This window comes from Citrus clementina, unplaced genomic scaffold (assembly GCF_000493195.1).
Source record: "Citrus clementina cultivar Clemenules unplaced genomic scaffold, Citrus_clementina_v1.0 scaffold_7, whole genome shotgun sequence".
NCBI lineage: Eukaryota > Viridiplantae > Streptophyta > Magnoliopsida > Sapindales > Rutaceae > Citrus > Citrus x clementina.
This window is the reverse complement of record NW_006262075.1, coordinates 14,825,154-14,891,187: the sequence shown is the minus strand read 5'-3', so window position 1 is coordinate 14,891,187 and position 66,034 is coordinate 14,825,154. Positions and strand designations below refer to the sequence as shown.

General features: G+C 33.3%; 9 protein-coding genes, 1 long non-coding RNA gene and 1 other non-coding gene across 21 annotated transcripts; 7 read left to right on the top strand and 4 right to left on the bottom strand.

The window, feature by feature from the left end:
* The first annotated feature begins 2,509 nt into the window (after positions 1 to 2,509).
* Positions 2,510 to 11,289, top strand: LOC18037845 (probable protein phosphatase 2C 60). Of its 5 annotated transcripts, none has more exons than XM_024180162.1 (13): positions 2,510 to 2,701; positions 3,406 to 3,529; positions 5,265 to 5,328; positions 6,538 to 6,646; positions 7,368 to 7,521; positions 7,635 to 7,682; positions 8,160 to 8,252; positions 8,723 to 8,848; positions 9,606 to 9,729; positions 9,840 to 9,916; positions 10,313 to 10,365; positions 10,676 to 10,730; positions 10,812 to 11,289. In XM_024180162.1, exons 1-13 carry the CDS (start codon positions 2,523 to 2,525, stop codon positions 11,013 to 11,015), a joined length of 1,410 nt encoding a protein of 469 aa, XP_024035930.1. In that variant the 5' UTR covers positions 2,510 to 2,522; the 3' UTR covers positions 11,016 to 11,289. The 5 variants fall into 5 exon arrangements, with proteins under 5 accessions (XP_024035930.1, XP_024035932.1, XP_006427655.1 ...); XM_024180165.1 differs by lacking the exon at positions 2,510 to 2,701 and adding an exon at positions 2,801 to 3,076; XM_024180164.1 differs by lacking the exon at positions 7,635 to 7,682 and having other exon boundaries at positions 2,512 to 2,701.
* Positions 11,290 to 16,291: 5,002 nt separating this feature from the next.
* Positions 16,292 to 18,408, top strand: LOC18037820 (chaperone protein dnaJ 8, chloroplastic). The gene is made up of 3 exons (XM_006427590.2): positions 16,292 to 16,737; positions 16,841 to 16,909; positions 17,934 to 18,408. The coding sequence occupies exons 1-3, from the start codon at positions 16,501 to 16,503 to the stop codon at positions 18,117 to 18,119; spliced, it is 492 nt and encodes a 163-aa protein (XP_006427653.1). The 5' UTR covers positions 16,292 to 16,500; the 3' UTR covers positions 18,120 to 18,408.
* Positions 18,409 to 20,654: 2,246 nt separating this feature from the next.
* LOC112096971 lies at positions 20,655 to 21,473 on the bottom strand. The gene has a single exon (XM_024181224.1). It carries the CDS (start codon positions 21,471 to 21,473, stop codon positions 20,655 to 20,657), a length of 819 nt encoding a protein of 272 aa, XP_024036992.1.
* Positions 21,474 to 26,120: 4,647 nt separating this feature from the next.
* LOC18037860 (magnesium transporter MRS2-1) lies at positions 26,121 to 32,031 on the top strand. Of its 2 annotated transcripts, XM_024180562.1 has the most exons (8): positions 26,121 to 26,301; positions 26,388 to 26,443; positions 26,601 to 26,648; positions 26,980 to 27,583; positions 30,529 to 30,657; positions 30,758 to 31,090; positions 31,177 to 31,224; positions 31,599 to 32,031. In XM_024180562.1, the coding sequence occupies exons 4-8, from the start codon at positions 26,999 to 27,001 to the stop codon at positions 31,827 to 31,829; spliced, it is 1,326 nt and encodes a 441-aa protein (XP_024036330.1). In that variant the 5' UTR covers positions 26,121 to 26,301; positions 26,388 to 26,443; positions 26,601 to 26,648; positions 26,980 to 26,998; the 3' UTR covers positions 31,830 to 32,031. The 2 variants fall into 2 exon arrangements, with proteins under 2 accessions (XP_024036330.1, XP_024036329.1); XM_024180561.1 differs by having other exon boundaries at positions 26,121 to 26,443.
* A 282-nt stretch (positions 32,032 to 32,313) lies between these two features.
* On the bottom strand, positions 32,314 to 33,988 carry LOC18037859. Of its 2 annotated transcripts, XR_002904609.1 has the most exons (3): positions 33,692 to 33,988; positions 32,577 to 32,730; positions 32,314 to 32,480 (listed from the first exon to the last, which is right to left on the bottom strand). XR_002904609.1 is itself a non-coding variant. In XM_006427587.2 (2 exons), exons 1-2 carry the CDS (start codon positions 33,852 to 33,854, stop codon positions 32,639 to 32,641), a joined length of 255 nt encoding a protein of 84 aa, XP_006427650.1. In that variant the 5' UTR covers positions 33,855 to 33,988; the 3' UTR covers positions 32,314 to 32,638. The 2 variants fall into 2 exon arrangements, 1 of the variants encoding a protein (XP_006427650.1); XM_006427587.2 differs by having other exon boundaries at positions 32,314 to 32,730.
* A 3,110-nt stretch (positions 33,989 to 37,098) lies between these two features.
* On the top strand, positions 37,099 to 37,171 carry TRNAF-GAA. The gene has a single exon. It is a non-coding gene; the product is annotated as a tRNA-Phe (tRNA).
* A 1,437-nt stretch (positions 37,172 to 38,608) lies between these two features.
* Positions 38,609 to 41,602, top strand: LOC18035905 (pentatricopeptide repeat-containing protein At1g80880, mitochondrial). The gene is made up of 2 exons (XM_006427586.2): positions 38,609 to 39,319; positions 40,237 to 41,602. The coding sequence occupies exons 1-2, from the start codon at positions 38,724 to 38,726 to the stop codon at positions 41,321 to 41,323; spliced, it is 1,683 nt and encodes a 560-aa protein (XP_006427649.1). The 5' UTR covers positions 38,609 to 38,723; the 3' UTR covers positions 41,324 to 41,602.
* A 3,231-nt stretch (positions 41,603 to 44,833) lies between these two features.
* On the bottom strand, positions 44,834 to 47,735 carry LOC18035904 (cytochrome P450 71A1). The gene is made up of 3 exons (XM_006427585.2): positions 47,710 to 47,735; positions 46,407 to 47,397; positions 44,834 to 45,734 (listed from the first exon to the last, which is right to left on the bottom strand). Exons 1-3 carry the CDS (start codon positions 47,733 to 47,735, stop codon positions 45,105 to 45,107), a joined length of 1,647 nt encoding a protein of 548 aa, XP_006427648.2. The 3' UTR covers positions 44,834 to 45,104.
* Positions 47,736 to 48,983: 1,248 nt separating this feature from the next.
* LOC18037320 lies at positions 48,984 to 52,445 on the top strand. Of its 4 annotated transcripts, XR_002904686.1 has the most exons (6): positions 48,984 to 49,352; positions 50,258 to 50,403; positions 50,513 to 50,570; positions 50,665 to 51,232; positions 51,351 to 51,430; positions 52,157 to 52,445. XR_002904686.1 is itself a non-coding variant. In XM_006427584.2 (4 exons), exons 1-3 carry the CDS (start codon positions 50,276 to 50,278, stop codon positions 50,818 to 50,820), a joined length of 342 nt encoding a protein of 113 aa, XP_006427647.2. In that variant the 5' UTR covers positions 50,274 to 50,275; the 3' UTR covers positions 50,821 to 51,430; positions 52,157 to 52,445. The 4 variants fall into 4 exon arrangements, 1 of the variants encoding a protein (XP_006427647.2); XR_002904685.1 differs by having other exon boundaries at positions 50,274 to 50,403; positions 50,665 to 51,430; XR_002904684.1 differs by having other exon boundaries at positions 50,665 to 51,430.
* Positions 52,446 to 53,653: 1,208 nt separating this feature from the next.
* Positions 53,654 to 56,475, top strand: LOC18037721. Of its 2 annotated transcripts, none has more exons than XR_002904665.1 (3): positions 53,654 to 53,958; positions 55,349 to 55,414; positions 56,173 to 56,475. It is a non-coding gene; the product is annotated as an uncharacterized LOC18037721 (long non-coding RNA). The 2 variants fall into 2 exon arrangements; XR_002904666.1 differs by lacking the exon at positions 53,654 to 53,958 and adding an exon at positions 54,300 to 54,533 and having other exon boundaries at positions 56,173 to 56,396.
* Positions 56,476 to 62,439: 5,964 nt separating this feature from the next.
* Positions 62,440 to 63,565, bottom strand: LOC112096970. Its single transcript, XM_024181223.1, has 2 exons — positions 63,426 to 63,565; positions 62,440 to 62,809 (listed from the first exon to the last, which is right to left on the bottom strand). Exons 1-2 carry the CDS (start codon positions 63,563 to 63,565, stop codon positions 62,440 to 62,442), a joined length of 510 nt encoding a protein of 169 aa, XP_024036991.1.
* Positions 63,566 to 66,034: the final 2,469 nt, after the last annotated feature.

Sequence of the window (66,034 nt, the reverse complement as noted above, 5' to 3'; positions counted from 1 at the left end):
ATTGTTTTTTGTTTTTTTCTTCTCTCCCAAGGCTCATGAACTTCTTTCTCACGTCTATTCTCACATCTCCAATGGACAATGGTGAAGTTAGAAGTTAATTTGATATTAAGCTACAGTAGAACCATTAAAAAAAAAAGATTATACCCACATGAATTTAATTGTACATAAGTGATAAGTTACTTAAAATTAAGAATCTTGAAATTGATGAGTCCAAAACTGCCAATTAAATTTGTATATAGTGGTTTTATTGTTTATATAAGAAAATCAAACTAATGAAAAAATGAATAGAAAACTCTTTATTTTTATTATTTTTTGGCTTCTTAGAGAATGATTAAGTAAAGTTAAGAAAATTTTTAGGTTTTTATTAGAAAAGATTTTATTGTAATTGTTTAAAAAATTAACATGAATAGAGGGGTGTCAATAGCTACACTCAAATGTTAAGCTTAAACGGACCAATCTTATTCAATTTGTATCAAATGGAAAAGTGCAATTGATGTTTTGATACCCAGATGACATAAATTTCCCTTAAGGTAAGGAGAATTGAAATTAAGTGACAAATAATAAGTTTTTACAAGTTGGACTGAAATGCAGTATGTACACAACTGATTAATGAATTGTAAAATGACAAACGAATTATAATGTTTCTACAAAATGTGGCATTTACATTTCACTAACGTGTATATGATGATGACAATCAAATGCATTATCTAAATAATTTGAGTAAACCTATAAATCCTTGGAAATATCAAATTATTTTAATTTATTCCAATTATAATCATCGCCAATTTTTCTTCACTTCAATCCTTGGAAATATCAAATTATTTTAATTTAAATGGAGTAATACATATGTTTTCTGAGAGTACGAAATATGTTAGTATTTCAAATGATGTGATATAAAATGTCAATTATTACTCAATAGATAATAATTATTGATTGGTGACATGTATTTACAGTATTTTGAAATACGAACTTTCGATCATATGCTTTAAATGTATCACTAGTTATTATTCATTTAAAGAAACATGTGCTGATAAAAAAAAAAAGGAAATTTACAACCGTCCACCTGTTTGTTTTGTCTTTTTCAAAAATACACAAACACTTTTTTTTTTTTCAGCGCGCCACCTGAAGTTCACTTTTTGTTGCATTCTTCCACTTCCGTCTAATTTCCGTTAGCAAATTTAACTGAATGACCTTTTTACCCCTCAAAATTACAATTTAACCCAAAATAAATAGAAATTGGAGATAAATTGGATGGATTTAATTTTTTTTCAAAGGTGGATGCTAGAAATTGGAGGAAAATAATGTTTGTTGCTTGCTAAATTTAGAAAATTTGTATTTATTTTTTTGGAGGAAAATAGTGTTTATTACTTGCTAGATTTAGAAAATTTGTATTTATTTTTTTGAAAGAGAAAAAATAAATACAAATTTTCTAAATCTAGCAAGCAACAAACACTATTTTCCTCCAATTTCTAGCATCCACCTTTGAAAAAATTTAAATACATCCAATTTATCTCCAATTTCCATTTATTTTGGGTTAAATTGTAATTTTGAGGGGTAAAAAGGTCATTTCGTTAACATTCCGTTAAATCTACTAACGGAAATTAGACGGAAGTGGAAAAATGCAACAAAAAGCAAACTTCAGGTGGCGCACTGAAAAAAAAAAAAGTGTTTGTGTATTTTTGAAAAAGGCAAAACAAACAGGTGGACGAGTGTAAATTTCCCAAAAAAAAATTGTAAGAGAAAATGTAGGGAAGGAAAGACAAGAAGAGGATGATTGAGAGGAATGAAATTTGGAATATAAACTGGGCTCCATATTATCCATAACGGGCCTCCCAACTCTCAAGGCCGACTATGCGACTCGTGAGCCACTTCTTTGCGGGGGATGAAGTCCAAATTTTGAATGGACGATCTTAGATTCAATAACTTCCAATAAATTCGAGTTATTTATTAAATGAATTAGAGTATCCAAATTCAGATTCGTTTATGTATAAACGAATTGGTTCATTTAATCCGAGTATCATAGAGTATATAATATGTGTTTTTTTTTTCTTTTTCTCAGTCAATTACAAGAACATCTTTGAAAGTTATTATTCTCGTTAATTTAAAATTAAAAATTTTCAAAGTTAATGAATAATTTTATTAAACAAATCATAAACGAATAACTTTAAATTTATTTTCGACCCACTTATTGTGCAAGTTAACACAAATTCGACCCGTTTATTAAATTAAATATTAATAAACGAAATCAATATTTTCAACTCCAAACGTATTTATCTAAAATGTGACAACTTCTTTATTGTTGTCCTTTTCTGTTCCAACAAATACTTCCAAACTTATTTTTCGGATTTTCCTTTTATAAAACAACATGATCATCATCAATTCATCATCATCATCAAAAGCATCATTTTCAGTATCAGCAACGGATTTTTTTTTTAAAAAAAAACAAAAAACAAAACAAAGAAAACGCTCCCCAATAATACACACCACAAGGCCATCAATCATTTAACATTCTGGCACGTGCAATGCACGTGACACAACCGCTGCTGGTTTTCTCATTCAAAAACCAGTACATGCCAAAAAACAGAAAACAACAAACAGAAAGCGATCGTCAAATTTATCATCCAATTTTCCAAATCAAGTCCCCCAAAAAAAACTCTCATCACTCACTCTTAACAGATCTCATTCTCTCTCTGCTCAAAGTGTACGGACACTTCGACTTTCGTTATTTATTTTATTTTAATTTTTCATGTAATATTTGTTTTCTTAATTATCTGCCGTGTTTTTTTTTTTTTAAATTTGATTTCGATTTATCTTTTATAATTCACTCCGTTCAATTCGATCTCCACTATATTATCTTACAGACTTCGTGTAAACTTTACATTATTTGTTCTCTTTCACGATCCGTTTGGTTTGCAAGAAAACGCGAGAAAATCGAAAGAATTTTTTTAAAAAAAAAAAAAAAGTGAAAGCGCGCACACACTCTGTACTGCTTCAAAACCGTTTACCTTTTTAGCGCTTAGAAAATTCAAAAGATTTTGAATGCTCTGTTTTACTCGACAAACAAGGAGTCTTACAGGTTCATATCCTTTTCGATTATATTTATTTAATTAATTTAGTTTTTGTTTCATTAGCTTGCGTTAATCTGGTGATCGGATTGGTTTAACATGTAATTTAGTTGACTTTTTTTTTTCCCCGTGAGGTTGCTTAGAAAATTATATACCAAACCTCTAAATTGCATTGTAATTATTAAAAATATCTTTATTAGGTATCAAATGTTTCCTTTTTTGTTTTCTTATTTAGAAGCTAACATTTATATTGTCGTTAATATATGTATGCGGTAGTGAATGTGAAGAATGACTGAGTTTTGTGATTATTTATTTATTTACCTTTTTGGTGCTGTTTCAGAAAGAAAATGGGGGTATATCTGAGCACCCCCAAGACTGAGAAGTTCTCGGAGGATGGTCAAAATGAGAATGTTCGATATGGATTGTCGTCGATGCAGGGGTGGCGTGCGACCATGGAAGATGCTGTGAGTACCTTTTGCACTATTAGTATTTACTTAAATTTTGCCAGTATGGGACTTAATTACATGCTCGAAAGTATGAGAATGTAATACTGTTTTCTAGTATATGGCTTTTGTTTATATCCTAATTAATTGGAATGTTCCATGGAATCTCTTAAAGATTGAGAAATGGATTGGAGCTTTATAAGTATATTATCATATGTTGGTTGACTCTGTGCAACCACTAAAACCTTTGTATAGATGGTTAAAGAATATACTGAAGCTATGATACTACAGAATATAAGGGTAATCACAATAGCATTGCATTTCTGGCAACATATCGTCAAACACATATTCTTAATAACATTTGGTGAAATGTTTGTAAGTCATTACAATAGACAGCATATTACCATCTAAATTAAGCAAAACATCAGCATTGGGAGGCGATGTAGGACTGGTTTTAGCGTCAATAGATTTAGGTCATTTTTCTGAAGAACAACTGTTGGGTAGATGAGATTCTTTCTTTAGACTTAGTTAGGATAATGATGGTGTAACAATATGTTCTGATGTATATTGAAATAGTCAAACCTGTGGATAATGTTCCAGGGTATTGAATTGTACTTTTGAGCAGTGAACAATAATCCAGCTTAGAGCTGAATCAAACTCAATGGACTGACATCCTGTTCAGCAAAAGAGTATATTGTCAAAATACCCTCAAGACTAAAACTTGATAAAACTACAAAAATAAAGAACTGATGCCTTGATCGGCTGTGGTGAACCATCATTTCTAGACCAAAAAGATGCCTTTATGATTATGTTGGGTATGATGTTATGAATTGGCATATAAAGAAAACTATATAGTTTTTTTGTAACTATGCAATTGACATGGCGTGGGACATGTGAACGTATAGATTTAGGAATCATTTTATTAAATTACTGCTTGCCCGAAAAACGTAAGCTTATGGGTAAGGCCAACAACATTATTTAAGTTCTAAATGGTTTTTACATTTAGGGCTCTGGATCAAATACAGCAATAAGGAATACAGAAATCTTAAGCATGCCTTATTTTTAATCATTTTTGTAAAGAGATCCAATCATTTTTGTAAAGAGATCCATACACACGAGAACTTGGTGAAACTGGCTTTGTTGCCATATTAATTTGCTACTCGACCTAAAAATTTAAAGCTTTTATATTTAATGTTCCGTTAATATTAATTAAGTTCTAATAGTAGCTTTGGCATAGCTAGTACATGAATGTGATGAAACGAAAGGGGACTTATTATTGTTGAAGCAGGTGAGATTTCAAATGAGTTGATTTGCTTCTGTAGTATCTTATATTTTGGAATTAATTACTCTCTTTGGCCTCACTCTTATTAACCTTAAATATTTCTATCAATATAAGATTATTTTGTCGAAACTCATCAAAACACTTCAGAAATGTGCTGCTTAACCTTCCAAAGCGTGAGAACTTTAACATTGTCGATACTCTTTCTAGTATTCATTCTGTTTTACAAATATAACTTAGTCTGAAAGAAGAAGATATGTTCCTTTTATTGACACTGTGTCCAGGTTTGTTGGGAGACTAGTGTGTCTTGTGTGGGTTTTGACAATGATATGGCTCCTTAAAATGCATCTTGCCATCAAGTATATAGATACTGCTATTTTCTTATTGTGGGAACAATTAGTGAACTTAGCTTTTAATTTTCTGTAAATCAATGCAATTTTGCTTGTACATGCTAAAATTTTCTGAGTTGTTCTACAGCATGCAGCTTATCCAGATTTGGACAGTTCTACATCTTTCTTTGGTGTTTATGATGGCCACGGTGGTAAGTATATGCGTTCTGTAATTTCTGAATTCAGTTAGTAAGTTTCAAATCTTTCTTATTATCTTTTAAAGTTTTTATGCAGTTGTATGTGGTATTTGAGTTGCTTTTCTTTAAAGAACTTAATTTATTTCTCTGTTAATAATCTAATTACTTCTTGATTAACAAATTATTTGATGGTCAGTTGATTTCTTATCATAATTGCTTGCCACATTGGAACCTTTGCATAAATTAAAAGCATTTTCTAGTAGCTCACAGTGGGTGTAGATGTAAAAACCTTAGTCTTCTCTGTTACCTTGAGCTTCAATTCCACCGTCAGGAATTTAAAAATTTGTTTAGGTGTGAATGTGTTTGGTCGGAAAGCAAGGTCTACAGACATATATTTAGCCTAATTTAAATTATAAGAAACATATGCCTTCATTGCAAAGAGGATACTTAATTAATGAACTCCATGTATGTTGCTGTCATTAATGAACTAACTATTTACAATACGTATATTTGATGTAATGTGATGTAATGTTGGAATCAATAATGGTGGCTTGATTTGTTTAATTTTCTGTATGAAGTATTCTTCAGCTTTTACTTTCATCACACTTTTAGCATATTTGAGACTTCTGAGTTTTCCTATTACAACATTGCAACTCTAGGTCTCAGCAACTGCATCACTAAACAAGTTTTAAGCTTTCATTACTAAATTAGCACTTTTTAGGTCTGTCGAGTTATGATGTGCTTTCCTGTAGTGAATTTATTGTCAAATAGTAGCAGGTTAATTGAATGATATAAGTACAAGTTATATTACTTATAGTGAATTTACTTCTCAACAGATCATCAAGAGGAGATGCTATATCACATTACCTGTAGTTACTCTTTCATCTATCATTTTTTCCTTTGAATTAATTTTTTTTTTTTTTAAATGTTGCATTGAACACCTTACTAGATACTATTATAGGCTAACTCTTTTGTTAATACTGATGTGAGTTTCCAACTTTTTTTTTGGGGGGGTGTTTGCTGTTTGTGGAGTGGGGTTAATTAACACTAATAATACATTGTTTGTTTAGAAATTGTGAAATACTTATCCAGTAGCTCTAAGTATATTGGTATTAGACTGCTTATCTTGGTAAGGGTCTTCCATGCAACATTCTCTGGGATGGGATGCTGTTTTCAAATTATTTAATTCCATCTCATTTTCTTAGCAAAAGCATTGATATGTAGGTAAAGCAGTGGCCAAATTTTGTGCCAAGTATCTTCACCAGCAGGTGCTCAAACATGAAATTTATTCAGCTGGAGATTTAGTCACTTCAGCACAGAAAGCTTTTCTCAGGTGATATTGTTAAGATGTTCAAGAACTTTTACACTTGGTATTTTGAGCAGATGCCCGATGTAATCATAACTCCAAGAGGCAGCTGGTTGTCTTTTACCCCTAAGTCTTGTGTTCCATCTAGCTGGGAATCTGAAACTGGACATAGAACAATTATTGCCACTTTAACCATGTTATTGGCCATAAAGTTTTTCTTTCAGGCAATCACAGTTTTTTTTTTTTTGGGGGGGGGGGGGGGGGGTGGGGCTGTTTTTTCCCCCTTTTTTGGGTTTTTTTGGGGTTGGTGTTGGTTGCAGGAAGTGGGGGGTCGACTTAAGCTTTTGCAGCTCTTTGTGCCCAGATATTGATCTTTGATTGTTCAGACTCTAATTTTTCTTTATCTTGGCTATGGTATTCTGTTTTATTTGCTGGACATTTTTCTTAAACCTTTGCGTGAATTAGCTTGAAAAGGTGGAAACGGTATACTGGATCTGATCTGTCCGATAACTCAATGCCACATTCCACATCACTGATGTACTAAATTTATTGCTACTGACTTTGGCCATTGTTGGCTTAAATTTCTGAGGTGTTGTTTTCAGAAAAGTGAAAGAGAAAGAAGGAAGTTGCAATTTTTGGATGAAATTTTTGAATTTATTTAAAGCGAAATTACCTTTTGTGTTTCTGAAGTCAAAACTTTTGTTATATTCTTCTAATGCTTCCAGCTAGTGTAATATTGTTGGTGCAGAATGGATGAGATGATGCGTGGACAAAGGGGATGGAGAGAATTAGCTATACTGGGAGATAAAATGGACAAGTTTTCTGGCATGATTGAGGGGTTCATATGGTCTCCTAAGGGTGGTGAAGCCAATGATCATTTTGACGATTGGGCATCGGAGGAGGTACTTATCAACAATCTTTTGATTTTATGTACGAATAAACACTGCTTTTGGCTTTCTTTTTTTTTTCTCGATTGCTAGCAATTTTTTCTGCAATCTAAAATTTTTGTATGCAGTACAAGCAACATGGCTTTCTGCGGTATCTTATCAACAGACTTTTGATTGTATGTATGAATAAACAGTGCTTTCGGCTTTTCATTTGTTGATTGCTAGCAATTTTTCTGCAATTTAAAGTTTTTTGATGCAGTTCAAGCAACATGGCTTTTTGTGTCTTCTGAAGTTTGTTGCAATACTCTTATGGTTCTGAACATTAATGCCCATGTCAATATGCTACGGATCCTGGTTTTGAATTTCAGCAACCATTCTTCGTAATTTTTAACCTTTGAATTTTGTTGAAAATCAGTTCAAGTTTACATAAGCTAGGTTTGCTAAAATCTGTAAGTATTGAGTGCATGTTACTTTCATCTGCATTTGAATTTTGATCCCATTTTTCTGAAATCAGAGTGGTAACCTTTGCTGTAGTCAAATGCATTACCATGTATCCTTTTCATATCTGTCACTCATGCAAGGAATCTCAGACATTAAAATTAAATTGAAGGTCAGAATAGTGGATTGTTGGGAATTTTGATATCGTGTATTAGCCATTCAGAAAAGTCAAGCAGAAACCTACAGACAGCCTGGACAAGTGGACCCATCGTTATATGAGTGACTTCTTTTTTGTGGCTTTTCTGGAAGTACGTCTTTCTGCACCATGTAGGCAAATTGGGACTTGTAATTTACTCTAGGAATTGGTATATTGATTATTCAGAAGCATAAGCAATAGCCTTCTAATAAGGTTTTTGTTAGATTTAAAGTATATTATGTTTGGAAAACCAAAATTTAGTCCCTACACAGCAGATAGATGTGTAAATGAGTGCCATGAGTATAATTAAACTGAGGTTCTTTTTTCTTCACTTGACTTTAAAATCATCGTGGACGCATGCTTTGAGGTTTTTTTGTCGTTGTCTCCCAGCAATCTTTCAAATTATCTGGCATTGAGGCTTATTCTTTTCTTTTTGGCAGTTATTGATATGATTTGTCTCATTTTACTTGATATTATATCTCATTATGGTTGATTGATTTATCATCTGGTTCATCTGCTAATTTATGTTTATAATGTGATTAAAATTTTAATGACATGGTTAACATATGAAATAAAAACTAGGGTCCTCACTCAGATTTTCATGGACCAACTTCTGGAAGTACAGCTTGCGTAGCAATCATTAGAGACAAGCAACTCGTGGTTGCAAATGCTGGTGATTCTCGTTGTGTGTTATCGAGGAAGGGCCAGGTACTTTTTTTGCGTCTTCTGTGCTTTGCTACTTTGAACATTATACCTTTGCTTTTAGCCAATTGGGTAATATGTATGTTTTCCAATTCTTCTCCTCTGCACATCTGCTCTTGGTTCCATACAGTTCAGCGTTTTAAGTATTTTGTCTGAATGGTTAAAGAACATACTATTAGGTGAACCAATAATAACACTTCTAGGTGGCCCATTGTTCCCATGAATTTCTTTGATATTTGAACTGCATGTGACTTGAAAAGAGTGCGGTATGAGTTTTATGTGCATCATTTGATAGGGACCCATCAAGGTTAGTGGATATTTGATGAGATGAATGTGTTGAAATGCTATTAGTTATATTATGTTGTTCCATAATTTAATTGGATGCGAGGTACTTCTGTCAGTTCTTTTTAGCATCCTAAGCCCAACCCCACACCACACACCAACACAAAAATCAAATAAATTTCCCCTCCAAGGTTGGTGTGAGGGGGAATTGATCCCTTGATCTCTTGCTTCTACTGCAAGGGCCAAACCAACTTGGCTATTCCCTTAGGTACTATTGTCAGTTAAGGTCTTTCATTTGCTAAATTCCATATACTTCTCATTTTCCCAATGATTGCACTGGCAGCCAGCACTGCTTACTGATTTCTGAACATAGTGTCAAATCTTAGTTCTTGTATTCTTTGCCATGACACCTGTACAATGTAGTACTGCCATATTTAGCAAACCTACATGTGCAGTGTTTTATTGAAATCGTTTTCTGCAGGCACTTAATCTATCTAAAGACCATAAGCCTGATCTTGAGGTTGAGAAAGATAGAATTCTCAAAGCTGGTGGTTTTATACAAGTTGGACGTGTTAATGGAAGTTTAAATTTGGCGAGAGCTATTGGTAATTATATTCATTTTAGTATCAGTCCCACTTGAAAGTGAAATAATAGAGATTTCTTTTCTTCTTAATTTCAATTGCCTCTTGTGCGAATGGCTTTCTGGTGGTGCCAGGAGATGTGGAGTTCAAGCTAAACAAAAGTTTGCCTGCTGAAAAACAGATTGTGACTGCCAATCCTGATATAAGTACTGTAAGTTGCATCAGTACTTCTGTGTTATTTCGGTTATCTTATTTCGAATGTCAAACTGGCACCTAAGATTTATTTAATATTATATCAAACATTGTTAGTTTTTTTTTACATGTCTATTTTCTATATATGTGGTATATATTTCCTTTATTTGGAAGAATTTGATGAATATGTGTTGGTTTTTACCATTTGTATGCTAGGATATGTTACTGTCTAATAGACATATTCTAGTCGCATTGCAATATTCTTACCTTTTCCTTATTTGTCTTGAATTAGATTGAATTTGATGAATATGTATTGGTTATTACCGTTTGTATGCTAGGATATGTTTACTGTCTAATAGACATAGTCTATTGACATTGCAATATTCTTACTTTTTCCTTATTTGACTTGAATTAGATTGAACTTTGTGATGACGATGAGTTTCTTGTCATAGCTTGTGATGGGATTTGGTAAGTTACTCTCTACTTTTAATTATAGATAAATGGTTTTTAGTTAAAGAAATCTATTTCATTTTTGCTGCACTAGATTTAGAATTTATTTCTGTAATGTACAACCCAAACATTGTGAGAAATTACTATCTGCAGCGACTTTTATACTTTAGTAGTATCTATGACTAGCTAATGCTACGTCTTTTTGCATCTTCAATATTTCAATTTTAGCTTTAATGGTATTTGGCCTGCATGTATTTCCTAGCAAATGCTTGAAATTCAGTTAACAATATTTTCTGTTAATTTGATGAATCTCCAACTTGTGTTCCAGGGATTGCCTTTCAAGTCAAGAACTTGTCGATTTTGTCAGGGATCAATTAACCAACGTAAGTGTTTTAAGATGCCCTGTGAAATGTTGTTGGATATAAGTACTTAGAAGGTAACAAAGGTCATCTGATCTTATGCAGGAAACAAAACTATCAGTCATTTGCGAGAAAGTATTCGATCGGTGCTTGGCTCCATCAGCTGGTGGTGAAGGATGCGACAACATGACCATGATCTTGGTTCAGTTTAAAATTCTTTCTAATAATGGTCCTTCTGCGGCTGAGCAGCCACCATCTGACCAACAATCCAAGTTAGCCAGCAGTTCAGCAGGGACTGAATCGAATTAGCTGTAGCACTCTTTGCACTGACTAAATGGTACTCATTTTCTACTGTCTGAAACACTGCTGAGCTCAGAACCATGGTCCCTGATTTTACATTCGGAAAACGATTCTCATGATTTGGTTGTAAATATTTAAGCTTTTTCATTTTAATGGGATAGATAATCCTTAAAGATCTCTGTACATGTGTGTACTTTTACTCTGGTTTGTTTTCAAAATTGAAATCACTACTGAGAATAGTGTCTTTCAATTCCAAATGTGAGCGTAGTCGCTGCTTAATTCAGATCGAGGAAGCATTAGAATTTTTTTTTTTTTTAAAAAAAAAAGGGCTTTGAGACTTTGAGAATTATTATAAACCTTTTGAAAATTATGGATTTTTCATTGTCATAAAATTTATCAAATAACTTTTTCTTTTTTTCTTCCCTATATCATTCAAACTAGTGACTCTGTTTGCAATTAGATGAAATATTGGCATTTATTACAGGTGCTTTGTTTCTTGATTTAGTTTTTGTTTTTACTTTGGCCATTTTGCTTTTGATGCAGAAGGGAGTTATTTCTTTAAATGGATTATGTTTTCTATTTATTATCAGACCAATGGAATAAATTCTTTAGAAAGTCAGTTGATGGTCTTTTATATTATAATAATTGTTCATTATTGTACAGCTGATTATGTAGGGTGAGAAGCAAAAAATAGTTGTAAAATGGATTATATTATTTTATACCATATAAAATAATAATAATAATAATAATAATGAAGTAAGAATGCGTTAATTAGAACATATCGGAGCAATCGTATCTTTTAACTCCTTATAATACAGTTTGATTTTAACATTATAAGGTAATTATAACACTAGAAAAATAGGGTTTTTCTTAATATTTTTAAACTTTGTTTTGGAATACCATTTCATCTCACCATTTCTTTCTTTAAATGGATTATGTTATTTTCTTGGTCAGTTGTTTCATTGCCACATTGTGTGCATGTTCCTATTTTCATGCTTTCTTTTTGGTGCTCTCCATTGGTTTGTTTTCGTTTTGTTTTTTCATTCAAGGCTAAATTTGGCAGTGAATTCTACGTCCAATGCTAACAGAATTTAACTCGAATGAGAGAATTCAATCAGATTATAACTCAAATCAAAACCTGATCAGCCCAAATTGAATTTTATGTTTGAATAAAATTAATTTGTAAATTTGAACTTTTCGAAACCCACCCAGATTAGTATGAATGCAAGTCGCAAATTTCACCTTGTAAAACCCGCATAAGCTTCTTAAACCATATGCAATAATGTTCTCCTCTATAATGATACTGGATTGCAAACGCCGTTGTTAAGTTGAACTCTAAAATAGTTTTGAAAATACAAGATGCATTGCAGACGCCGTTGTTAAGTTGAACTCTAAAATAGTTCTGAAAATATAAGATGCTAAATTGAATTCTAAATTTGAAGTCTAAAACGGTTCTACAAAATCTAAGGAAATTGCTATGTTGAACTCTAAAACATTAAAATGTATGAATTTTAGGTTAGTTTCCTCTACTGTTTTGATCCGAGTGTATATTTTTGTTTAACATAAATAAATACAAAGTCTATGCCATTTCCAATAGAGAAGGAAAACTTTAAAAAGCATAGAAAATTTTTTGACACATGCAGATCTTTTAGAAAAGGATGATTTAGAGAATTCTTTGATGCATATCATGTGTTAGGAAACAGATGATAAACAAATAATTAAATCAAGGAATTTCTTTGTGTGTCTCATGAACTTTGTGTTTGATAAGACGAAATGTATAACATATGATTAAATCAATGAATATCATAAAAAAAGGAAAAGTAATTCAAAAACATTTTACTAATGTCAAAAAACCAACATATATAAAATAAATTTTAGTCGCAATCAAAGAAACGAAAAACATATTATATATATAATCTGTGGTGTTCCCTTTTTTTTTTAACGGATTATTCCGTTAACAAAATTTACATAATGTATGACTATGACATTAATATGAGATTCTTAAATTTTTAATTTGTGGGCTGTGACTATGGTATCTCAGAGATGTATTATATCCCACAATTTGAGTATTGTTAGATAGTTAGATTTTGTTAATTTTTTTACCATTTGAAGATACTTAGGTTGTGGAGTACGATACCTTTAAAATATTTTAGTTGGACCATAATTTATGAGAATATGATCCTCTCATGTTTCTCTCTTGATTAGAGTTATTATGAGATTTAAAAATTGACCATAGCCTTCTTCACAAATGAAAAAAACAGTTCTTTACTTCTATTTATAAGATTTGAATCTCATACTGATCTTTTAAAACAATTCTATTTATTAATTTTAAAGATTTTTTACCATTTAATTTCTTAATTTTTTTTATTTGTTAATCACTCACCACTGATCATGACAGAATGAATACTAATCTTAATTTATAACGCTGATTGCTTTATTTGACTGCAATGTCAACAATACATGGAATAAAAATAAAAAACCTTCCTGCTATAATAATTGGCATATTATTTAAATCATAAAATCGCAGCAACTTGCCTTAAAAACTACTTGTTCTTTCTGGATTGCAACTTCTTGGAATTTTTTCTTTGCGAAAAATAACTTTATGTTTAAAATAAGTGCATTGTTTGGCTGATTGATGAATAAGACTTTGATGCCTTATCCCATTTAAAGTTAAATATCATCTTCTCATGTCATTTAGTTCATATATTAAAATATTTTATGCAATTTGAGATTCCATTTTTTTTATAATTGCCAAGATGGAGGATATTATTGGGAGGATTGGCAAGGGAATCTCTCTTACCTCTTTCAATTTTGTTTTTCTTATTTGTCATAATTTGAAAAATGATTTCTCTATTATAACAAAATAAGGTTAATTTTTTTAATTTCTTCACATATTAAAAATTAATGTGTTCCATATTGCAAACTAAAATTACACCCATTATAATGTGACATGCAGATTTTCAATCGAAACAAAAACTACTACGCATTAAATAACATAAAAATGCTTTTTATATCCACGACGTTAATTTTTTTTTTCAATAGAATTAATTTAGAATATAATTTATTCTAAAGTAGGATTAGCATTTCAGGATTTTAAAAAGACATACATTGAATTTATTTCAAATGTGTCTTTCAGGGATTTAAATTTAATGTTGACCTAGTCTTTTTGTTAAATTTTCTTTAAAAAATATATATTTGATAGTTATTGAATAAGAATATAAAATTAATTAAATTTTAGCCGCTTATTATCATACATACATATGTAACAGAAAAATATAAAAAATTAAATGTAGGTCAATTTAGTACGGAATTCAAATATGTGTTTAAGATTATGAAAGTTAACGTAGCTCGGGTCAATACAAAATTTAAATTTCATTAAAAGAAAGAAAGAAAAAAACTGGTAATCTTTTTTCTTAAAACGTGTTCTTTTTTTATATTTTTCCTTAATTTTTAATTTTTTAATCCACGTGGACCTTATGTAATACCGACAGTGCAAAATCCAATCCCGTACGGTTTACGAAAACAGAAATTGAATCATCGCCGTTCGATCCGTATACCGAAAACGAGCAAACCCTAGATTGAAGGAAAATTCAGATAAAAATCACGAATGAACACATGCGTGCCACGTATCACCCCATGTGAACAATCGTCTTATCTACAATCCCAGTCATTATTTTTTTCAAAACGAACCGTTTCCCACTCGAAATACAAGCCGAAAACAACTGATATTATCCATTCCGTTATCATTTATCCGCTTCTCAAAAATATTAATTTTTTAAAAACACCATTCGCCTTAACTTTCGTGCCCACGAGGTAAATCCAGATCTCCGGTACTTTTTGTCTCTCACCACATCATATCTTACCACGTGTCACCATGTCTCGTCACTAATAATTTATGCCTCTATATTTCATGTATTTTAATTTTTACCCCTAATTGTTTATAATTTATCTGATGTCCTCGCTTACTTCTTAAATTGTAATTTCCTCCCTATGTTTTGATGTTTCTTTTTCTTTTTTGGTGTTAGGTGGGCAAATCATTAGTTTGACTTTTCCTTTCTTGCCTTTTTTTTTTTTTTAATAATTCAAGCACCATCATACATCTAACAATAGCATGATAGATCTAAGATCACACTTATTGAATCGAATGATTAATTTGTTGATCAAGCACTATGTGAACGAAACATTTTCTATCATAAATTGAAAGGAACAAGGTGAGATTTGAAGCATAAGGTACTATTAAAAATTATAATTAAGATTTGAAAATGGTATTACATTAAATACAAGAGAGTGACTCATGGTTCTTATCTTCTTTCACAAATACATATTTATAAAGTGGTTGAAAGTTTCTATGAATTTATGCTTTATAACATATAGTTTGACTCGAACAACGGTCCTTGCATGCAATGTCTTGTGTTTTAGAATTTTGTTTCAATGCATTTCTTAATTGACACTTCAAAATTTTCATGTTCATTAATATTTCTAAACTAATAATTTTTTATTAAAATTTAGAATGAGATGTGAATATTGCACGTACAAAATAATCAACATAAAATGGAGACAAAGTCCTAAATTTGCCGTGTTATTACAATAATTGACCATGACTTTGTTGACTTAAAAGGGAAGGTTTAAGGATCTTTCTTTCCCATTACCGGTGTTCCATTTCACACAACTAAATAATATGAATAAACCAACTTGACATTGTTTTATCATTTATTAAATTAAAGGGTATCAAAGAAGAAACAACTCAATTGCACCTAGGAACCCATATAAAACTAAGGGCACCAACAGAAATTAAAAAAAAAAAAAGCAATAAAATATATTCCTAAAATAAACCAACACATTTTATTTTGAGGTAAAAATGATTAAAAGACGTGAAAGGCCAAAATAAAAGTCCCGCAAGCTGACTCGGACAGCAAAAGCCATCAAAATAGCAAAATAGATAAGAACAAAACAACATCAACTCTCTCTCTCTTTCTTTCACATAAAATATTTATATTTATTTTATTCCCATAAAAATTAAAAAAATGAAATTACACGTCACCCCATCTTTGGGAAGGATTGTTCATCTCACCTTGGGGTAATAACAGTTCGATCTCAAACTTTTTAATATTTACAAATAGGTCCCCTACTTTAATCTCCTTCGGCGGTTGTGCCCAGTGCTCCTGGCGGCCTAACCAACTTATTTTTTATTTAATAAATTATAAAACCTCGGGGGCCAAAATGTTATTGACCAAATACTTTTCCCTCTATAAATATATGAATAAACGCCCCTCATCTGAACAGTGGCTCTCCCTAATCTCTATCCATTATTTATTATTAGCCAATCTAAATTCATCGTCATTGAATCTCATCTATCCAAAAAAGAAAAAAAAAAGAAGAAGAAAATCAAATTTTGCTTGTGGGATCTTTTGCTTTCAACGTATAAAGAAAGAAAGAAAGAAAGAAAGATTAAAGCTTGTTGCTCGCGGCTTTGTGAGTTTTTGATTTGAGAAAAATGGCAAGTGTTGCAGGGACGATCGGAGCAAATGGGTCGTCGGGTTCATCATCTTCATGGACTCAGCTGAAGAATATGAAGAAGAAAAAAATGATGATGGGCAGAGTCAAGGTCATTTGCTCTGCTTCTTATTCATCTTCATCGTCTTCTGTTATGGATCCTTACAAGACTCTCAGGATTCAGCGTGGTGCCTCTGAATCTGAGGTCAAGAAAGCCTTTAGGCAGCTTGCTTTGCAGGTTTCTTTCTCCATTCTTTATAGAGTTAAAATTTTGTTTTTTTTTCAGGTTTTGTTTATGGGTTTTTGCTCAAAATTTGTTTTCTTGTTCTTTATTTTTGCAGTATCATCCGGATGTATGCAGAGGAAACAATTGTGGAGTTCAGTTTCATCTGATTAATGAAGCCTATGATGTATGTTAAAACAATTCTCTTATAATTTTTTTCTTTTTTAAAAAAGAAATTATCTTACTTGTGTGATTTTAGGATTTTTTTTTAAATCAGCATTTAATTAGTTGTATTACAGGATTTAATTAGGGAAAAAAACGAAACCTGAGTTGGAGAAATAAATGAAAATTTATTGCTTGTTTATCCACTCAAATGATTTTATTGGAATATTATTAAATTGGAGATCTTATTTTAATTTTTGGGATAATTTTGCAGTAAAATTAAAAAAAAAAACTCAGAATAATACCAAAATCAATTTTTCTATTTTTAAAAAAAATTGATTTAGATTTGTAATAATAGAGTGTAGAGTAGTGTAGGAATCCTAAAAAGAAAAATTCTACAAGAATGTTGTCTTTAATGGGCAAAATTGCTTTATTGATTGGTTCTGTTTTTTTGTTTTTGTCCATAAAAATTGAAACAAGATGAAATTGGGCTAAAATTTAAAAACTCAGAATAATACCATAAAAAAAAAAATTGATTTAGATTTATAATAATTGAGTGTAGAGTAGCGTAGGAATCCTAAAAAGAAAAATTCTACAAGAATGTTTACTTTAATGGGCAATATCGCTTAATTGATTGGTTCTTCTTTTGTTTTTGTCCATAAAAATTGAAACAAGATGAAGTTGGGTATGGATGAATGGTGATTAATGGAATGGGTGATGTGTCCCCATCGCCTACCATATTCTAATATCTGGAAAAGCAAAAACAAAAATTGAAATCATTTTTGAAAAGGCACGGGGTTTGGTGAGTTCATTGGACGTCAAATTTCTTATTGTTATGTCTTTTCGTTTGTTGAAGGATCGCTTTAGCAAAAAGCATACATAAAAGTTAGAAGATCATATGGCCTTTTGAGGCCCAAAAAATCATTAGGCTGGGCCCCCAAATGATTGTCCTTGGGCGGGTCAAAATCGAGACATAATCTGATATGTTAAACTTGTAACCGTATTTGTATTTGAACTAATTTTGGGTTGTTCACTGTGGTGTTATACAGATGGTGATGAATAATTTCAGGGAGGAACCCAATGAACCGGAGATTATGTACCAGCCGTACGATGGAGGAATTGATGAGCCGTTTAGGGGAATGAACGACCCAGATTGGGATTTATGGGAGGAGTGGATGGGGTGGGAAGGTGCTGGAATTAGGGATTACTCATCGCACGTTAATCCTTACATCTAAAACTTTGTAATTAATTAAAAAAAAAAACTCAAAAAGTAATAATGAGAGAATGGTCGTGTACCCACGTCTTTGTTGGTGTACATAAAAGATGTGGAGGAGTGAGGGAAAATTAAAAAAAAAAAAAAAAAGCCATTATTTGGTGTACATATGTAGTAAGCTTAGGTAATGGCTTTTGATACTTATTCAAACCACTAGTGATTGAAAGTTGTCCCCAAAAATATTTATTGGGCCGGTGTTTATAATAAGCTCATCGCCCATTTCTATTTTAAATTTGAAGTGCTTCAAATCACCTTTTGAGTTGTATTTTTATCATTTGTGTCTTAAATCCTGAGCTGGGTACCTTGATAGTTGATATCTTCCCCCAAGAAGGATAAGAAAATAAAAATTTGGAGGAAAAAAAAGTGAAAAATTGCAATGCAAAGCAAAGCAATACAAACCAAAATAAATAATTGACTCGGTTGTGATAAACTAATACGTTGTGTTAATCAATGGGGAACCAATGGGCCTTTTGCCAGTGGAAGATTTGTTGCAATTACAATATTGAGGGTAAGATTATAATATTGAGAGTTTTAATATTGAGTGTAAGATTATAATATTAAGAGTAAGAATTTGAGTTTTTATAAAAATATTATGGAGTTAAAGTATCTCTAAAAGATTTTTTAAATTTTAATTTATTTACTAATGTGACAAATAAGTATATAAAAAAATATAATTTTCTTCAAAAGACTCATCAAATAAAAATAAATTAATATTATTTTAATCAAATCTTTTCTACTATCAAATTGAATTACTGTTATGTTTTTTAAAGGAAACATAAATAATAATTATTACAGTCTTATCTTTTCAATAAATAATAATAAAATATTAATAGAAGAGGAAAAAACTTACTCGGTAATATTGAAGAGTGAAACAAATTTTATTTGAATAATTTAAATTAACGTGTCTTTTGAAGTGTTTAATATTGATATGTCTCTTTAAATAAGAAGTAAAATTTTATTTGAAAAGTCTTTTGAAGATGCTCTTAGTTTCAGTTCTCATTTAATTATCTAATAATTGAATGGAGATAGTCTCATTGAATGGAGACAGACTCTCTATCACAAAATATAAGTAGAGTGGACACCTCTTAAATATTAGAGAGAGGTTTAAAGAATCTGGACAACTTCAGATAAGCACATGCCAAGAGGAAATCTCAATTATAAGTACATGATAAGAATTTATTTTTAAATATTAATTATAATATCTTATATAATATCCGCTAACAGTCGTTAATAACCGTATTAAAAAAAAATGCATTGTGTTAAAATATTTTGTTCGGGGGTGTTGCGGGCTAATTGGCTGTGTATATCTGGCCCTATTGGAATTTGAACTTGCAACTTCAGTGCGAAACATTGTTGTAAAAGCCCAAATGGGTCAAAAATTTACACGAGTAGTGTTCTTGGCATGCCTCTAATATTATGGATGGCAATGGAGAGGGGAGGAGACCAATCTCTCCGTACTCACCCCCGATATTTTACGTATGTTCCCGTCCCCTCCCCGTCCCCGTTAAAATTATTTAAGAGAATTCACATCCCCTCTCTGAATAATAACAGGGAATCTCTGAGGGTCCCTGATCCCCGAATAACTAATATATATTTTTTTTGTTTTCGATTTTGAATTAGTCATATTAAAATAAAAAATTAAAATAAAAGTAAAGTTCGAAATATATATCACATTAATATCCATTACAAAAGTCACATACATTAAATTAGTAAGTAACGCAGCATGCAAGGGATACAAACTATCATGAATTAATTAATAGTCTAATACAAAATTGTTACAAATAAAATCAAATTTACAAAATTAACTTTTCAATGGTGGCGTGGGCACTTTATAAATGTGGATTATTCCCTTTACATCACAATAGTTAAGTTAAAGCAAATCAAGAGCAAATATTAGATTAGATTATATATTAAAATTGTGATTTGCTGTGGGCAATTATAACATCTAAAAATAAATAAAAAAATAGATTTAAGATAAATAAAAAATAGATTTAAGTTTAAAATATTTAATGAATATTAAAATTAAAACAAAAGTTTTGGGCTAATAGAATCTATCCGGACTTTTTAATGTCCTAAATAAAAATTTAGGACTTTAATTAGTTAATTAGGCCTAAAAGTTTAATAATATAAATATTTTGATATTTTTTATTTTTACCAATACTTATAATTTTATAATTCAAATTTTATTATTTATTTACTAGTAATTTTAAAAAATAAAAATTAAATAAAAAATTAAAATGGGGAAATGAGTAGGGGATGGGGATTCCATCTCATCCCGGTCCCCTCCCCAAATAAGAAATTTGGTATGAAATTATCCCTATACCCTCCCCGAATAGAAAAAATCCCCGAGAATACCCATCCCCGTGGGGATTTTTGCCATCCCTATATAATATCCTATTATTTACAAGTTTACCCCCGAGTAAAAGTACACTTATATACCCACATGAAGTGCAGAGCCGCAAATGACATTTTTTTTTTTTTTGAAGAAAAGTGGTTTTCATTCATTCAAGGAGTTGAATAACTCCATAACTTCTGAGGGGTACGAATCTACCCATACAACAGTTTTACACTTCTCTAAGGCAAGCTTTGCTATAGGGTGAGCAATAACATTACATGATCTTGGTGTTTGCTGGATTTTCCATGCACTGAAGCCTCTCAAGCTACTTTGCATTTCTGCAACTAACCATTGAATCTCTGTTCTGCTGCTCTTCCTGTTGTTGACAAAATCTACTGCTTCCTGGGAATCCGATTCTACAATGACTCTTGCCAAGCCGTTTTCTGCAGCTACACTCAGGCCCCATTTCATTGCCTCAGCTTCTGCAAATGTTACATCACTGTGAAGCTTTGTACTCTTGACAGCAGCTGCGATAACATCTTTGTTGGCATCCCTTATGATTATCCCCAAGCCTACTCGATGCTCCTCCAGGTTTATGGCAGCATCTATATTAATTTTAACCCACCCTGAGGGAGGAGGGCTCCAGCTTGCTCGAGTTGTCATCTGGTCCCTAGCCGTGAGAATTCTTCTTGGAGTTTGAATTCGTTTGAAGGAATCAACAACTGCCTCTGCTTTGGCTGCTGTTATGCAAGGCTCGTCTCTTTTTCCCCTGAACAAAACATGGTTTCTTGCACTCCAAATTACCCAACACATAGCTATCACCAGATCAGCATCATTTTTACCCATTCTTCTCACTGCTTCATGGACAAAACTGAGGATGTCTTGGTGAGCTATATTTCCAATATCAGCTGCAAATTTGGTGGTTTTCCAGACTGCACGGGCTGATTTGCACTCCATCAGGGCATGGGCCGTGGTCTCCATCTTAGTTCCACAGAGTTGGCAAGTCGGCTGTGGTAATACTTTCCTCTTCCATAAGTTCCGCAAATGACATTTGAAGATCCCATTTGCAGTGACATGTCTTCTCACGAGTTTGATGAGGACTCATAAGTTGTCTCTTTGTCAATGGCAACACTAATTTATACTTATTAAACTAAATCTATTAATTTATTCTGATCTAAAATTGTTCTTCATTATCCCAAAGAATGCTTATGGTGCCTTTCTGTTTTGATGCATGGAGGTGGTGAATGACCCTATAAAAATAATGATGAGTAATTTTTTTTCCTTTATAGCTATTTTATTTGTTCTTGAGAGGCTAGTGAGTTTGTTAGAGAGAGAGTTTCAAGAAAATAAAGATATCAATTATTGTCAAAGAAATTTTAAGAATGCAAAAATTATTGGAAATTAAAATATTTATAAATGAAAGGAATGTTTATTTATTAAAAGAAAAGGACATTTTTGATATTAAATGGAGTATAATTTTAAAAAAAAAGTTTCAAGAGGATTTGAGAGGGGTGCCAAAAGTCCAAGGTAGGGTAGCCCAAATTGAACCTTAAATTGAGACTCCAACTGATATTATTATTATTCTCTTGTGAAAAAGTTTACAGCTAAGTCCTGTTGGGTTTGGAGAAAAACACTAGTCTTTGAAGTTTGGGCCCGACTCAATTCGTGTCAAGGTTAGGTCGGACTTTTGTCTAAGTATGAAGTCTATAATTATTTTTAAGATATTTTTTTTTTATATTTAAGTAATTTAAATTTTGAAAAAAAAAACATAACCTCCCATATATGTTAAAATGTACTCGAGGTCTCAACAATATAATTATATAAATAATAAAAAAATATAATTAAAACCATATCTTATAAAGTTATACAAATAAAATCATTTTTTTTTATTTTGGGTCGGGTTAGATTAGGTTAGTTAGGGCATGAACCCTGACAGGAATTTAACCGGGTCCTGAATATATATAGAACTACCAAATAAAGTCTTAATCTAGAAAAAAAAGAAAAAATTGTATATAAGTGGGCATGATCATAGTAGACATAAAAAAATGCATACAATATAGATAGTTAAAATTCGTTGACGATAGGTTATTTATATGTTCAAGCATGTGTATAAAAAATAATGAATTCAACTTGAAAATGGAGATAAATCAATTTTACTAACAAGTCCTAAGCCAGAGTGCAAGGTCACTACTTCATCAAAAGTAATATCATCCAAATAATTTCTAGAAAAGCCTATAAGAAGATTGCCACTATTGGGCCAGTAGAATATCCATGCATCAGAGTCAACATAACTACATCTGAAATAGAGATGGCAATGGGGAAAGAATGGGAGAGAATCAACATCTCCGTACCATCCTCAATAGTCAATACTCTACATATATCCCCGTATTCTTCATATCCACTTTAAAATTGCTTGAAGGAAAGGGATGAGGATTTCCAAATAATAAAAGGAAATCCCGAGGGTTTCGATATTCGAAGAATTGGTACTTTTAATTTATAAGATTGATTTAATCATATTCAAATAAAAGTATAATATCGCATTATCAAAACACAAACATCAAAATAAAATAAAGTAACCAAAATCATTTCCATCAAACTAAGTCAATGTCATCAAAATTATAAAAAAATCTATGAAATTAATCAATAATAGCTTCAAAGTTGAATAAATTCATAAAAGTCACATGGTATAAGTCACCAGCAAACTTACTGCGCCAGTCTTCAATTATTATTTATATTATTTTTGTAAATACTATATAAGCTGTTATTTAATATTTTTTATTTACATCTATACCGTTATGCCTTAAATTTTAAATGTATTTACTAAAAATTTTAAAAGAAATGAAACAAAAATATAAAAAAAAATAGATAGATGGAAAGGAGATGAAGATTTCACTAAATTCTCATCATCTCCTCAAATAAAAATATTTGGGTATTAAATTGTATTCGTCCTTTTACTGAATAAAAAATTAAGTATAAACTTGTCTATATACCCTTCTTTAATAAGAAAAATTTCCTAGGGATCCGTCCTGCGGGGATTTTTATAATCTTTAATCCAACGCAAGCATATTATCCTAATTTGAACATCAAAATCCAAAGTGATGCTATCAAGCATATTATCCTAACCCGAATACCAATGTCCAAAACGATGCCGTCGGAAAGGGAAAGATGACGAGAAAATCAAATTAACAAAAGCACTTTCTATTCTGTATAATCATGTACCACTATATTTTCATTTGACCTTTAAAGATTTTATCTATGAGGCCTTTGGTGGAGGTGGTGATAAAGTTCTCTTTCTAGGAAGAGGGTTTCTCATAGGCTCACCAGCAGATTCAGGCGCAATGGGGAAGAAGAATGTAGGTGAACAAAAGAAGAGTCTTCAAATACAAATAGTTGCTTTGTACTCACCTAAATTGAATTGTGACAGCAAGCCTTCAATCAAACGGTTTTCTAGAAGTCGTATCTGTGCAAAAAGTTCCAATTCCGTCGCCTCTGTTCACTTTAGCGATTTTAGAGTAATCAGAGGATATTTCATTTAGATAATTGAAATTCTTAATTGGCTTATTCACTTGGTTTATATAAAAGATTCGTGATATAATTAGGAAGACATTTCAAATACCACACGTGAGTTACTAGCATCCCAACCAATATAATGTAAGAAATAGGTCGATTTTATATCACCATTCAATTCGAATTAGCAAAAACAATGTCTCTCTCATTTGGATAAGAAGGTTGTGAAAAAAGGATTCCAAATCAAGCTTTCTTGACTTGAGTAGGAAGTTTGTGTGTTTGTGCGCGCGCGTGTATTTAATGTCGTTAATAAATCTTGGGAGGTCAACTATAGCAGCTAGAATGAGTGCACAACTAATTGATACATACTATGTATCAGTTTGTTGCATTGTGTAGTGCCAAATTTTGGAATTTGTTTTTTAATTTTTTCAATAGCTCAATTAAAATGACTAAAATAGCATTAAATTTAATTGTTTATATTATGAAACTATAACCAAGGATATTTTTGAGTTATCTTTTAAAATTAAGTCATTATTTGTTTCAGCTTCTTCGGCAATTGTTCTTAAAATGCAAGCCTACGCCGAGTCCATTAAGCCTCCGTATACAACTCATTCGCCACCTTCTACACGATTCAATTACAAAATTATATTTATGTTCTTAATTAATTTTCCAACTTTATTTATCTCAAATGTTGTGATATTAGATTATGGTATGAACTGATAGTAATTTTAAAAGTTTTTAAATTGACTATATAATAAATTGATGCTACTTCAAAAGTTAGGGATGAAAAATTAAAAATGTTACTGTAGCATCATTCTTTCAATATAAATAGAGTGTAGTGCTCAATAAGCTTGATATGTACTTAAAAAAAAAAAAAAACTCCTTAGTCTTGAAACTAAAATGTAGATATAAATAAATAGACACTAACATTAATTACATTAGATGTAATGACCAATTTTTTCACATGAAAAACTACTTTTAGATCAACTATAAATTACATTATATATAACTTAGTCGGTGGCTATATGTATAAATTGATTCAAATGCGGATGGCAAATATAGATTTTGTCTGAATTTGCTATTACAACATATGAAATTATAATGTTTCTGTTCAATTAACTATTATGTCACATGATATATAATAAGAATTCATGCAAAATCTACATATAGGTATTTATACCTTAGTATGTGTGCGTGTGAGTGTGTCTCTCTCTCTTTCTCTCTATATATAAATGGTAGGTCTAAAGGAAACACTTTTAAACACAAATTTAAATATAATTTTTCAACTATTAAATTAAATTGAGATGAAGGTTAACTTTAAATGATATGAGTTATTAATTTTATTAATATTTTTCTCTTTTCTCTCTTTAATATTGAATTCTCTTTCTCCTTTTATTAAAATTTTTCTCTTTTCTAAATTTATAAATAAAACACTTTAAAACCATCAAAATGGAATAAATAAAACCATCAAATCATGTGCTGCCAGTATTTGTTCAGGTAGAAAGCTAAAATTACGTACTTTGTTGTTATACATTTACGGTGATGCTGAAGCTCTATTTATGAATTTATGAGTTGTAATTGGTTCAAATAAAAAGCTGAAATTATCATGGCCATGTCAGAGAAATGTAAATGCACCTAAACCCATAATTTTTATTTTCCAAAACTTATTCATGTCCCCAAAAATTAGAAGCGGACGAAGCTCATTATTATCTAACGGCAACTCACGTGCATCAACTACCTTACTTTAATACTTCTCTTTCCATTTACAGATTATGTAAGCAAACTAATTTTAGTGGTTTTAATTATTTCATTTGCGAATTTATAAGAGAGAAAAAAGAGAATTAAACATTAAAAAATAAAGAGTGAAAAATATTAATAAAATTAATAATTCATGTCATTTAATTTTAATTTAATTTAATAATTAAAATATTATGTTTATACTTGTATTTAAAAATATATGTCTTAAACCTATTACAAATCCGCATGACCCTACAACAAACTTCACATGAGACTTCACTATGCTCCAATCCAATCATGGTTAATTAGTTTTGTCCCTCACCGAAAACAAACAAAATGTCAATTTTTTTTTTTTTTTCTGTTCTAACATCATTAATCCAATAAAAAAATACTTTTTATAATTAAGGGAAATAATTGACAAGATCTCTAGAAAATGAAAAAACAGAAAAAAAAAAGAGCAGTGGAGTTAAATTCGGGTCTCAACTGACCCGTATTTATTGTATTTTGAACTTTGAATCGATTACGCATACCACAAAACCCAGACACAAGCTCAGACACTTCAATTGTACTTTATCTTCTTACTCTCAAGTGTTATTATTATTATTGTTGTTACTATCTTGTCGTATTTTAATCGTCGTTTGTTGGTTAAAGGCAAGATTCTGTGAATCCTCTGAAGAACTGGGTTTCTCTGTTTTATAATATATCAGGTTCTTTTTCTAACTCTAAATCTAGGGTTTCTTTTACCTTTCACTTTGTATCTGTTGTTTGTTATTTTCTTTAATTGGGTTGCTCAATTTTTGATGCATCAATAGAATTTTTTTTTTAATTTTTAATTTTTTTTTTAATTTTTAATTTTTTTTAAAGGGCGTCTTGGATAATCTTACAGACCCATCAACGGTTTCTGCAGTGGAGGTACTTCATAAATTTCATTATTATTTTCTAACTCTCTGTGTAGAGTGTACTCTGTATGTTGTCAAATGCCTTGAATCGAGCTTTTTTGATTGGGTACTATTGCATAGAACCAATTGTTTCAAATTGTTAACTAAACATTTATCAGTACAAGAATTGAACCATTCCACTGAATGTGCAAGTATAGTGGGTAATTATTGTAGAGGAATATGATTTCTATGAAATTTCTTAGGTATATTAATTTGGAAAAGTAGCAAGAGCAAGCAAGTGACTTTGTTTATTCTTTATTCTGTTTTATCTGTTTTATCTGTTTTATCTGTTTTATCTGTTTTAGTGTTTAGAGCTTGTAATCAATGGCGGAGCTAAAAGAACGCCTGCTTCCGCCCAAACCAGCATCTGCTATAAACCTAAGAGATTCTTCTTTTCGGCCATCTGCTTCTGGACGCCAACCTTTCCAAGGTGTGGATGTTTTGGGGCTGAAGAAGCGGGGGCAAGGCCTTCGATCTTGGATTCGTGTTGATGTGTCTGGGAATTCCCAGATCATTGAGGTTGACAAGTTCAGTATGATGCGTCGTTGTGATTTACCTGCCCGTGATCTGCGTCTTTTGGATCCTTTGTTTGTATACCCCTCGACAATTCTCGGTAGAGAGAAGGCTATCGTTGTAAATTTAGAGCAGATTCGGTGTATTATCACCGCTGATGAGGTTCTGCTCTTGAATTCCCTTGATAGCTATGTGCTACAGTATGTGGTGGAGCTGCAACGGCGTTTGACCGCAGCTGGAGTAAATGAAGTTTGGCAATCTGAGGGTGACACCAACCGGAGACGAAGTAGGAATTTTGACAATGTATTTGGGAACACATCCCCTGATTATCTGCCCTTTGAGTTTAGGGCTCTTGAAGTTGCTTTGGAAGCTGCTTGTACATTTCTTGATTCTCAGGTGCGTAAAAGAGAACTTTTCACGTCTTATATATTTGGGTTAAACAGTGGTATCTGATTTGGTTTAGGCCAGTAATTACAACTTTGAGTCTAGAACTATGTTCTTGAGTATTCCTTCCTCAACTTGATGCTGATTTTTGGTCAACTATAAAATTAAATAAACTAGAGAATTTACGTGGTTTAGCGCTTGGCCTATGTTCACGGGAATAGAAAGAGCAACTTTACTATTCAATGAGAATTACAACGAAGGTTTTTTTTTTTTTTTTTCGGCTTGCTTTGCTATTTGCCTCAACCTCCTATGCATCAAGAGGTCTTTATTTATAATGCAATTTAGGTATCCTGAGTTCTTGATAACTCCTTGTTTTTATCGGTTTCCACTACTTGATTAGAGTTTTTTCCGATGTCTATATTTATTTCCTTCTCAAGTTCGGTTTTTGAAGCTCCTAGATTTTTCTTTTGGTTTTAGATTACGCGTCCTAGATTATTCTTCTATAAACGCACTTTATTTGGCTTCATGACATATTGCTTTGTCATGCAGTTGTTTTCTTTTTCAAATTACTTTGGCTTTATGACATCTTGCTTATGCCACGCAGCTCAATTTTTTGCTCAAATTTCTTTTGGCTTCATGATATCTCACTTATGTCATGCGGGTCAAGTTCTTGCTCAAATGTTTTTGATTCCATGACATCTTGCTTATGCCATGCCACTCAATTTCTTGTCAAGTTATGTTGGCTCCACGATAGGTTGCTTATGTGATGTAGTTCAATTTCTTTCTCAAATTTCTTTGACTCCATAACATCTTGCTTATGTCATGCTTCTTGCATGCATGTTTTCGTGTTTTCTCCAGCATGCTTCTTGCGTGCATGATTGTTTTCTCCTGACAACAACTGCCCTTATCTCTTTTATGCTTGACTTTCAGAGTTAACTTTAATCATTCCTTCACTTATATATATTAGCTACCATTGAATTTTTTTCTCCCATGTAAAGATCATCTCTCTTTTTTTTTTTTTCAAGTTTAAATTACTTGAGTCCTTGGTGAGTATTTGTTATTTACATATTCTTCGCTTGACATCTTTAATTAACACACAAGCAATGTCTTCAGACTCTAAAGATTACTCTAACCCTAGCCTTTGTGAATATCCTATTGAAAACAATGATTACCAGCCCATTGGAAACAACAAACCAGCCCCTGTCATGAATTTTGCTCTTGCTTCCTTTTTTTCCTTCTTCCACTTCTATTGACCCTGGCTGGAGCATTGATGAAGTGGGTAATCACATGGGTGAGATGTCAAGTGAAGAATAAAGAAATAACCAATACTCACCAAGGACTCAAGTGACTTAAACTTAAAAAAAAAAAGGAGAGAGAGAGAGAGAGATGACATTTACATGGGAGAAAAAACCTTCAATGGTGGCGGATATATATATATATATGAGGAAATACTAGAGTTAGTTCTTTTTCAACTTTGAAAGTCAAGCTTCAAAGAGCTAGGGGCCAACTGTTGTCAGGAGAAAAAAAGAAAGCATGTACGCAAGAAGCATGACATAAGTAAGATGTCATGGAGCCAAATAAACTTGAGCAAGAAATTGAGCTGCATAACACAAGCAAGATGTCATAGAGCCAAAGAAACTTGAGCAATAAAGTGAGCTCCATGACATAGGCAAGATGACATGGAGCCAAAAAAAATTTGAACAAGAAATTAAACTGCATGACATAAGCAAGATGTCATGGAGCTAAAGAAGGATCTAGGACGCATAATTTAAGCTCAGAAGAAAGTTTAGAAGTTTCGGGAACCCAATTTGAGAAAGATATAAATATAGACCTCAGATAAAACTCGTCCAGTAATGAAAATTGATAAAAATAAGGAGTTATTAAGGACTCAGGATATCTAAATTGTATTATAAATAGATAGCTCTTGATGTATAGGGTAGAGGGAAATAGCTAAGCACCCCCCCCCCCCCCCCAAAAAAAAAAAAAACTTGTAATTTTTATTGAATAGTAAAAGTTGCTCTTTTTACTCCCATAGACGTAGGTCAAACACTGAACTATGTAAATTCCCTGTGTCTTGTTTTTTATATCGTCCAGCGTCAACAATTAATTTTTGCGATACAATTTCTTAAATGTTCAAAACTTTTACCTAATACTGCATTATGTATCGTGATGTGATTTTAAAATGTCAGAGTTCGTAATATGGTGCCTGGCGGCTACCATGGTTTGTTCTTAAATAATGGCAATTTGTCAACAAAAGTCTAAAGGGCACACAAGTTTTTTTTATTTATGCTTACATAAATGGTGTCTCATTTATGAATCTATTATTCTTTCATAGGCAGATACTCTAAACTGTTTTTCACATCACTACATCTGTTACTAGAAAAGGATGACCTTTCTCAGTAGTAGAATGCTTTGATGAACTGTGCTAATACATTTGAAAACCCTTTTAATGAGAATGGCTAGACTTTGGAATCTTACAATAAACTTCGCATCTAATGGCAAAGTGTTGTGAAAAGTGTATATAATTGCTTATATAACATTGGAGGACCATCATTTTTATTTTTTTAGTATCTTTTTCAAGGTGGGCAATAAATTTTAGTGACTGCACATTTCTTTGTCTGTGGATGTTCTTGACCCTTCTTTGTTTCATGAAAATTATGTATGTCAATTCTCGGAATTTGTACAACATGAAAATGTGTATCACAGACAGATTTGTTCTTGTGGTAATTTAAAACATTGATAGTGTCTGTGGAAGTAAGTAAAATTATAAACTATTTAGCTGTCTAAAATTGAAAATCCTTTTATTTATACATGAAAATTCAGCCCACATGTTTCATGGTTGTGCTGTTAATCTGCCTTTTAGTATAAAGATGTCAAAAGTTCGTTCTTCTATGATCGCTCTGGTTTAGTCACTTGTGCATGTTAGTGACCCAGTTTTGATTTGGAATTTTCCAAAGGCAGCAGAATTGGAAATTGAAGCATATCCATTATTAGATGAACTAACGTCAAAAATTAGCACATTAAACTTGGAGCGTGTGCGCCGATTGAAAAGCAGACTTGTGGCACTAACTCGAAGAGTGCAGAAGGTATTGGTTAATGCATTTTGTTTTTGCTCCCATATGCTTGAGAATCTTAGCTAACATAGCTTTACATTTTCTTCCCCCTCTTTTGATTTACTACATTTAGGTTAGGGATGAGATAGAACAGCTCATGGATGATGATGGAGATATGGCAGAAATGTATCTCACTGAGAAGAAAAGTCGGATGGAGGCGTCATTTTACGGTGATCAGTCTGTGTTGGGCTACAGATCGAATGACATACAATCTATTTCTGCTCCAGTATCTCCAGTTTCTTCACCCCCTGATACCCGGAAGCTCGAGAAAAGCTTGAGCATCGCCAGGAGCAGGCATGAGAGCATGAGGAGTTCAGATAGTACTACAGATAGTGTTGAAGAGCTGGAGATGTTGCTTGAAGCATATTTTGTTGTCATTGATAGCACATTAAACAAGTTGACATCGGTATCTACTGCACCTACTATATTTAATTCCTCATTATCAAGCACTATTCCAAACAATTGAATTATCATTTTATTGACTTGTCTCAGTTGAAGGAGTATATTGACGACACAGAGGACTTCATTAACATTCAGCTGGTATGTTTCTTCTCCATTGACAATAAACTTTGCTTTTTCTCTCCAGTGCTTGCTCTGAAATTCGAATTTAGACTGGTGGCATGTTATGCTGCATGTTCATTTTGAGGTCTTTGAAGATAAATGTAGTTATTCCTAGAGTCTAGTGGCTTTCTGTACTTGTGGACTTACTTGATGCAACAGACCCTTGAAGTTCCTCTTAAAGAAGTCAATTTAAGTTTTCCTGCAGATTTTTGGCTGGTCCGATATAATACATAAAATATTGGATACAGTTTTTGTGTAGCAGTCTCCTGCATTTTGTTAAAGTACAGGAGGAATTATGTTTCTTTTTTTTCCTTTTTCTTAATTATTTATTTTTCTTCCCTCTGTAATTGTAGGATAATGTCCGAAACCAGCTGATTCAATTTGAGTTACTACTGACGACTGCAACATTTGTTGTTGCCATTTTTGGGGTGGTAGCGGGGATCTTTGGCATGAACTTTGCAATTCCATTTTTTGATGAACCTGCTGCATTTAAATGGGTCCTAATAATAACTGGAGTTTGTGGAATCATCATATTTTGTGCATTTGTATGGTTCTTCAAGTACAGAAGACTTATGCCGCTATAGACATTTTAGCAAATTGATGTCAGGAAAAATCATAATATTGTTTATTTTGTTTAGTAATTAAATTGTACCTTAAAGATCAAATGAAAAAAGAAAAAAAGGATCGCTCATTTGTTCTCAATACAATTTGGTTTAATGTGTAGAATTGTAAAGATGAATCAATAACATATATCCAATGATTATTAACGGAGCTACAGTTACATAGTCTGTTTAAACTTACATTCATAAAATGCCATATCTTTCATCTTTTGATTCACTATTTTTAAACTTACATTCATAAAATTCTATCAAACGCAATCTTCCATCTTTTGATTCACTATTTTAATTTTCAGATGTACTATTTTGAAAACAATATCAAATGCTGTTTCACAATTGTAAACATTCTGTTTCATAATGAAGCATAGAAGTCTCCAAGCCACTCAAAGCTTATAGGAGATACTGTTTGCATTTCACATTAAACATGTGCTTTATTCTCAGGGGAAAAAAAAACAGAAAAAACATCAAACATTCATGGTACGCTAGCTGCCCATCAGCCATACGACATAGCGAGTGAGCAAGTGAGGTAACAGAGAAATCTCTTACAAAAGTTGCAACTCTGTCCGGAATCATGAGCCCACCAAGACTACATTTTGTTGTTTTAGTATCTCCAGCCAGCTACACGAAAATAGACAAAACTTTACCCTCAATGGGTTCCTCAACTAGTTTTTTACAAATCATGAACAAGAAGATGTCTGGTTCACTAGCACCTACCAACAGTCAGAAAGAGCAGCTAAAGGAAATCCTCCCTTCTGACATAACACACTTGTTTATTATCATTTTGCAGAAGACGATGATGATGAGAGACGTTCACTCCGTGCCTTATCAGCCCTTTCCAAGTAATCTTGGTGTGACTGATGCTTTGATCCTACGAGAAGACATGAGTTAGATTTAGTTAAAACTTCCAGCTTCTCAGTAATGTATGTTAACAAAGACAACAGGCAACCATGGATTGAAAACAAAGTTAGTAGATCCCATGTATCTCAAGAATCAAGACTCAAATTCAAGAGTTAGGCCAAAATCAGTTATCTCTACAAGAAAAAGATTTGAACATTGATCAAATTGCAAACAAAAATACAGAAGAACAGTAATTCCGTTTCTCATTCATGAATCAGCCACAACTAGTCACAACTTGCTAATTTTAATGTGGAACTGATTATGATGACTCCCACGAAAATTAACAATCTGTTCCAAAGCACCATCCGGCACAAATGAACAAGCGCTACCAGATGCTTATGCACAAGGTAGTATCATACTCGTTGAATCCTAAAAATGGAGGTAGAATAGCATGATTGTGATTTGTGAAGTATGTACAAATATTTCTGTTCATACAAACACAAATACAAACACAAAATGACATTCATATTGTATTCTAATAAGTTAAGAAGAATAGGAATCAAAAAAGAAAAGAACAATGATAATACTAAGATAAGTAAAATGACTTGAACAGCTAGTTAATCGCAAATGTCACAGCTTCTCAATCCTAAGAATGTTCCGAAACTACTAAAACAAATTCCCGTGAACCAAAATCAAATGAATTGATCATAGTAGCACCGTGCAAGAGAAGCATTTGCAGCAAATAGATTAACGATCCCATCCCTTATAAGTTCACAGAAGAAAAGATAACATGCTAAACCTAAATGGGTTTTCAAATTTAAACAATCTCCATCAACTACATAACTAAGCCACAAATATAAAAAAAAAAAATTAATGTCTCTCTTCAAATGAAATTTGTAATGGGATGATCCAATTTACCAGAAAAGAAATATTTACGACGAAAAATACGAAAGAAGAAATAATTTTTTTTTCTTATGGCCATAATGACAAACCTCGATTCATGAGGTACCAAGGGACCCCAAAAATGGCGGAGATAATAACGATACCGGCGAACACATGCTTCTTGTCTCCACTGTAAAGGTGATGTTCCATTTTTGCCCTAAACCCACCACCAGCTCCTCCGTTTGTGCCGCTACTTTTTGACTCGCTTCCCATTTTTCCCTTCTGCCACCGCCAAGTTTACTGTTTTGGTTTCGTTTCTCAGTTTCTTTCTCTGGTATGGTACAGGGAGTTGATTTTGTGTCGCGTGCGCTGAAATCTGAAGCTTAAAGTCTTAAACCCTTCGTTCAGGTAGTGTTTGGTTGCGGGGTTAATGCTATTCTGGGTACGGCCACTGTTTGGTTGCGGGGTTAACTAAAAGATCAGGCGGACCTTTCGAACAGTCCCACGCTATAGTTTTTTTTCTAGAAACAGTGAAACACCTGACTTATTCCATAAATAACCCTGGTAACTTCAGAAATCAGAGATGACGATGATTAATTAAACGAAAGAAATTTCCTTGAATTCGTGAGGGGGGGAAATGAAAAGAGAGACGAATTCACAAGAAGGCTAACAGCGCAGAAGGGGAAAAAAATAATCTAGGCTTTTGCCAAATCAGGGCGATTTCAATTGCAGATTAAAGAAAAATAATCTAAAAAGTTGATCAATTTCACAATAATAAGATGAATGTTTGAAAGAACAAAAACCAAGCGGTTGCAGCTATCAACAATGACACAAATGATGCATCAACAGTAAACTAATGAATGTATTTTTTAAAAATTTTTTTTTACATAATAAACTAATGAATTTTGAAAACTATGAGTTGTGGTTGAAGGAGCAAGACGATGGTGGGTCATGGTTCTTTACAAATGTAACAGATTATGAATACAAAAATAAATAAAAGCAGAATCGGTGAACAGATATGTAATAACAAACTTTCACTATTTTGAATTGGATTGGGAAAAAAAAAAGAAAAAGATATTCCGCATGTAAAGGGTTAAACTCTATTTGTTTTGGTTAATTGTTTCATAATAGAAATTCTCTTTGAGAAGACTCGTTCTTTCTTTGCTTTCATCCTGTGTCAAGTGGTATCATAGCAGGTTTGCAATGGCCCACAAGACCAATTCGACAATCGTGCAACTTCGACGACGAACAGAAGTTGCAGGCTTTTATTAAAGTAGTCGTTCAACGGCTGACTCAACCTTTGCAGCAGCCAATGGAAGAAGTGTTGCAGCGGCTAGAGAAGATGCAGGCTGGTGGCGACAGGAAGGTTGTTCAAGGCGATGCAGGAGCCTCTGGACAGAAACCCCATGCACCGATCATTCTAGAGCGGCCTAACGAATTTGCAAGTAGTTTTTTTATGGTAAGATAGATGAAGCGGATAGATTTTCAGAGGATCGTGCGCTGATGATTGAATCTAAAAAAGTCAAATTTGATACTATTAAACTCAAAAGTGGATCATTGGCTTGGTGGCAGTTAGTGCAACAGAAACGTATGGGTTAGGAGCAAAGAACCGATTAGGTTGTAGGAGGCAATGAAGGAGAAATTGAAGATCCACTTCTTACCGGTACATTACAAACAATGCCTCTTTAAGCTGTATCATAATTGCAAGCAGGGCAACAAAACAATGGAAGAGTATGCAAAAGAATTATAGAGACTGAGTGCTAAAAACAACTTAAAGAATTGAAAATTCAGGAAGTGGCGAGATTCGTCAATGGATTGAGACCAGAACTAAGCGATCTCATGGAGGTTTATACCTTTTGGAACGTTTCTGCCGTAGTCAGCACTGTATGAAAATTAGTAAGGGCAAATAAAGTAGAAGGCAACGAGGTCGCAAAATAGCTCATGGCAGTATTCATCATCCCCACAAGTACAGTCTGCTCAGAGCCGAGTTTCAGCACATTCAGGTCAATCTTCGACAGTAAAAGGGACCAATTACGGGGGTTAGACAGCAGCAGCAACAGAATAATACCTATGCAAAGCAAAACCTATGTGGGAAAGTGCTTTAAATGTGGGATGTCCAAACACCGTTCCAATGAGTGCAGGAGATTGATAGGAGTGAATTTAGTAGAGCTTGACGCAAGATAAAAGCAACAAGGAACGACTCTTCTCAAAGCATGTTTTTATTATAAAACAACCAACCATATTGGTTAAAATCAAATTATTTTAATATAATAAAGTTCTAAAAATAGAATTTTAGAAAAACAAAACTTAAAATAAAGAACAAACAAAGAAATACTTAAAACTACCCCAGTCATATCTTGTCTTACATCATTGAAATTCATGGGTATAAAAAGTTTGCACAAGGCAAGATGAAATTATGTGAGGTTTCATGTAATTTTAGATATGGATAAAACTGTAAATTCAAATAAATTACGATATAAAAGAGGTGCTAAGGGTTGGGTTATTTTTTAACCCATTAATTATTTTTTCAGTACCTATTTTTTAGTTAAAATGATTATTAAATTATAATTTATTACTTTAATTCAATAATCCTAAAAAATTGCAAAATTACTCTTAATTAACTACTTTCTCTCTTTACAATAAAAATGGTTAGTGGCTAAACCAGTTTCTCTCTCTTTTAAATTTTTTATTTTTATTTTTTGTTAAATCAAATTTATCTTTCTTTTACTTTTCACTATAGTATTATTAGTTCTAATCTATTATTATCGTTCAGAGTTTGTGCTTCTAAAATTTGATAAAAAAACTTCTAATAGATTCAAAGTGGTACAAAAACTTTTATTTTTGATTTTTACATCTGTATATTGTTTATTTCATTTTGTTTTAGATTATAATAGGACTGAATTTGTTATTTTTGAATAACTTCATTTGCTAATGCAATATTCACTTCATATATCACAATAAAGTTTTGATAAGGAAATAAGATGATGGAAAGAGAACAAGATCAAATAAAAAGAAGATAAAAGGAGAGAAAATAAGGTCAAATAAGAAGAAAATCAAATTTTATTTTCACAATAATTTTTTTCAATTAAAAAAAGGATGTACTGAGGAATTTTCTCAATTTAGTAAGTTCAAATAGGCACAGTCGGTGCTAATAGCATCACTCTTATCATAATTATTTCAAAAACAATTTTTAATGACTAATTTTATTTTATTTTTTCGTTTTTTGACCCAAAAAAAGTGGACAATGATATTTTTTTTTCCCTTGTTACTTTTCCTTTTTTCCCCTTCGTGTGAGACAGGTACAATGTTAGTGAGGATTTTTTAAATATAACAAATTTATTTTTATTTTAATATAATCTTAAAGGGGCCAATGAAATTTATATTGAGAATAAATAACGACTAGCATTTGTTGATTAATGGGAGTCACGTGGTATGTACCAACTTTGAGGATGGAAGAGAAGGGATCATAGTTTAATAAAAGAATATTTAACTTAAAATTAATATCTCCACTCGTCAAGCGGGGATAGCTCAGTTGGGAGAGCGTCAGACTGAAGATCTGAAGGTCGCGTGTTCGATCCACGCTCACCGCAAGTTTTTGTACTTTTTAATTGAATAATTTTTTTGATGGTTTTTTTTAATGAATAAATTGGATAAATTTCACTCCTCTCCCTAATTTACATTCTCTTAAAATCGGCCCTGTGATTTAAGAAACTATAACAATAAAACCTAAATGTCAACTTTTTTTTTTTTTTTTATATTTCCCATTTAAGCATATCATACTAGTTGTTAGACTCTTTGACCTTCCCCACCCGTGTTAGTGATGTTTGAAACTTAAATTTCTTGATTCAATTTAAAAGATTCTACTAATTAAATTAGCTAGCTACTGTTTATCCCAAAAAGCTGTGACATTTGCTTTTAACAGTAGATTATCTAAGTTTCAATCTTGATGTTTTCTTGATATAGAAAAATGTAGAGACTCATCAAAATCTTTAATGAGTTATCTTGTACCTCTCGCCTTGAGTCATCTTATTCTTTATTGGACTCTTAGTTTTATTTATAGTTAAATATTGAGTTATTATCATTTCACTACTTAAAAAATTGACAAATATCAAATGACTACAAGAAGTATTGTTTCCTATTATTTTCCTATTATATCTTTACAAAAAATATCATTTTATTATTTTTCCGTTACAACCGTTAGTTGACCAGTTGGTTGACTAACAAAATACAAATTTTACCCTTCATGATTAAAAAAAAAATACTTGAAGCTATTTACAAAATCAGCTCTTCCACATTTATTCGATCATTCAAGTTTCATTTCCAACATTAGGATATAAATATGGAATCATTAATAAGACGAATTTGTAATCCATTTATAAAAATGGATACAAAATACCAGCATAATTCTTTTTATAAATGGATTACAAATTCGTCTTATTAATGATTCCATTTTTATATTCTAATGTTGGAAATGAAACTTGGATGATCGAATAAATGTGGAAGAGCTGATTTTGTAAATAAGTTTCAAGTATTTGTTTTTTAATCATGAAGGGTAAAATTGGTATTTTATTAGTCAACTAACTGGTCAACTAACGGTTGTAACGAAAAAGTAGTAAAATAATATTTTTGTAAAGATATAGTAGGAAAATGATAGGAGAAACTATTTCTTTTAGTAATTTGATATTTGTCAAATTTTGAAGTAGTGAAATGATAATAACCCTTAAATATTTACTTTCAGTCAAAGCAAAATAAAACATATAGAACCAATGCTTAGTATGGATCAATTTAAATTTAAATTTAAGTGTCCACTGGAATTAAGAACAATATATTTTATTAATGAGTTTGGTTATGTTGGAACCACTTTAAGGTAGAACATTCTTTAATAAACACATTATTTATCACTTTACATGTATGACTGAGATTCGTGCTTTACTTTGAGCAGTTCAAACGTAGCCATGACCTTTATTAATTGATTTTCAGAACATGAGTTCTGCTGTACAATTGCTTATATTTTATCATGACACCTACATACAAAGTAAGAAAAGAAATGATCACGTAACTATTGAACTATTTATACTTCTAGGTTCAAAATTTCAATTCCACCAATGACATACCGTGTCTACTCCATTCCAACGCTCTCTGATGGCTCTCTTCCCGCTCACAAGAATTCTCCGAAAAACAACAAATCACTCGCAGCTTGTTCTCTCGCTGCTCCTCCAATTTTCCACACAGTCGTACTCTCTTTCAACGCCCAAACTCTTCTCTTTCACTTCGGCATTTCATCAAACATTTTCAAAACAATCTCGCCTCTCACATTTCACCTCCCATTTCTCCACTCTCCAATCATTCCCCACCCGAATTCTCACCGACCCATTTGCCTTCTCTCCACCATCGACCCATGCCCGTGACCCGCGTGAACAGATTCTCCTGGATTCGATCAAACGGGTCGCCCATTTTGACTCAGAAACTCAGGCCATGGCCTCCCTCGATGAGGCTGGTGTTGAGGCTGATGTAAATTTGGTTTATTCAGTGATCTGGGCATTGAGGGAAGAGTGGAGGCTGGCGTTTTTGGCTTTCAAGTTGGGTGAGAGACAAGGCTCTCTTGATGAAAAAGTTTCTGAGTTAATGGTTTGGGTTTTGGGTAATTGTAAAAAGTTTAATATTGCTTGGTGTTTGATTCGAGATATGTATAAATCTTCATTCAGTACAAGGCGAGCAATGCTTGTGATGATTGATAGGTGAAGTGCAGCTCTTCTTTTGCTTGGTTTAAATTTGATTTAGTTATTTTTGGTATTTTTAGGGCAATTTATGGGTCTTTTCAATATGCTTCTGGCTAGAGAATTAACCTAGTTATCAGAAAACTAATGCCACTTGATAAATGATTCTTCTTTATGTTTAATGGTTGTGGAGAATCAAATTATTGTCCAAAATTGTTGCTTGGGGCCATTGCTACTAAGTTATAAGAAAATTAGTGCTGCTAATTTTTGGTTAAAGACTTGTAACACAATGTGGTTCATGGGACTGTATAATTCTTCAATCTTTGCTTGTTTCCTGAATTTTCTTTTGGAATATGAATAGACTGATGATTCTGTTTCAAATTCCAAAAGTTTGCATGGTATAAGGCGATATTCAATGAAATCCTTAAGAGAGACTTTTGTTTAAATCAATGTAAACATGGATTTATATCCGTGTTTCAGGAAATGAAGCAACAAACAAGATAGAAAATAAAAAAAATTGGAGTGATTTGATTTTCACTTGGGTGTCATATCACCTTATAATATTGCAGTTTCACCTTGTAATCTATATAACCTCAATCTTTCTTTTCTGTTCTTTCGCTTTGTTATACTTATCTTTTCTTCTTTGCTTTCATTTTTTTTTTATTTTTGTTTTCATATTCATACCGTGGTTATAAAATCTGAAGTTCTTCCATCTATTTGCTGTACTTTGTCTTTGGCTGTTGCCATTATCACTTTTGCTGTGAGTTGCGATAAAATTAGTTCTTATTTTTATTTATTTCTATATTTTGCATTGCTGATTTGCGTAATGATGTAATAGAAAAAGTGAGTTTCGACAAGCACTTATTATAGTTTCATAACGTGTACTTCTAAACGTTGTTTTTCCCCTAACTTTATTCATTAAAATACTCTGCTATCAGATATGCAGCTGCAAATGATCCATGTGAGGCTATCCGGACATTCAGCATTATGGAGAAATTCAGAATAACTCCTGATGAAGAGGCGTTCCTTTTCCTTCTGAATGCTCTTTGTCAACATGGGAATGTTGAGGAGGCTGAAGAGTTTATGCTGGTAAATAAGAAGGTGTTTCCATTGGCGGCTAATAGCTTTAACATTATTCTCAATGGGTGGTGTAATATATTTGTTGATGTATTTGAATCAAAGAGAGTTTGGAGAGAAATGTCAAATTACTGTATCACACCAAATGCGACTTCCTATGCCCACATGATTTCCTGCTTCTCAAAGGTTGGAAATCTTTTTGATTCGCTGAGACTGTATGATGAAATGAAGAAAAGGGGCTGGGTTCCAGACCTTGAAGTATATAACTCTTTAATTTTTGTACTGACACGTGAGAATTGCTTTAAGGAAGCTCTCAAAATGCTAGACAAAATGAAAGCAACTGGGTTGCAGCCAGATTCTGCCACTTACAACTCAATGATACTTCCCCTCTGTGATGAAGGAAAGCTAGAGGATGCAAGAAATGTATTAGCTACTATGATTGGGGAGAATCTCAGTCTGAGCACTGGGACGTACCATGCATTTCTCAAATGTGCTGGTTTTGAAGAAACTTTGGAAATTCTCGATCGAATGAGAATAGCTGGTTTAGGTCCCAGTAAGGATACCTTTCTCCTTATTCTTCACAAGTTCTTCAAACTGGAGCAACCTGAGAATGCATTGAGGGTTTGGGTAGAAATGAAAAAATATGAAATAGATGCTGATTCCACTCATTACACAGTGTTGGTAGAAGGGCTAGCATCTTGTGGATTGCTAATCAAGGCCAGGAAATTCTATGTCGAAATGAGGTCAAATGGACATTTAGATGATCCTAAGCTTAAGAAACTTGTGAAGGAACCAGTTCAAGGTAATAAGCATGAGCGACGGCAGCAGGTGAGTAAGGTTAAGAGAAATAAACCAGTGGGTCTATGGAAAGGGAGTGCGATGGAACACAAAAAAAGTCGAAAACAGTTGAGAAAGAGGAAAAATGAGGAGTCCGATTCAAAATTCTGACAAAATTGACATGTGTTTTAAGGATATCTAGCTTTGCTATTACCATGATAGATCTTCTGTGGCTGTGCTTGGTTTTGAAGTGATGAACGAGCTGCTGCTGCTACCATGGAAAGGTTACAGCTTGGCTAGCTTGTCACCATTGACTGAATAGTCTGAAATAAATTTTGCATCCTTCCACCCAGCAAGCGTATGTTGACGAGTTTTCTTTGCCAATCCCGACAAGAATGTGCGGGCCTTGATACTCTATAAACTGTTGCCTCATCATCCTGGTATGCACTTATTTGATTTATGCAGTCATAGTTCACCGTTTGCTGAAGGCATTGAACATTTGTTATTTTTCTTCTTAAAATTGTGAGTTCAAGACTTCAGAGTTAAACAGTAGAATTTCTCACAAGCACACTCATAACTGCTATGTAACTTGCACTTGAGAACTCATTGGAAAGAAAGAAAGAAATGCCACTTCACAAAATTGTTTGGGCAAGAACAATTTGGCATTTGACTCCAACTAAGTTTGGGGTCACATTTTCATATGTGAACTGTTCAATTTCATGACTAAGCAACTTTTAGCTTAAGGCGTTAAGTTATCCTTTTAAAGTGGTCGGGGGCATGCGTAACTAACTTTTTGCTCGAATATGATGTGTGGCGTGGTAATGTTTCATGTTTGTTGTAACATTATATGGTCTATTGAGATTTTCATATTCTAGTTGAAATAGAATTTGTTTCCGAGTCAGGATGAATAATGGAATCTGAAAACTTACAGCTTAGTTATATCAATGATCTTTAGAAAGTGATGACATTTTCATCTCTATAAATATCGGGTACGAAATCATTTGCTCATAAAAATTTTCCCAGCAACTTGTTTTTGTGTGATTTGAGCTACAAGAAATGGATTGCACGTCAGAAAAGTACTCTTTATTGTGTTAGTTTTTGTCATAATCTCTAATTGTCGTTGTTAATATTATCTTTCACTTTTTGTTGGATTTTTACATGATCTTGATTTTAACATTGAAATTTAATTTACAGATACTGCATTATTTGAGTTACCGGAAGCCTTTTGAGGATTAACAATTCGTTGTACCAAAGTTTCCGAACGCGTGAAATTTTGTCCATCAAAAGTAGCATCTTGCCGTAAAGAAGGAATGGACAATTTTTTGCCTGAAGGCGATTGTTTGTGTACTCGGAAGATATATATGTTTTTATTTAATGTATCAAGTGTGTATTAGAAAATAATTTTTATATGTTCATTTTTCATGTATCGAGTTAATTTGTGTATCAGGATTTAATTCTTAACGTCTCCGAATTATTTGTTCACTCCCCATCCGTCAATCTTTTTAATTAGTTCGTGCATGTTGGTCTTTTTATTAAGAGTCATATTATATTTATTTAATTGGAATACTTAGTAACAGTCTGATAGTATTTAGAAATCGTTAAGTTAAATTGTAATTCACTGTGAACAACAGAATACATGTACAAGAGTCAAGAATGATGGTATACTTTTATATATATATATTTTTTATACTTTTTTTTTCTTTTTTCCCTTAATATATAACGAGTCATAATATACTAAAAGATATTTTTCTCCTATGAAAGTATAGTTTATGCTAACTTCTTAATGTCGAGGAGATAATGAGACATTATGAAAACACTTTAAGTTAATTAGAGATGCAGGTGACGTTTGTTTTTTTAACTTAATGAATTAAAGTGACTTAATTTAATTAATTAAGTTAATTAGAGGTGTTTGTTTTTATAACTTAATGAGACTTTTTAGATAATTTTGACTTAATAAAATAAGCCAATTTTTTTGGCTTTTTACTTAATAGAGACATCTGAATTAAGTCAATTACTTTCTAATGTAAAAAATATCCCTGCTTTATGATTTATTTTTCATGTCTATCCCAAAACTCACCCGTAGATATTTACCCCACATAATAATCTCATTATTATTTTTTTAGCCGTCATGAAATCCCTCCTCACTTTGGTATCAACTCCTCAAGTATTGAAGATCAAAATTACATGTGACAATTTCGAGATGAAATGGCAAATCAATTGTTTCAAGCATCTTATTAGTTTTTTTCTTTCTTATATTATATATGATAAAATTTGAAATTTATGATATTTTATATATTAAAATTTCAAAATCATTATGTATTCACTTGAATATAGTTTTACTTATAAATATTAAAATATTGTGGTATTTAATATATTATTTATTTGACATTTAAATTTAATAAGGATACAAATGTAAAAGTACACATTTTCAGTTTTTAAGTTGAAAAAAACAAACAACTTAATAATTATTTTTCGAGATTCAGACGAAAAAACAAACATATTATTCAGATTCAGACATTCAGATTTATTCAGAATTCAGACTAATTCAGGTCTATTCAGATTTCAGACAAAAAAACAAACGCCACCGCAGTTTACATTATTCTTATTTATAGTCAAAACCCGTTAAGATAAATATATTTAAAGCTTAATAAATTTTTTCTCGATTTAAGTGAATACAAAGAGTCATGGATACATAATCTTAGTTCATTAGCTAATTGCTAGCATAATCATAACTCTTCAAGTGCCCTTAATCAAGTCTATAAAAGAATTTCATTGTATCTTGCCAACATTGTTACAACCGATAGCAAACTGGTAAGACAATAACAATTAATTTTCATGCAAAGTGCCAATTTTGTTTCTCTTTCAATGATTTATATATATTGGCTAATTAATTGATCAAACCTCGGAAACACTTTCGAAATGCCCTATTAAAGAGGTGAAGGTTTTCTTCTGCGAAAAAGAAAGACACCCATTTAAAAATATAAAATTTCTACATGATCTTGTACAAAATACTTTTGAAAATTATTAACAGTGTTAAAATTTACAATTTTTGTAAAACCAACATCTTTATTTTACACAACATTATTTATTCAATGGCGAAGATAGGAGCTTATTTTGACCCCAACTAAAGGGAAAAAAAAGAAAAAAATCAATAAAAAATAATTTTATACTAATCTGAATATTATTTATTTCATTAAAGATTATAAGAAATTTTCGTTGAAGATCAACATGAAAAATATTTATCTTATTAAAGATCTTAAGAAATATTTAAAAATTACAGGGGCTCGCTCTCTCTACCCTTTGTACATTTACTCTCATCTGGGCTGGTAGCCTGTTTGGCTGAGGAGTCTTTTTTGTCAGTGAGAAGGATGAATAATAGAATGATGAGAGAGGGAGTTATATTATTTTTTTTTAACGAGAGGGAGAATTAAATACTATATTTGACAAGAAAAAGAAAAAAACAAAGGGAAAGGTAGAAAAAAAGATGGAAATTTTTGTTACATCATGTGAATGATTAGCTTAAATTAATACGAGACACATACGGGAATAATCGTTTACTCAATATATACTAAAAGGGAAAGAAACGTAACTCGATCATTTTATTAATTAGAAAATTTATTCATTACAAAATAAGTAATTATGCTTTACAAAGCATACATTTCCAATACAATTTGTTGACCACTTGCATTGCTTCCGTTGCTAGATGTTAAATACTGGAGACATGATTTCGATAGAAATGAGAAATCTCACCAACTAAATACCAGTTTTTATTGTCTCTATTTTTACTCGAACTCAGATGACCACAAGTGAAAAACACATTCGTAGCCAACTGAACTGCTGTACCCTTACAATGTTAGATGACGAACTTACCTCAGCTGTTTTATTTGATATTGAGAGAAACCATGCAAATATTGGCCACACAAATATTTAAATGAAGAGGAAAATATAATCCCTATGAGTAAAGATGATGAGGAAGCCGAGGTTTCGTAGGGACAACAACAAGTGGGTTTTTCTTACAAGTTGTGAGACCAAACCTTTCCTCCATATCTAAATCTTGTCTCTTCATATCACCGGGTAATTTCCATTCAAAACCATGCAAAAGATTTGCCAAACTTGACTGAACAAGCTTAAGCCCTAGACCATAACCAAGGCACATCCTTCTCCCAGATCCAAACGGCAACAACTCATAATCATGACCTTTAACGTCAATCTCCTTTCCGATGAATCTATCCGGCCAAAACTCATTAGGCTTCTCCCATATTGTTGGATCTCTCCCTATTGTCCATATATTTATAAGCACACGACTGTTTTTGAGAAGGTCATAGCCAGCAACTTTGCAATCTTCTCTGGCAACTCTAGGAATAAGCAATGGTACCACAGGGTGGAGGCGCATCGTTTCTTTGACAATTGCTTGTATGTATGGAAGGTTAACAATGTCTTTCTCTTGTACCCATCTGTCTCTTCCGATTACTCTGTCCAGTTCTTCAGTTGCCTTTTGGATAGCTTCAGGGTTTTTCAAGAGCAATGACATTGCCCATTCTACGTTGAGTGCCGAGGTGTCAGTTCCAGCAGTTAATAGGTCCTACAATTCAAAATAAAAATACAAATCATGATGTTTACTTTCTTTGACAATTATAGTTGTATTCATGATGTTTACTTTCTTTGACAATTATAGCTTAAATCACAGACACCAAATTTCTTTACAATTTTTTGTTAGTCATATTTTATTTTGTTGGACAGTTATCGGTTAAATCGTTGGATCAGAACCCTCTTGTTATTTATTTATTTTATTTTTCCTCTCTTTGTCTCTTCTTTCTTTGCTTAATGATATATAAGTGACCGACAAGGAGAACTATTGGTTAAATCATGATCGGATTACGATCCCTATCCTAAGTCATCATACAAGGAGCTTCATTTCATTTTTTTTTTTATAATTTTACAGATGTATCCATCATTTTTTTTTTTGGGTTTTTGGGACAACCCAAAAAAAAAACGAATTACTTGAAAACTACTCCACTGGATCATTAAAACTCAAATTCCTTTTCATATATCTTTGTACACATGTAGTTAGTATATTATACCTGAAAAACTACTATTAAGTCATACCCTTAAAAAAAAGAAAAGAAAGAAAGAAAACTACCGCACGAATGAAAATCAAACCCCCTGCTAGATTTATCTGTATATATGAGTGGGGATCGAATCCCAAACATATTATTATACCATTTCAAGAGATTAATTTACTGGTTAAATTTACCTGGATTATGGCCTTAAGCTGATGTCTTTCAATCTTAACTTCCAGAGTAGGATCATCCGCAAACTGCACTAGAACATCAACCATATCATTAACCCCTTGGTCCTTACCCGATTTCTTCCTAGCATATCGCTCATCCAAGATCTGCTCATAAAATCTATCAAGCTTCCTGTTCACATCCTTCATTCTCTTAACATGCCCTTGTAAATCCAATGGAGCAAGCCATGGAATTGCGTCCCCTATATCTAAAGTACCATGCACCAAGAACAATTCCTCAAGCATTTCCGTGAACTCCTTTGGAGTCACAATGTTGTTTTCATCTTCTTCCGTGTACCTTTTCCCCAACACCATCCGGCTCATCGTGGAGAGATTGAGCATGTAGAGGCGATCTTTCAATTGAACAGGCTTGGAACACGACTTGAACATGTCATGGAGAAACAGTTTTCTTTCCTCTACCCTCATGTACTCAAATTGATCCAAGCGTTTTGGGCTGAGAAGCTCCATTACGCAGATTTTACGAGCTTGGCGCCAGTATGGACTGTATGGTGCAGTGCCCATGCCAGTGTAATCGTAGGTTAAGTATTTGCCAGCAAGAAGTTGTGGCCTGGAAGAAAAGCTGAGATCGTGAGTCTTGAGCAAAAGCTCTGCTACTTCAACTGAAGAGCCAACAACCACGGAGTCGAATCCGAATTTGAGGTGCATGAGGGGCCCGTATTTTCGTGAGAGAGAGTGGATGGAAATGTGAGGGAGAGGGCCGATGAGGTTGAGGTTTCCGATGATTGGCCATGGCTTTGGACCCGGCGGCAAGTTAGGCTTTTTAGGGTTGCGAGAATAATAATGGCGGCGAAAGAAGAGGAGGAGGACGGGGAGGAAGAGGAGGATTGAGTACCACATAGCTGAGAGATGGCAGTGATTGTACGTATGTGTGTGTGAGGCTATGGGGTGGTGGTAGGGGTTGTGACAGAGCCATTTATAACGTTGCAAGAAGTACGCACTATTTGATTAGCACTCTTAAATTGACTATTAAGCAACGACTGAGATTTTAAACGTTTTTTTTCCTTTTTTAGTTTTTATCCACCAAAATTGAGAACAAACACAACTGAGGTGTTAATGGCATGATGTAGACTGTAATTTTACTGGAATAGACTCAACTAGAGAGGGCTCTGGAACTCAATCTTAGAGAAAACTATCGATAATATCTCGACTAATGAGTTAAATGATGTAGGCTGTACTTGTATTCGAACAAACTCGACCGAAGAGGGCTTGTTAAATGATCTATCCCTAGTAGAAAATTATTGATAAGTACTCTTGGTCTTTGATATCAAACTGCATATCTGTGTGAAATTTATATTATTTGTAAGTAAAGTCTCAATTTATCCCCAGATAACTCAGATATATATTTAAATCATCAGGTCTCTTACACATCCAACATTCCGGCCAGAAGGTTAACGTGTTAAAATTTCATTGTATTGCGTGTTTTCATCTATATTATAATTATGCGTTTTTCTTCTTCTTTTTTTTTTTTTTTTGAAGAATCTAACCCCTCACCAAAACAAGTAGTATGTGAATTGAAACAAGTAGAGAAGATTTAACCACTTGGGCTTGGCCCAAGTAGCTAGAGAGCCACTCCCTCACAAATGTGAGGGAAGTGGTTCGAGTCTCCGCAGACGCATTGTAAGGGTTTAATTTAAATGTCCTTTCTTGGAGTCCCAGAGCTTGAGTGAAGACAGTCTTTCTCCCAGGCTGGGAGTTGACGTCCCTCGAATATTTGAGAGGGTTAAAAATCTGAGCGGTACCATATCAGCATTAATGTCAACAGGCCTCAGTATATATATATATGATTGTACGTATCAGTTATATTCTCATGTAATATGAGTTGTAATTTGAGCAATAGTCTCATGTCATAAAAAAAAAAAACAAATAAAAAAAAAACAAGTAAAGAAGAGAAATAGTGAAGAAAGGGCATTCCTAACCATTTAACTCAATAACCGGGAAAAAAAAGGAAAAAAAGCCAGCCAAATTTTTGTATTCTTACTAACATAAATCATAGTCAATGACCCGGAATCTCCCAATGCACAAAATCAAAGCTACAAATATATATCTACTTGGCTTTTGCATTAATTACATTTGCTGGGCCAATCAAGCTGATAAATCTTTATAAATTAATTGATCATGTCCAGGAGATCAAAAAAACCGTCCTCTGGTCGACCTGCAAGCTGATGACAAAGATTATTATTCAATCTTTGAAAACTGAATCAACCATTTAAAATCATAATTTCTGTTATCTATCTATCTATATATATATATATATATATATATATTTGGGGAAAGGCAAGAATGTACCCTAACATAATTAAAATTTAAGTTAAATAAGAAAGTGATAAGAAATTATTATAATTATTGACATATGCCATCGGTTGTCAAAATTAAATTAGAAAATAACAATGACACTAGAACTTAACTCAAAATTAAGAAATTAAAAGAAAATACAAAATAAACGTTCATCCAATCAAATCCATTTGTAATTTATACAACAACCAAGACGAGGATGCTTCTCGAAGCACTCCCAAACTGGGGTCCAGCTACCATGCCCAAGGGGGCATGATACCCCCTTTTTTTGTCAGTATCGCATGTAACCGTTAGATTATAAATAATTTAATCCAACGGATGGGGTTTGAAAGGGGTAAAAGTCAATAACAGTGGACAACCGTCGAAACCAGTTTCTTCCAGCTTGTTCGTTCGAAATTAGTTTTAGGGTCTGTAAACCCTTACTGGCCATTTTGGGCAATGACTGCGGTATCTCGAACGCAAGGAAATTGAAGTGGGCAAGGTGTAACTGCGGCTGCGGCAGCGCTTGCGTGTGCGATTTTTGAATTGGCTTTTGGTGACTTGCAGCTTGTCGTGGCAGTATTGAACGAGGCAGAAGGGATTGGGTTAGCAAAATTTAAGGTCAGTGTAATTTGAATATGAGATTAGAGATATGAATCATTTGTCGGTGATAAAAGTGGATGGTGGAAATTGAACGTTTCGTTTGGATAAGCTATCTTTTGGGAGTAGAGCGCAAAAAATTTAAATTTAAATTAAGGATATGTCCTGCACAACGCGGTTGGTGGTTGAGTGGAGAAATTGAACCCAGTTGAATAAATGAAGTGTTGTGCATATACATGGTTCCAAAATTTATGCCGTACAGAGATTGAAAATTAGAAGGGTTTCGGCCAATAATTATCGAAATGATTTGGGGATTATTTAGCAGCAGTTCAATGTGGTCTATTTAAAGTAGTAGGATGAAGGAGAAGGTTGGTGTTATGCTCTGTAACTTGAGTGTGTTGCCAGCATTTGCTTTGCCTTTCTTTAACTTAGTCATGACAATGCATTCGAATAGAATTTCATAGAAGCACCAGACATGTGACATGTTAATTGTCAATCCTACTGAATTATTTAAATTTAGATAATAAAAGTTTGCATTTGTATCATTGTAAAGGGATTAATTACCTGATTAGTATTATATGTTTGTAAGTATAAGCAATGAGTACCCAATGTATGACATAGAATTCCACAGTAGCGTGGGTGTTATTAAGTTTACATTGAACATGCATGGAAAATTAGTAACATGAAAAGTGAAATTGCAGCAAATATTTAAATGATGTGAATGAGAAGCATGAAGTAAGCTGATGACATGGGGGTAATGGTACATGCACTAACTGAATTTGTATATCTTTTTCATGGAGTTTATATGAAATGTTTTTGTTAGTTTCGTTTGGGGATGCTAATGTAATTGATATGTATTTGTGTTATGCATTAGAAATGTATTTATATGTTGATATAAAACAAATTTTGATGGTAAGAAATGGCAGTGTTACTGAAATTCAGGAATGAAGGTGGTGGGGAGAAATAAGCGAAAGGAATGTGAGATTAAAGGAGGGACTGAAGTGGTTGGTGATGATGCAATCATTGATGGGGGAAGAAAAAGGCAGTGCTGCAATGGGTTCATAAGATATTTGTAAGCTATGTTAATGGAAAAATCAATAAATTATCATAACTTAGTAACAGTCGAGTGGTAAGTATAGGTTTTGACTAATTATTTTGGTTGTGATACGATGATATTGCAGTGGTGAAGTTGTGCGTCAGATGAAGGCAAAAGATGGAGTGACATGCATTACAAAAGAGGTTAGTTAATTAGCATTGTAGAAATAGAGAAATGGTAATTGCTACCGGATTAATGTGTAGTGGGTTCAATTGGGTTACCATGATTGCATTGTAGATTCGAAAAGAAATTGGATCCACGTATAAGAATTTGCCAGCGGAGGAAAAGTGTCGGTATAAAAGTGAGGCGAAACGAGTAAGGAAGTCAAAAATTGGGAAGGCAAAGTTCCTAACGAGATGTGCTCTAGATAGATTAGCTACAACAGTTGATTAGACAACGAATCACCCCAACAATCACAAAGATAATTCAACATCATCTTATTGAAACCCGGTACCTGGCAGTGCAAAATAATAATGGGACAATTACAGGTGTTACGGATTCTGTTTCCATTGTGTACGAGGTCGACATGCAAAGAAAGCTTTGCAGTTGTGGCTTCTGGCAGAAGTCAGGAGTTCCATGCCCACACGCATGCAAGTGCATTCTACAGAAGGCAGAAAATATCGATGACTTTGTTCACAAAATGCAGACAATCTCTCAATATAGGGATACTTATGGACTGGGGATGAATGCACTGCCAAAAGAATTTACATGGATGTCCCACGTTTCTGTTGTTTTGCTCCTTCCTCCTCGTGCAAATGCCACAATTGTAGAAGACACGCCTTACCGTATTCCTCATACAAAATAGGTCAAATTTCCATGTTTCTTGTAATATATATTATCCACACTGTGCATTTCTCTCAAAATTATTATGAAAACAACCTTTTCAGTTAACTATTTCACATTTTTTAACTGTTTCATATCAGTCCACGTTCGGCCACATCTCTTGCTGTTGGACAAAACTTCTTGCGACTACCATCAAGCAGCAGTGATGAAGATTCAATAAGTAAGTCTTTCTTTTTCTTTTTATTTTTTTTAACTATGAAGTCCAATTTTTAGGGATATCAATCGACTTTTCAAGTTATTGAGGCAGCCATTGGAACAATTTCGTTTTAAATAGTTATAGTTCGTATTATTTTCAACCCAGCTTTCATGTGCGCACAAAATTAATAACCTTACATTCATTACTTGGATATTATCATATTTATCATATCCCAGCTCAACATTGGTATGTGCTCGTGGATTGCTAACTATATACCAAATATGATCACTGCGACCGAGGATATTTCATTTACTTCTCTGCATCTTGTACTTACTTTTATGCAGTTTTCACTACATATCCTACATTTATTTCACACCATTTTCTCCATCACAAGCCTTGCACATGAGCTTCAGCAATTCATATCTCATGTAAATTCTACTTCTACTATTTGTCTCCGCTATTCGTACATTTGTCTTCTCATATAGAATGAATTAATATTTTCACCTTCACGACAAATCTCTTAGGGATATGATAAATCGTTCCACCACATTACCTGCTCATTAATTGCTAACATGCACTTCCTCCACGATTGTTGTTAATATTTCATTCACCCTATGCATTTCAACATTCAACTCCACATGAATTTGTTACATATGCCTGTACGAGCTCTTGCTTTGATATAAGCAAGTTAGTTACATTGTCATTCTTACTTGAATTCTCATTTAATGGTTTCCTTTACTCATGTTGCAGGCCTGTAGCCATGACTCTCGAGGGACATGGCATTTTGATACCTACGGTCTGCTGTGTCCTCCACAATTGGCCACCTTACATTTCTTCCAATGCTTGAAAATTAAACTTATCTGTCTATTTCATTTTAATGACCGCCATCAAACGAACTCCACCAACCACGAAACTTATCCACATTTTGTGTGCTCCTATATTTAGTTATTGTAAAATTTCATCTACTGTAACTGTGTTTTGCTATCAATTAATAGATGTTGTTAACATACTACAACATTGTGCAAGTTTCACGATTATATGTTTCCAACTTATGTACTCTATCTCTTATGTCCACATTGCAGCTTATATTTTTTTCTCCGCCTCCTAGCACCTACAATACAATTATCTTCTCCCTATTTCATATTTGTTCCTTCTACATTCAACATCCCTGATCCATTTCTCCCTTCCATTTCTGTTTCTGGCACTATTTATTTTATTTCAAGTATGCTCGCTTCCAGTTTAAATGTTGCTCAACTTTGCTGTTAACTTGCTGCCTTCTACTTGATCATATTGCTTCCGTTCTAACATAGGTTATTCCTTAATCAAAGAATCTATTTTACTGATGTTGGTCGTTTCCTCCTCCGCGTCTTAACCGTCTACTCCATTTCGCTGATAGTTAACAATGTTTTTCATTAACTCATTACTACTATAATTAACATTAGTTAATCTCATTATCTTCTTCATTGCTGTAGTATTACTTTCACATGCCTCCGGCCACAATTGACTTGTTCACAACGTAATTTTTAATCACCCTTTTATATATGCTTGCTACTACAAATACTTGTTCCCTCAAGACTATTTTTTGTTATACACGCCAACTTTTTCTTGTTTCGTTTAACACAATAATTGCAACATGAATAGTTCATTTCTAATGACCGCCTCTCCCGGTTTCCTTAAACTGCTGCGTGCCCACTCCTTACACGTCCGATTTTGCTCTTTTTCATCTAACGACTACGTCACTACTTGACAAAATAAGGGGGTTTCGTGCCCCAGGGGCATCGTAGACAGAGCCCCCAAACTGACCCTAAATGAGTTTGATGTTTATTTTTCCAGTATCATTTTTCACTCTTTAGGGATGAAAATAGACATACGTGGTCGGGTTTCCTTTCGTAACGCAAAGTCACATGAGATTTTATATTATAAAACGGCCCACGAAGAAAATAACGGATAAGTACAACATATAATAATGTTAAGGACACGGCTACCATGCAGAGCATAAAATCCCTGTATGGTGCAGGGGCGGCCTTTGAGCCGTTGGATTCAGCTTGTTTGAATCCAAGGGTTGTAGTTTTAATTAAAAAAAAAAGAGAGAAAAAATGAATAAAAGCAGAAAAAAATAAGGCAACCCGTTAAAGGGTATAGCTACAGTAAATAAAAAATTACCGTTGGATTGAATAGAGTGGATCCAATAGCTGAGATTTGTTTAATTATTAAATGATTAAAAAACTTTGAAAGAACAAACTTATAAAATTGAAATAAACAAAAAAAAAAAAAAAACCCCACCACTCACTCACTTACCTCACACACGCCAAACGCCTCACCACTCCCTCACCACACGCCTCACCACGGCCATCAACGGCGAGGGCTGAAGGAGTTCCTAGGCAATGATCAACAGCGGCACAAGGACGGGCTGATCTCCACCGTCGGCAACGATCAACGAAGGCAGAAGGACGGGCTGATCTTCTTCGTTGACAATGATCAACGGCGGCACAAGCACAGCGCCCTCAGCCCCTTCAGGAATACATGCAACAGTTTATGAAATTTTGTTTCCCGTAAGTACTGTGATGGGTTTTGTTTGGTTTATAAGAAAAGTGAGGAAATTTTAAGAAAATAATGTTTTTTTTTTTAGGGTTTATGTTGGTTTTGATGATGAGTACAAGTTTGTTTGGTTGCTGAGAAAGTGAAGATAAGAAAAAAAAAAGTTTTCTGTTGTTTTAGATTTTGATTTTCAGGAAAAACTAATTAAAATTTCTAATTTTTAGATTGACAGCTTTTATTTCTCTTGATCTCAGTAATGAAAGTAGTTGCTATGTTAAATTCATTTAAAATTATTTTCCTGCCTTTATGCGACTCCTTTTTTTTGGAAAAAAAAAGGGGTCAATGATTTGGCTTTTATTTGCAGTTAATTTGGTGTGCGTTGTTAATTTTGTGGCGCATAGGTTGTTGTGGCATATGCAATTAGGCATGTGGCTGCTGCAGTGAGTATGGCCAAGGTTGCAATTTCAGTGTTTTGGTTTCAACGTTTCTTCTGGATTAGACATTTCTTTTGCCAGTTTATATGTCCCTTGTTCTAATGATTTTGGTTGTGCTCTTACTGCTGTGACCAAGCTAAAGTTAAACATGACTGGTAATCAGAATTTTCCTTTATTTCTGGAAACTGAAGCAGCAGTGTATATGATATATTGTCTTGTTATCTAGTAAACTTGGTATCAATGATTCTTGTATAATTCTTTGTTCCTTGCTTTCAATTAGAGATGTGAACTAAATTATTAATTTGGGAATCATTTATCGTTTTTTTCCCCTTTTTATTTGATTCTTTAGTTTTGTTTGTTGGTTTCCACAAAACCTTTTTATTTCCTCAATTTTGCCATCTTTCTTTGCATGAGCTGCATATGATGATTTGAGTAAAATTATAATAACATTTTTTAATGGGAACTTTTTATTGTTTATAAGTAATATGTATATTGGAATGGGAACTCAGAATAGTGTGTTTAAAGTCCTGAACTGTTTTTGCCATTTTGATTTTGATGTAAAGTAATTTTCATTGTTTTAAGGGAATGGATTTAGGTTAATATTGATTGTAACTAGATAAGTCCTTTTATGTAATAAGTTTGAAGGATTGGTTTTGTAAATTCAATGTAATGGCTTAAAAAAGGCTATTAAATTGGCTTAGGTTGCCGCGAGCTATAACTAAATCAGAAACATAATACATTTTACTTCTACAAAATTAGTTCATTCTTGGTATGGAGGATTAAAATTTGTACAATGATAAATAAAATCAATGTTGTCCTTATCTAATACACGCTTTGATTTAGAAATAGCATATTACAACATGCATGTTAGCTGTTCGATAAAATGTCTATTAAAATTCTCAGACCTATTTCAAGCTCAAGTATTGCATGTCCCTTAAGATAATGACATTTTCATTGTTTTATATTGCAGATTTGAGATTTTTTGGGTGCCTATATAACAAGTTAACAATGGCGGCTTAATAGTTTAAAAGGGAAGGTAATCTCTCTTCATATCTTCTCGAGGATTCTTCTTTATGTATTTCAATTATGTCTTACATATGTATTAAATAGAGGTTTTGATTAAAAGCTTTTTGTTTTCAAAATTAAATTTCTTATTAAGGGGTTGATTTTTAGCTAAATTGTGATTGCTTGCTGAGAAATTGGATTGTGTCATGAGATTTTGTACTCTATTGGTTTATTTTTTTGAGTTGTTTGGATTCTGATTGAGTGGAATTTGCCATAAATTTGTCATTATTATGCCATGTACTGAAATGATGTAAAGCATGAGCTTCAAAGTTTACTCTATTTTTTTAATTTTTAATTGCTTATTTATTAATTGCATAATGTGTTTTCAAATGAGCTTATGTTTATTAGAAAAAAAAGGGCCAGATTGTTTTTGTGTATAAATGTGAAGTGATGCCCAAATTTTGGAATAAGTTTGTGAAGAATCTGGAGTTGAGAGTTAAAGACAAGTGGATAAAAAATGATGTCTTGAAGAGGTCACTTAGTGTTTTTGTTATAGTGACTTAATCTTTGAGTTGTTTTATTGCAAATACTGAATACTAGAGTTCTTGGAGCGATTATGATGATGCAAGTATCTAATAGATGGTTGAACATTCTTTGGTCAATATAAATTCACTTTAGCATGACTTAAGGCTAAAAGAAAGGATAAAAAATTGGCGATTATGATGATTTAAGTATCTAATAAACAGTTGAATACAATCATTAAATGGAAAATTGCTCTGTTTTCTCCAGGGGTAAAGGTTTCCAATAACTCAGCAAACCCATTTCTCTATTTGTGCTTTTCTTTGGAGCTCTCCTTGGACAGGACTCGATAACTATTGCAAAACTTGCTGCTGTTTTTATAAGCATGGATGGTGTTGCCATGACGACAGTTGGAAAAACTTGGGCAGTGGATGAATTTCTTAGTGCCTCTGAAGAAGATAAATACGTTGTTAATAAGTTGTGCTGAGCTTTTACTTTAAAACTACTTACCTTTCTGCCTCTTTTTATTTGCCGTAAATTTATGCAATATATCAATCTACTTTTTTCCGGAGATGATACTTGTAATAAGATTGTATGATGCACTTAGGGTGTGTTTGGCACTCAGCATTACGCCACATTAAAGCTCTGTATTGTATTAAATCAATACAACATCATGTTTGGCAAAAAGTTAACTTTGTATTAAACCTCATTATAATACACCAAACGCCGCAAAAAATAAACCCGTGGGGGAGTCGTAATTAGGCCGCATTGCATTCGAAAAGAGAAATAAAATATTTTCTTCTTCCAAACACGATCCTCAGCCACGAAAACAAAATTTCTCTTCTCAAAACCCAAAACAATACTTTTCTCTCAAACTCACTCATCTATTCACTGATTTTCCTCCATTCTCCTTCAATTTCTCAAGAGCCAAACATAGCAAACGCCTTGTCAGTGCGGCCAAGCCCAGCCGTCGTGCAGCGTGAATCATTAAATGAGTGGTGCAGCCGCAGCATCTGAATCTTTGATTGGAGCGACGGTGTCATTTGAATTCGAACAACAGCGTGGTGCGGCGGTGGTGCTACGGCGAGATTCGAACGGATTCACGTGCAGATTTCATTTTTCCATTTAGGTATTCAAGTGTTTTAGTTGATGGCTCTATAAAGCCAAATAAATAAATAAATAATAATAATAATAATAATCTATTGAAATCATTTTCATGAAATCTGGAAGTGTAGAGGCGTTGATGTGAGAGAGAGTGATTAAGAGGGTAATGGAGATTGTGGTGTTGAATTGATGAATTTAGGAGATGGGCATTTTTTTTTTTAATTTGTTGGCTTGTTTGTTGGTTTGAATGTTTGTGTTCTGTTTTCTAGCAATTGTTGTGGGAATGAGGTGAATGTTAAGAATTTGGAGAAGAATGTAAAAATATTGGTGATTTGAATTTTTCAAAAAAAAAGAAAAGAAAATCATGGCTGATTCTTGCAGGAAGAAGATGATTGCTGCTCGAACAGTCAGTTACTTTTTTTTTTCTTTTTCCCAATGTTTCACTTTTCCAACTCTTGGTGATTCAAGGGAAGCCTGAGTTGGTGGCTGATGATGAAACCAAGATGGCACAGATGGTTTGCTCTCCAACAAACCATGGAGATGGAGATGGAGTGATTGCTGAAGATGCTGAAGCTGGTGTTGCTATTGTTGCTGCAATAGTGAAGTTGTTGAGGTTAGTAGCATCACTGTAAATGGCGGTGCTGTTGCTGCTGAAGAGAGCCCGCATGGTAAGGGATGATATTTGACATTATTTATGGATATAGCATAACTGTTCTTATTCTAATATTCAACATTAATTTTACAGGTGAAGAGAAGCCTTAAGATTGCAGCTTGCAAGGGAAAGAATAAGTGAAGAGAAGCTGAACCAGATCTTAGAAGACATGCTTGAAGGTTTTTTTTTCCAATAAAAAGAGAAGCAACATCACAAAGACTACTTATTGGGGCAAAATTAATATTGGGAAGAAGAATAATCCATGGGAAAATGCTATGTAGATGCTCCTAAGATAGAGATATATGAGTTTTGTAACTAAGTTAATATCTTGGTTACTAATTATAGTGAAGCACGTTTATTTAGATTCTTATTAGGTTTATTATTTTCTTGGAATTTGCTGTGGACAAAGAATTTAATATGTCAAGTGAATTGTGTCTATTGTACATCAACTTTAACATATAATAAATCAATAAATGATTCAATTTTAACAGTACATGTATTTATATCAATAAGAATTTCAAAGATACTATAAATATCAGTTTGTATATTTGAAACCCTAGTGTTCAATAAATTTGAATAATATTAATTTATTAATAAATTAATATTTTACATTATAATTTATTCATAAATTTATAATTTATTATAACTAATAATAAATATTTAAATTTGAATAAATTTGAATAATATTAATTTAAAATTAATAATAATATAAATAATATAAAATATTAATACAATTTAAATATATTAATATAATATAAAATATTAATATAATATAATATTTAATTTAAATTAATCATAAAAAAATAATACAGTACAGTGTAGCACCAAACATTGTACAATATTATTATAATACAGTGCTAATGCAATACAGCATAATACAATACACCAGCATTAAAATAATACAATACAGTATAATACAATACAGTGTGCCAAACGCACCCTTAGTGTAATGTACTAGATTTTGGTGGATTTTTATAATATGTAGAAACTATTATGTTTGATATAGGAATAGTTAATTTGATTTATTTTCATTAAATTGTGTTTCCTATAATTACTAAAAAAAATAAATTGATTAAATTGATTTAGCGGATGGGAAAATAAGCCTATAAATTTGTGTGGGAATTAATAGAATTAAAAATGGTTGCAAGGTTATTTATAGTGGAGATTTTGGCTATAAAAAGTGCCAGTAGAATATAAGAGCTCTTCCGAATTTGTTTGTGAGGCCACTTATTGCAACTATTAATATTTTACTCATTTTTAGTTTTTTTTTTAATCAAACTTAATAGTTAAGTCATATTTTGCTTTAGCAGACTTATTTCTTCACTTTAATGGTTCACTTTCATAAATTTCACTCAAATGTGAAAAATTTCAATTTCCACTACAACTTAGTTGGAAGTCATTCATTGGGTTTACTACTTTTTCAAGCCTTAATCAACAAATTGAAGGCATACATTGCTTAACTAGATTTTCAAAAATAATTACAAAAAATTAAAACAATTAGGATTATTGATATAATAATTAACAACCAAAAACTAAATATTTATATATTCAATCATACTTTTCTTTAATAAAAAGCGAGTGCTATATTTCAAAGATTAAAATTAAATATAACACACTAAGAGGCTTTGATAGTTCTCCAACCAAACGAAAGATTTAAAACACTTAAAAGCAAATTTGGATTGGAATATTATTATTTTGTTGGTTACATTTATTCATCATACAAATACTTCGAAAGTGATTATATTTATAAAAAATTAGAAGAAAAATGTTAACAAAATAATATTATTGAATGTCTAAAACGAACACTTGTAGTCTAAGGTATGACCATTGAAAGATTAAAATCGGTGCACGAAATTCAAGTGAAACGGTTAGATTTAAGACTAAATAAATAGTATTCGTACAATGAGTGTTGTTAAATCCCTTAATATTCTTCTAATGCTTATGTTAAAGTCACTTTACAAAATGGTGGATTAAAAATTTTCGGGTGTTTGAAAAATAATTATCTAAAACATTGAATAGCAAATTTAAAACACATTACTTAAAATATGTAACAATGAGTACCTCCGTAACAATAAACATAAACATCAAATATGAAATTCCGAACTTGAAACATAAAACATGAACCATAAACATGAAACGGGGGCAAAATAAAAAATTTTAAGGTATTTAAAAATTATTACATAAAACATTGAACAATAAATATGAAATACGTTACTTAAAATATTCAACCGCGAACATAAAATATGAGTACCTCGGTAACATTGAACACACAACATCAAACATGAAACGTAAAACAGTAAACATGAAACTCGGAACGTAAACATGAAACCGGAGCAAAAGAGAAAAATTTCGGGGTATTTGAAAAATTATTACATGAAACATTGAACAACAAACACGAAACATCTTATTTCCAGGTATTCTTTCCCAAACTCATTGCCCTAATCTCACTTGGTTATTTTGTGTGTCACTGTTTTTCCATTTTGTTTGAGTTTTTGGTTCTTTTTGTTACAATGCCTAAAGGAAATCACACGACAATAAGCCTTGATAGTGGAGAGGAACTGAGTGCATTGCTTGATCGGTCTAGGAGACAAAACCCTAATCTATAAACTCCCATAGAAGAGTCTGGTTTATCTAGGTTTAGAGGGATTCCTAAGAAAATGTCCCCAGAAATCTCTTCTTCATTTATGAAAGATAGTCCGTATGAAAGGGTTGATAGGGAAGAAACTAGTTTTGGTGAAAATCTCGGTACTAGTACAACACTTAAGTGCTGGTGAGGATGAGGCTAGTGAAGGGAGTTCCTCTGAGGAATCTTGGCCGGCAAAGAAAGCCAAAACTAGTTGCAGGGTTGAAGCTGAGTCTTATCCTATTGACTTTATGAATTGCGAGACCACCCAAGAGGAATTGGAAAGCCTTAGAGCAGTATACGGCATTCCAGATGATGTTGAACTAAGGATACCTAGTAAATTTAATACCCTTAGTTGAACTCCAAAGGGATATGTCACCATTTACTTAGAATGTTTAAAACTCGGGGTTAGATTACCTTTCCAGCCTTATTTTGCCAAGATATTGGAAAGATTAAACATGTCTCCTAGTCAACTTAACCTCAATAGATGAAGTGTTCTCTCTGGGTTGTATGTTCTTTATCAGAGGTGCAAAATGGGTGAGCCCTCTGTGGAAGAAATAAAGAATCTGTACTTACTGAGGAGCAACCCAAAAGATGCTGGCTAGTACTACTTCATAAGCAGCTCAAAGCAAAGAAAACCCATTGTTGATCTCCCTACTTTAGGGGGTAACTTGAAGAACAAGTTTTTCTTTGCTAGGGGTAATTGGGGTCAAGTAAATTCTACATCTAGAGGAGAAATTTGCGTTCCTTTTCACTTTTGCACTCCAGATTACTCGCTATCCATTATATCTCCCTTAATTTTTGCTGTTTTTCTGATATGCTTTTTATGTTTCAGTTACTTTCGAGCAACATCTTGAAGCAGAAACACGCTGCCTTCAAAGCATAATTGATTCCTTGGAAAAACAAAATATCGATGAGTATAACTCAGGGCTATCATTTTGCTATGATTGTATTATGTTCTTGCTAAAGAAGGAATATCCGGAGTTGGATATGAGCAAACTTGAAGCTGGTGTTAGCGTTTATATGTATGAGCAGAATATGGGAAGTGGAGAGACAAAGCCTCTTCCTCAGACCATTATTGATGTGGCTCTTCTTCAGTCCACTACTGATGTAGCTCCTCCTCAGATTAGTATTGACACAGCCCCATCTGGTGCTGAGAAACCCCATGGGGCAAAAGCAGATCTTCCTGCGAAAGCTCCATAAAGTTTGTTTTGATTGTACCTTCAACAATAGACTCCCGTCGAAAGGCTTTTGTTTTATTTACCATTTTATTAAATAAATTATTGCCCATTTCAAATTTTTATTCGTTAAAACATTGCTTCTGACAATTTTTGCCTTTGATCCATCTCGAATAGGCCCTAGGGCCGGGTTTTTACTTAGATAATATTTTTTACACATAAATTTTTCTGCTCGATTTTTACCTGATCAAGCTAACTAGTTGGGTTCGTTTGAGCAAGCTTTGACCTGTCTTGCTTTGTATAAGCTTTAAGACCCTCGGTCTCCTCACAACACTTATTTTTATTTAAATTAGGTACTTGCTAGACTGTGGTCGATCGAGCTTACGCGAAAAGACTTCTGACCTTTACCTCGCCTCGAGCAGGCTTTAACACTTTAGGCCTTGTGTCTATCATGCTATTTTTATGATGTCTGCTCGAACACTACAAGTAGTCTTTGATTCTTATCTCAGATCATGGGTTTAGAGACTTTGAACCTTTTAATTTAGCAATTTCTTATTGTGAATTGAGAGAATGGTTTAAGAAATATTATTTCCTCATAATTTTTTTTTTCACAAGAAACAAATTACAAATAATTTAAATTGCTAATGAGATTCTTACAAAATGGCTTACTGAAAATACTTCCTTAGGTGCTTAACATTCCAAGATTTCTTGATCTCTTGACTATCCACATGAGCTAACTTGTATGCCACTGGTCCTGTTGCTCGTAAAACTCTGTATGACCCCTCCCAATTAAGACCAAATACATCATGGTTTGGATCTCTCGTGCTCTGGTTTACCCTCCTGAGTACCGAAGCACTTGTCTTGAATTGTCGTATCCTAACATTTTGGTTGTAATAATGAGTAACCCTCCGCTAATACTCTGTTGCTCTCCTCGAGGCTAACTCTATTTTCTCTGTTAGTAGATCTATGTTCAAACTCATCTACTCTTTATTTTTCTCTTCATCGAAATATTCTGTACGGTGTGTGCCCATCCCAATCTCTACTGGAACAACGGCCTCATGCTCAAAAGCCAATGCAAAGGGGTTTTCTCCTATGGCGGTCTTGTGAGTGGTTCTGTAGGGCCAAAGCACACCAGGTAGTTCATCAACCCAAATTCCTTTCTTTTCGCCAAGTCTGGTTTTCAACAGCTTCTTTATAGTCTTGTTCGCAGCCTCTACTTGTCTGTTTGTCTGCGGATGAGCTAGTGAGCAAAATTTCAGCTCAGTTATTAAGTTCTTGCAAAATTCCCTGAAGCTGTAGTTAGCAAACTGTTTGCCATTATCCGTAATGAGAGTGGAGGTGATCCTATATCTGCACACAATATTTCTCCAAATAAAATCAGTTGTTTTCTTCTCAGTGATGCTGCTCAAAACTTTAACTTCAACCTACTTCGTGAAGTAATCTACTGTGACAATAGCATACGCAGCGCCCTCGATTTTTTGGCAATGGTCCAATGAGGTCTACTCTCTATTGAGCAAATGGCCACAGCAAAGTCATTGAAGCAAGATTTTCTAGCGGTTGAGTAGGAACATTCGCAAAACTTTGACAGTTCTTACAACTTCTAGTTTTTTCTTGCGCGTCCTGATGCATTGTTGGCAAAAAATACTCTTGTCTTAATGCATTGAAAGCCAAAGACCTCATACCAGAGTGGTTTCCATAAATCCCCTCGTGTATTTCCCTTAGAACATAATCTATTTCCTCATTAGTAAGACGTCATAGAAGAGACAAGGTATATCCTCGTTGGTTCAACACCCCATCGATCAAGGTATATCTATTCGCTTGACACTTAAGCTTCCTTGCTTGTCTTTTATCTCTAGGCAAAGTCCCATATCAGATATATGAGGTTATTGAAATGATCTATGACGTTCCGATCTTTAAACATATCACTTCTGATCTTTTAAAAGCTTTGACTTCCACATGAACTGACTGGGGTATCTTCTTATCTGAAGTTGCCACCATTATTGCCAAGATATCTGCTCGAAAGTTTTCAGCCCTCGGTATTTGCTCAACTTTCACTACTTTGAAATTAGTCATAGTCCGCTTGGAACATTTAAGATACTGCTCCATCTTTTCATCATTTGTTTGGAAGCTTTCGTTGAGGTGATTAGCCACTAGTTGGGAATCTGTTCAAATCTTTACTTTTTCTGCTCACAGTGGTAGTGTTAGCTTCAACCCTACAATGAAGGCTTCATACTCAGCCTGGTTGTTGGTGGCTTTAAATTCGAACCTTACTGCGTAAGAAACCTTTACACTCTCTAGACTAGTCAAAATTACACCTGCACTTGCTCCTTGTTCCACGCTGGAACTATCCACTATCACTGTCCAAATTTCGTTAACATCTTCCTTATTTGCTCCACTACCACCACCTGAATCTTAGTTTGCTTCAGTACATTCGAACACGAAATCTACTAAGGCTTGAGCCTTGATTGATGTTCTGGTAGATAGCTGATGTCAAACTCACTCAGCCCCACCGACCATTTAACCAATCGTCCAGAAGCTTAAGGTTATGCAGCACCTGTCTAAGTGGCTAGTAAGTCATCACAATTATTGGATATTCTTGGAAGTACGACGTTAGTTTCTGAGCAGCCATGACCAACACTAACACCTACTTTTCCATCTTCGGGTATCTTGTCTCTGGATCAAGCAGTGCCCTGCTGGTGTAGTATACAAGGTATTGAATCCCCGCCTATTCCCTTACTATAACTGTACTCGTTGCCCATTGAGATATGGCTAAGTATAAGTACAATTTATCTCATTCTCGAGGCGTCGATGACAATGGAGCATTGACTAAATACTACTTCAACTGCTAAAATGCATGCTTACATTCTGCCGTCCATTTCCTCTTTCTCCCATTTCTCATCATTTTGAAAAAGACATGGTATTTTTCAGTTGCTCGTGATATAAATAAGTTTAAAGCAGCCAACTTTCTTGTGAGACTTTGTATATCTTTGAGCGTGCGGGGGGACTTCATCTCGATGACTGCTCGTATCTTTTCAGGGTTAGCTTCAATTCCCATATGGCTTACCAGGAACCCCAAAAGCTTCCCCAATGATACTCCAAACATGCACATTTCTGGATTAAGTTTCATTTTGTACTTTCAAAGCAACTCGAAGGTCTCATTCAGATGCATCATATGCTCGGCTGGATCTTTGGATTTTGTAATCATATTGTCCACATAAACCTCAATTGTTTTCCTAATCAGCGGTTTGAAAATTTTGTTGACCAACCTCTGGTACGTTGTACCTGCGTTCTTAAGACCAAATGGCATCACTTTGTAGCAGTATAAACCCACGTTGGTAATGAATGCAGTATGCTCCTCGTCCTACTCAAACATTGGTATTTGATTACAACCTGAGAAGGCATCCATATAACTGAGCAAGCCATGGCCCGTTGTTGAATTAACTAGTTGATCAATTTCAGTAATGGGAAACTATTCTTTGGACACGCCTTGTTGAGATCTGTAAAATCTATGCACATCTGCCATTTTTCATTGGACTTCTTCACTAGAACCACATTGGAAACCCACTCAGGGTATTTAACTTCCCTTATAAAGCTTGCTCGTAGCAGCTTCTCGACTTCAGCGCTAATGGCGTCGTACCTCTCATGATTAAAGCATCTGTTATTCTGCTTCCCTGGTCAAACATCTTTCCTTATAGCTAACTTATGGTAGGCAATCGCAAGATCTATTCCAAGCGTGTCATCGTGCAACCAAGTGAACACATCTGCATACGCTCGCAAACTGCTCACTAACCTTTCCTTTAAACCCTCTCTGATTTTCGACCCAATCTTGACAGTCTTTTGTGGCTCCTTTTGCCTAATGATCACTGTTTCAACTTCCTCAACTAGCTCATGTCCCTTTTTACCCTCTCCTCGAGTATCCAACGAAGTGATTTACATCGTTTCTTTAGTTGCTGTTGCATAGCAACTCCGCATAATTTTTTAGTCTCCCTTAACAACTCCCACAACGACATTGACCCAGTACTTCAAAGCTAGATAATGGTTGGATACTACCGCCTTACTGATCCTAAAAAAAGGTCTGCCCAAGATTATTTGATATGAGCTATTTTTACCAATCACCATAAAATCCAATATCATGGTTTTTTGGAGCGGACTAGTGCTTATTGTGATAGGCAACTCGACAACACCAAGTGGAGTCAGTTTTCCTCCACCGAACTCCTTCAGGGATGTACTTGTGTTCTCTAACTTCAAACCTATAATCCCTATTTCATCCATGGTCGACTTAAATAAGACATCTACCGAACTCCAGGTATCCACGAGTATCCGATGAAGCTTTTGCTTACTACAACAACACCAATCACCGTGCATCTTCATGCGGGTACAATACCGCCTCCTCATCATCATCAGTCCACATGATGGGCATCTGCTTGGTCTTTGCTCGCTTTGCAGTTAGTACATTGTACAAGACATCCCTACTGGTCATTGCATACCTTGAGTAATTCTTCCTGGACCTGTTTGAATCCCCAACCAAATTTGGTCCTCCAACAATAACCCTACCTGCTGGCTGCTCTGTCTGAC

What these genes read in the sequence shown, in the direction of transcription:
- LOC18037320 (XM_006427584.2), top strand. Translation starts at nt 50,276, where the DNA reads ATGAAGGTGGTGGGGAGAAATAAGCGAAAGGAATGTGAGATTAAAGGA. An exon ending in AATGGGTTCATAAGATATTT is followed by an intron (nt 50,404 to 50,512) that starts GTAAGCTATGTT and finishes ATGATATTGCAG; the next exon opens with TGGTGAAGTTGTGCGTCAGA. An exon ending in TGACATGCATTACAAAAGAG is followed by an intron (nt 50,571 to 50,664) that starts GTTAGTTAATTA and finishes ATTGCATTGTAG; the next exon opens with ATTCGAAAAGAAATTGGATC.
- LOC18037859 (XM_006427587.2), bottom strand. Translation starts at nt 33,854, where the DNA reads ATGGGAAGCGAGTCAAAAAGTAGCGGCACAAACGGAGGAGCTGGTGGT. An exon ending in TTGGTACCTCATGAATCGAG is followed by an intron (nt 32,731 to 33,691) that starts GTTTGTCATTAT and finishes GTCTTCTCGTAG; the next exon opens with GATCAAAGCATCAGTCACAC.
- LOC18037845 (XM_024180162.1), top strand. Translation starts at nt 2,523, where the DNA reads ATGCACGTGACACAACCGCTGCTGGTTTTCTCATTCAAAAACCAGTAC. An exon ending in TGTTTATGATGGCCACGGTG is followed by an intron (nt 5,329 to 6,537) that starts GTAAGTATATGC and finishes ATTGATATGTAG; the next exon opens with GTAAAGCAGTGGCCAAATTT. An exon ending in GCACAGAAAGCTTTTCTCAG is followed by an intron (nt 6,647 to 7,367) that starts GTGATATTGTTA and finishes TTGTTGGTGCAG; the next exon opens with AATGGATGAGATGATGCGTG.
- LOC112096970 (XM_024181223.1), bottom strand. Translation starts at nt 63,565, where the DNA reads ATGGAGCAGTATCTTAAATGTTCCAAGCGGACTATGACTAATTTCAAA. An exon ending in TCAGATAAGAAGATACCCCA is followed by an intron (nt 62,810 to 63,425) that starts GTCAGTTCATGT and finishes TATTGTGTGCAG; the next exon opens with ATATAGGATCACCTCCACTC.
- LOC18037860 (XM_024180562.1), top strand. Translation starts at nt 26,999, where the DNA reads ATGGCGGAGCTAAAAGAACGCCTGCTTCCGCCCAAACCAGCATCTGCT. An exon ending in GTACATTTCTTGATTCTCAG is followed by an intron (nt 27,584 to 30,528) that starts GTGCGTAAAAGA and finishes AATTTTCCAAAG; the next exon opens with GCAGCAGAATTGGAAATTGA. An exon ending in ACTTCATTAACATTCAGCTG is followed by an intron (nt 31,225 to 31,598) that starts GTATGTTTCTTC and finishes CTGTAATTGTAG; the next exon opens with GATAATGTCCGAAACCAGCT.
- LOC112096971 (XM_024181224.1), bottom strand. Translation starts at nt 21,473, where the DNA reads ATGGAGACCACGGCCCATGCCCTGATGGAGTGCAAATCAGCCCGTGCA.
- LOC18035904 (XM_006427585.2), bottom strand. Translation starts at nt 47,735, where the DNA reads ATGCAGTTTGATATCAAAGACCAAGA. An exon ending in TTTGATATCAAAGACCAAGA is followed by an intron (nt 47,398 to 47,709) that starts GTACTTATCAAT and finishes CTAATCAAATAG; the next exon opens with TGCGTACTTCTTGCAACGTT. An exon ending in AGCTTAAGGCCATAATCCAG is followed by an intron (nt 45,735 to 46,406) that starts GTAAATTTAACC and finishes TTTGAATTGTAG; the next exon opens with GACCTATTAACTGCTGGAAC.
- LOC18035905 (XM_006427586.2), top strand. Translation starts at nt 38,724, where the DNA reads ATGGCTCTCTTCCCGCTCACAAGAATTCTCCGAAAAACAACAAATCAC. An exon ending in ATGCTTGTGATGATTGATAG is followed by an intron (nt 39,320 to 40,236) that starts GTGAAGTGCAGC and finishes CTCTGCTATCAG; the next exon opens with ATATGCAGCTGCAAATGATC.
- LOC18037820 (XM_006427590.2), top strand. Translation starts at nt 16,501, where the DNA reads ATGGCAAGTGTTGCAGGGACGATCGGAGCAAATGGGTCGTCGGGTTCA. An exon ending in TTAGGCAGCTTGCTTTGCAG is followed by an intron (nt 16,738 to 16,840) that starts GTTTCTTTCTCC and finishes TTATTTTTGCAG; the next exon opens with TATCATCCGGATGTATGCAG. An exon ending in TGATTAATGAAGCCTATGAT is followed by an intron (nt 16,910 to 17,933) that starts GTATGTTAAAAC and finishes GGTGTTATACAG; the next exon opens with ATGGTGATGAATAATTTCAG.